Source organism: Corvus cornix, chromosome 23, assembly GCF_000738735.6.
Source record: "Corvus cornix cornix isolate S_Up_H32 chromosome 23, ASM73873v5, whole genome shotgun sequence".
In the NCBI taxonomy this organism is placed as follows: domain Eukaryota; kingdom Metazoa; phylum Chordata; class Aves; order Passeriformes; family Corvidae; genus Corvus; species Corvus cornix.
Genome location: NC_046352.1, coordinates 1,792,698 through 1,864,337, shown reverse-complemented (window position 1 = coordinate 1,864,337; position 71,640 = coordinate 1,792,698).

Here is a 71,640-nt window from a genome sequence, read left to right as displayed (position 1 = left end):
GCTCTCTCCTAAACTCTGATCGTTGTTTTAGTAATTAAAATGCTCAACCTGATCTCCGTCGGGGGACAGCACCAAGGTAACATCCCCTGCAGCTGTCACCTCAGCTCCTTCCTCTTCCCCCACAGGAGGGCCGTGGCCCAGAGGTGCCCTTCTCCTCCCAATGTTACACAAGTGCCCAAACCCACGCAGGAGCTGCACCTGTGGCCTGGGCATGCTTGGAGGGGCAGGTTGTGTTTTCCTGCAGCCCTGCTCTTGCAGGCGGGGTTAAATCCCTCAGCACCTTTAGAAGTGCTCAGCACACACAAACTGCTGAACTCCTAAAGGCAGCAGTGCTCCAAAAGTCTGCACTCCTGCTCCAGCTCTAGGGACTCCTCTTGGGTTCAGGTCTTCATTTAAGACCCCTCGCCTCAAGGGAGGCTACAACGCCATGGGCTTCTCCCAGGGAGGCCAATTCCTGTACAGCTTCTTCATGAACGTGAACGATCAGGTGAGCGAGGTGTGCAGCCAGCTCGCCACGGAAGCAGCCATGGCAAAGGTACCAATGATCCATCCTAATCTGATCCCTCAGGACATGGAGAATCAGGTCCTCCTTCAAAACCACAACTGTCAGAGCAACCTGCTTGCAGAGCTTAAAATAGCAGCAGCACATGGTAAGGGGAAGTCTCAAAACTGGAATTTCACTTCCGTCCCTGTGAAAGCAAGTTGTGCAGAAGTTTGGGGAAGTGTCACTGTCCCACATGAGGCCGTTTTGCCAACCAGGGGTTCTGGAGAAGGCTGATTTTTAATTTTTATAAATATGAACAAAATCTGAAGAGATTCATTTTTTTTTAGTTCCTATGGAATTTCTTTAAATAATGTGCAGTGTGGGTGCAGTTTTCTGGTCTGCAACCATTTATTTACTTCAGTGTAATCACTTACACACTCCATGGGTTCTGACAGGCAAAGCTTTATCCCTGGCCGTGCTTCTTTGACCTAAATTGGATTAATATGCAAATCCTCTGATTAGCACACTCCAAGCCCTGCAGGTAGTAGGACCCGATAAAGTCCAGCTAATACCTGCAGAAAAGCGCTGGGGGAAAACAAATCCCATTCCCGCTGCGCTTTCCCTGCTGATTTTTTATTCTCGCTGAGGTAAACAGCTTCGACAGGCGTGCAGGGGGTGGGGCTGGAGTTGCTGCAGTTCCTGGCTTTAACAGGATTCCACAAGGCCTGTCTCTCAAGATCGGGAGCAACCTGATCCAGGTGAGTCGGGTGTCACTCGGGTGTCTCCCGGTGAGCATGGGCTACATCCAAAAACTAGTGGAGAAAAAAATTCCAGGGATTTACGTCGGGGCCGTGGCGTGGTGGTGCAGCCCGGTGCTCTCTTTCGCAGGAGACAGCTGCTGCAACAGCTCGCGGTCCCGTGGCAGCGGGGGCTCGTGATGTGTTTGTGGAGGTGAGGTGAGGGCCCCCTCCTCCGGACTGCCGGTGTCCGCGGAGGCCGGGAGGTGCTGACCGTGCTCCGCCGGCGGGAGCGGCGGGGCTTGGCTGGGGGCCGAGCAGGCCCGAGGGGCGCTCGCTCCGGTGTCCGTCACGCCCCTGGTGATCTGGCACGGCATGGGTGAGCCGGGACCCCCCGACAACGGCCTGCTCAGGACGGCGGTGCCGCTGCTGGCGCTGCTGGGGCTGTGCCTGGGCCCCGCGGCCGCCCATCAGGCTCCGCCCCCTCCCTGCCGGCGGCGAGTCATGTGACTGGCCAAAATGGCGGCGGCCGCGCCCCCGCGCTGGGCCACGCCCCCCCCGCGAGCCACGCCCCTGATTGGTCCCGCGATTTCTGGGCGGGATCGGGGACGGCGGGACTCGAACCCGCAGCTCGGGGCCGGTCCCGGTGGACAACGCGCAGGCAGGGGCCTCGTGAACTCCCCCGTGTCCCAAGCCGCCGGCTTTGGCCAGGATGTGCCCCAGCCCATTCCCAACATACAGCAGGGCAGAGAGGATGCAGTGCCACGTCCTGACGGGTGCTGTGCCAAGCACCCGCCTCTGCAGGAGGAAATCAGCCAGCAGCCCGGTGCGTTGGAAAGGCTGGGGGGCAGATGAAGGCTTGTCCTTACTCAGTGCTGAGAAAAGCTTGGGGGGGAGCAGCATCCCTTGGGAGGAAATGGGAAGTGTTTTATAACAGGCCACGCAAGAAGGACCTCGAGGACTGTGGAACTGCAGCCAAGGTAAGGCACAGCCACCAGGAGGGCGGCCACGTGGTTGATATCGAAGCCTGCCCCTGTCATGCTGATTATTGTCAAGGCCAGCGTGAGGGAAGGATGCAGAGCCAGGGAGGGCACAGAGGTCAGACCCCCTGGCCTGGGCACAACATCGCCAGCAGCTACAGAAGAGGGAAGAGTAGAAGTGTCAGAGGCCTTGTGGGACTGGGATCGCATCCCTGCAAGAGTGGGGGGGGGACTTTTAAGCCTTTATTTCACCCCTTAACTTCCAAAGCTTCCTGTCCCTTCCCTCACCACAGGAATACTGCCTGCGGGGCTGAGCAACGTTAGGATGGAGAGAGAGAGCAAAGGGAGGCAGGGAGGAAACTGTCACAAGCAGGGAGAGGAGTGGGTTAATCCCTGCCACTACGCCAAAGGTATTTGTGATTCCCAGCAGGAATCCTCCATCTCTGGCTGTTGCTTTCTGACCCCAAGTTACCTGACTGATGAGAAGTCCAGCTGCAGTGGGAACAAAGTGCAAAGAAAAGAATCCATTGCTGAGAGCAGGTTTGGGGTTTTTTTTGCAGGGATGTTCCAGGTGCTACAACGCATTTGCTTTAGGAGAGGGGGTGGGCTTGGTGTCATTTTGGATTCAGCTCTTCCTGCTTTCTGAGTCATCCCTATGTCCCCAAAATAGTACAGAGCTCTGTTTTGTCACCCCACTCGCTCGACCCTCTCCCCATCTCCAAATACATCCAGATGGGTCCCATGTGGCTACCTTGGCATTTCTGTGCTGAATTCAGGAAGTTTCCTGCCTGGCACAGAGCTTCCCACGGGCCTGCCCACCCTGCCAGGGAAGAACTGCCAGACCCTGTCTAATTGCAGAGACATTTCGGCCTTGGGCACTGCCAGGGATCCAGGGGCAGCCCCAGCTGCTCTGGGCACCCTGTGCCATGCCATGGGCAGGGACACCTCCCACTGTCTCAGGCTGCTCCAAGCCCCAATGTCCAGCCTAGAATCGGAGAATCCTGGAATGGTTTGGGTTGGACCTTCAAGCCCACCCAGTGCCACCCCCCACCCTCTGCCCCTGACTCCTGCCAGCAGCAGAAGAGCTTTGCTCAGCTCCGGACACAGGATGTCACCTTTCCCTTTTACACCCCAGAGCTGCCGCCCACTTCACGGCATTAACTCATCGGAAGAAGGAATCACTCCCGCCACTCTGGGGATCCTGGGGGACTTAGAACAGAGCTCAGATGGTCCCGCTGCCAAAGGCTGTGGGGAAGATGAGGCTGAAGGGGTTGAGGGCTGCAGAGACTTGCCAAGCCCGTGGCTCTCTCTCCACAGCAGGGGAGTCCTCCCTCGCCCAGTCCTGGGCAGAGTGAGATCAGGAGCAGGGCAGAGGTGGCTGAAGGTGCTGCCCGTCTCCCTGTGCCCTGCACGGCTCCTTCCCAGGCAGAGGCTCAGGGCACTGCAGCCAGCCCGGGCCAGGGGGAGGCTGGGCTGGCTCCCAGCTTTGCCAGCAATCCAGGGATCCCAGTCAGGTTAATAATCTGCGTTGTTGCTTCATTAAGGAGAGAAAAAAAGTGTCAGGAGTCTCTGCGCAGAGGGTGTGAAAAGCCTCTGGTTAAAAAGTAACATTGTTGCTTCATTAAGGAGAGAAAGCCGTGCTCAGGGCTGCCAGCCCCAGCTCTGTAATGCCATCAATTGTTTTTTGCCCCGTCAGTAAGGATGGCACCAGCTCAAGGCTTTCCCTGTTTATCTCCTTTGCCTGCCTCCCCGTCCAAACTGTTCTTCAGTGGCCACATCCTGAGCAGAAAATGCCTTCAATGAGGCTCACAGGGAGCAGAGCTTCCCAGCTTCTCTGGCAAGGGGGCAGGCCAAACCCACACCACTTTGGACTGGGTTCTCTTTCTGTGCCATTTGGGAGGATTGCAGCCCATTTCCTGCTGCAGTCAGGGCCAGTTCCACCTCACTCTTTCAGGAAAGCGTTGGTGGGTTTCAAGAGCTCTGTCTGGAATATCAGAGCCTCTCACCCCCTCACTGCCCCAAATTCCTTGAACCAGACCTGGGAACACAGTCAGCGGCTTCGGTGGGAGGTGCTGCACCAGGTGTTGGAGCTGCTCTCAGTGAGTGTAGTTCACTTGTGGTTTAATACAGTTTAATTCACTGGCTGTTCTCACCCATTAGCAAACCCCCAGACCAAAGTTCATTCTTCCTTGGAGCGAGGATCAGGGGAAGTCAGCCGCAGATCCCCAGAGCAAAAAAATAGAAAAAGAAGAAATAAAGGACTTCCTGACTTAGGATGGACATGACTTAGCAAAAACCCAAACTCCCTCCCAGTTTCTTTTGCGAACCCCCTCACTGGCAGAGCACGAGAGCAAAAAAATAGAATGACTTTCCATGTGTGGGATATCCCTTTGGCCAGTGCAGGTGAGATGTCCCGGCTACCCCTTTGGCTGATGCGAGAATCCCTTCCCGAACCCAGATCAGCCCCAGTTTCTATCCTGGAACTAACTGAGAGGGGGAAAAACAACCCAAACAAGTGGTGCACAAGGCAGTTGCTCGCTACGCTCATAATTGAAAACAGAGTCCAATACAACAACAATGGGAAATTGTAATAGTAATTTTGGGCGGAGGGCGGCGTTGCCACGGCAACCGCGGGCCTGTCATGGCTGCCCCATCAATTAAGCGGGCGGGGCGCGGCCGCGGGGGGTTATGGGAGAGCGCGGCGCGGCGGCGCCCCCTGGCCCCGGCCTGGTCCCGGCCCGCGACTGCGGCACTCACCGCCATGATGGAGGCGGGGAAGAGCCCGCACGGGCGGCGCCCGGACGAGCCCCGCCGAGCGCGGATGGCGGCGGATAGAGACGGACCGGCTCCTCCGCGCCCATCCCGCCCCCGCGGCTCTCCCGCCGGCCTTCCCCGCTCCCGGCACCGCCGCCACCGGGCGGGCCGCGGCCTGTCACGGCAGCTGCTCCCACGGAGAGCCCCCCGGACACCGCGCCCCGCTCCCCGCCGGGGCCCAACGCCGGCGCCACGGCTCCTTCTCGAGCCGCTCGCCCCGGCAGCCCCAGGACGGTTCGCCAGGGGTCCGCAGAAAGGCTCCCGCAGCTTGGTCTTGCTGCGAAGAGACCACACCGGAGGTAACCGAGGGTGCCCGGGGCACAGCCCCGCAGATGTTGAGGCAGAGTTTGCGGATCCGCAGCTCCCGCATCGGGTTCTCCTTCTCACGCCCCGTAAGCTGCTCCAGCACTTTGGCAGCGCGGGTGAGCCGATCCCCGCTCTCCCCGAAACCGGGAAAACCACCAGGGCTCCTTCGCAGCCCCTCACCTTTGGAGAAGACGGGGGTCTCCAAGGAGCCCCTTCCCGGGGACCGCGCTGCCGCTGCACCCACCGCAAAGGAAGGAAAACACCAGCCCCTGAATATTTAAGCCCCCCAACTCTCCAACAACTCTCCCAACACCGGCTCTGGGGATGTTGGCAGAGCAGCAGCCCGAGTTTGGAGACAGAACTGAAATGACACAAACGTGCAAGCCCAAATAAATTCAAAGGCATTAGAAAGAACCGAGGCAGCAGCACGTTCCCTGTTCAGCAACAGTTACACTTAGGGGACAGTCGGAGAATTCCCACCCGGGGGGTTCAGAGCTTCTGCAGCGATTTTCTCGTTTCTCCTGATCCCAAAGGATCTCACCGTGTATCGGGCTGTAGGCATCACCTTCAACCCCTTCTCCAGAATCTCCTCTGCTTTGGCCCCGCGAACCGTGCAGTGAATTCAGTCAGAATGGAATAGAGTTCTGTTCTTCCACAAACCAAAGATCCAGCCCAAAATTCTTCAGCCCACGTATCTGACCTGTACCTAGATCAGGTGCAACATTTCGGAGCACACGCTCCAGCTGCTGCACCAATTAGTTCTTAAAGAAGAAACAGCACACAGATAAAGGGTGTAAACATTTTTACTCCCGACTGTACCCCAAAACAAATCCTGGCCACTGCTACCAGACCCCCAACTTGTTCACAAGCTAACGAGTCTTTATCCCTAAAAACCTGAAACGTTGGTTGTTGGTCACTATTTTGTTCCTGACTGGAAGCAGAATTAAAACTCATTCCAAAGCCAAAGTTCCCGGTGTCTGAGAAGTTGTTTTTTCTCAATTCGTATTCTCGCTCCAGGCCGTAGATACCGATACTGGGATCGTATTTAATCCCCAGATCGATGTGTTCCTGGAGGCTCCTTCTGGAGCTTTCCCCCAAGCCCAGGAAACAGGGAATACTCACCACATAAAAAAAATCCAAATCTATCTTCCAGCACTTGGCAGCAAGTCCATGGGAGCCAGTTCTTGTTCTTTGTCATAAATCAGGGGTTTTATGGCAGCTCTGGGAATCTCTAATTAGACAAACATCAACTGCTATCCCAGAGTCACAGTCAGAGCAACAGGATTTGCTTCTGAAGAGGCTTTGTGAGATTTCCTCATCAGTGATGCCTTGCTGCACTTTCCTTCTCCAAACCCAGCCCAGCCGTTTCAGCATCCTGGCATTTACTGGTTTTCTTCAACTAAACAGCTGTCTAGGAGGGAAGCCTGGAATTCAGCGATGCTGAAGCCCGGCCTGCCCAGCACCTGCAGGATGAGGCCAACAGCACTGCTTATGGCTTCCTCCTTCCCAATTCTGTGCTTGGCCCCGATGTTGCCAGTCCTGCGTTTCTTGCTAGGAAACTCTCAGGATACAACAATAAAGATGGACTGTACCTTTTGCTGGAACCAGCGCGATCTCCTCCTGCCCAGTGATTTGCTCCAGCCTTTCCATGAGGCATTTTGCTGACCCTTGAGTAGTAGCAGCTTCTACTGCTCTGGGACAGTAAGAATCTACAATTTAAGCACTCATCAACTCTCAGTTCAGCACACCCAAAAAAGCACAAACAGCACTCGTGCTCAAACATTTCTGCTCTGCGGGAGCCATTTACACAAGAGCTGGTAATTCCCTCCAGCTCTCCTGCCAAGAGCTGCTCAACAAATCCTAACCCTGCCTTGTCTCTCATGAACCATGAACACGTAACTCCTCCAAAACTTTCTTTGGGGATCTCTCCATCCTCCAAGTGTGGCAGCTGAGCCTGGAGCTGTGTCAGACAGCAGCTCCCATTCATTATCCAATTATTCATTTTATGGAGAGATAAGCACAAGAACTTGTCTTTTCACCTCTTCAAAACTATCAGCAGTCCCCAGCTCTGAGATTTCCAACCCAGCTTTCACAGGGTATGACCCGTGTAGGTCCAGGCAGAGTAAAGAGCCCTCAGGCAGACTGTGCACAACAACCAGGCAGGATGGGGGGAAAAGGAATTCAGCAAGATCAGGCTGGAGGCCTCCCTGCTCCACTGGTCTGGACCAGTCCCAAAATCTGGGCCCTGAAGGTACCTGTGCCACATGAAGCCTGTGCTCAGAGAAGCATTAAGCTCTGCTCAGCAGCCCCCTGAAACCAGCAGCCAAACGAGCAGATTTCCTGCAGCCAGCTGCCTCTGTACCTTTGTGCTGTGCTGGAATGTCCAAGGGGTGCAGAAAACTCGAGTCACAGCAGTCATTCCAAGGCACCAGCCAACACTAACACGGACAAGAAAAGAAAAAAAAATGCTGTTTTCTGGTAACAGGAACTGCTCATTTACCAGGAAGAATGATGCCATCATACTGTGAGGGGGTTAGAAAAATTTATTTACATGTGGAAAAAAACCAAAGAATAAAACCAAACCATAATAACAGAGGAGAAGGACCCTCGCGGACAGAAGAGCTTTTCTTCCCAGCCTGCAGCACTGAATTGCAGCATGGACTGGAAAAAACCTCTGTCTCCATCTCACAGCTCCAGCAGGGAATGCTCAAGTGGGACAGATACAGAAACAGCACACCGATGTTCGGAGTCACTGCAAACTTTGGAAGCTAGGAAATTGTCCCCTGAGCTGCTTCTGCCAGCAGCAGGGAAGGACACAGAGCTCGGGAGTGTGGGGCAGCTGGATAAGGAGCCTGAGCTCCAGGTCCAGCTCTGTGGCCTCAGCAGCAACCAGCACGTAAGAGCTGAGCTCCGAAGAGCTCCCCGAGGCCATTGTGGGTGTCTCGTGCTGCACCATCACACTCCCGCGATCAAAGAGGTATCAGAAATGTGTGCAGCGCTACAACCCTGACCTCAACGCGTGGGCTGAGGAGGCTGGGCTGGCTCTGCTGGAGGGGCGCCTGTGCCTGGTGGGGGGCTGGAATGAGAGAGCCTACAGCCCCCTGACGGGGCAGTGGAGCTCCCTGGCACCTCTGCCCGTCGGGGTGAGCACGGTGGGGGGCAGCCAGCTGGGCTCCCACGGCGAGCACGTGGACGTGGTGGCCGTGGAGTGCAGGCTGGGCACGCCCCGGGGCTGGCACTGCGCGGCCACCGTGGCTGACCGCGCCTACGTCGCCTATTCCCGCACCGTGTGCTGCTACGAGCCCGGCTCGGACAGCTGGAGGGAGCAGCCCTGCCACGCCTCCACCATCATCCATGGGCAGCTGCTGGTCACCGGCGGCTACATCAGCCAGTGCTACGTCCCCACCACCAACAGCTGGCACGGCAAGGCCGGCCTGGAGACGCCGCGCTGCCACGGGCTCCTCTACGCCGTGGGAGGGCGCAACGCCCAGGGCCCCCTGGCTTCCGTCGACACCTGGCTGCACCTGGCCAGCATGGAGCACAGGAGGTCCCACTTCAGCCTGAGCGCCTGGCAGCTTGTCCTGGACAGACGGTTCTGCCCTTCCTCCCTCAGGTATGACCCACGCTTCAAACATCCAGAGCTCCTCCCAAGGCAGATGGCTGGCAGGCCCACCCTCCTCCCCACAGCTCTAGTAGGATTTAATTCTGTGCAGTGCCCAGGTGCTTTCTCACTCCTGGAGAAGAGAGAAGCGGAGCCTGCGGGGCAGGAGCAATGCTGGTCTGTCCCCAGGGTTGGAGCAGCAGCAGCACAACAGTGACAGTGCTCTGGGACACGTCAGAGCAGTAGCACTCAACATTTCCAAGGCAGGCTACTGGTGCCTTCTTATCCTGTCCCTGTGTCCCTGCAGCACCGCTCTGGGCACACAGCAGTTCCCTCTGCCATCTCGTGGGCACACAGGGAAGGTCTGCTTTCTCTTTCTGGCCTGTAGCTTATCCACCTTTCCCAGGCTGGCCCTGTGTCTCAGGAACCATCACTGGGCTCCTTCTCCTGCTCTGAGTGAGGTTTCAGGGAGCCACTGGCAGGCAACATCCTTGGCACTTCTTGAGCCCAGCCCTTTATCACCTCATCACCACCCCTCGGCTAAACCTGAACTTCCCAGTGGCTCTGCCCACAGCTTGGCTCAGCCACCTGAGATTGCACTTTTCAAAGAAGGGAGGAGTAACCGCGGCAACCTAAACCATGCAGTATTTTGTTTGCAACTTTAAATAAGGTTTGTTTCCTAAATCCCCATAAACTGCCACTGGATTGCCAAGGGATTACTTAGCATCCCCAGGGTTCCTGTTGTCCTTCACACTCTTGTCTCCGTTTCTGTCTTCATCATGGGAAGGGGTCAGAGCTGTGCCGTGTGTGCCTGTGCCCCCACTGACCCTAGGGGTAGATCCAAGCACGCTGTCAGCACCCTGAGCAGGTAAGGTGGGCCCCAGCTGGCCACGCAGACCCTGATGGATGGATTTATCTACGTTGCGGGTGGTGAAGACCAAAATGATGCCAGGAACCAGGAGGGAAACTGGAACAAGCTGACGGAGATGCCAGCAAAGAGTTTTAACCAGTGTGTGGTGGGGGGTCGTTTAGCGTTGTCTGAGAAGGCTCTGAGCAGAGACATCAGCTACAGGGACACAGACAGCCTGCAGTCCCGGAGGACCAGGATACGGGGAGGCCAGAGGGTGCTTGTCACAGTTGCACAGTGCCACAAGCTCCTCGTGGATGCTATGAATTACCACCTGCTTCCCCACCAGCAAACAATCCCAGCTCCAGACCTGGTCAACCACATCCAACCTGTGCCACGCATGATGCAAGATCAGTTTGACCCCAAACGCGTCCGGCACGCTGCTGACCTCCTGAGCAACATCCGCTTCGGCAATGATGGCCTGCAGATACCCAGCGAGGTTGCAGCCTTCCAGGCTGCTGTCAAGTGGCTGGTCTCCAAAACTGATCAGTTCATGAAACTCCCCTTTGATCAGGTCAATGAGCTGCTGATGGACGGCCTCAACCAGGTGAAGGACGCCACGCGGAAATTCATCCGGGAGAACTTCATGGAGTTCCTCGTGCAGGAGATGGCTGTGGAGAACTGTGTCTACATTGCAAACATCTCGGGCACCTGCACCATCGCCACGGCCACACGGCTGCAGGTGCCGGCCCTGCTGGGGCTCTGCAGCGACTCCGCCGTCATCGCCTTCGCCTACGCGGGGACGCTGAGCCTGTCCCTGCACACCATTGGCATGCAGAGGGACCCTCGGCTGTGCCAGCTGGAGCTCCGTGACGTGTCCCCGCTGGGCCTGGAGTCCTTCGAGGTGCACAAACTCATCCTGGCCTCCTGCAGCCACTATATCCACGGGCTGCGGCTGAACCAGATGCGCCAGGAGCGCTTCCTCTGCGACCTCACCATTGCCACCAAAACCAGCTTCCACTGCTCGGTCACAGAGGTCGAGGCGCCGGAGCACGGAGCCGCCCTCCTGCAGGCTTTGCTGGGTGTGGAACACCTCCATCACTGCACTGGTTTGCACGACAGCGGCTCCAACGCCGTGAAGCGCAGGGTGGATAAGAGGGACGCACCCGTTGTCCCGGGCAGGGTGGCAGATGCTTCCTTTCTCATCAGGTCCCATTCCAATCCTGCCAAGATGGCCCCCAAGAAGAAAACCCTTTATTGAATGCCCTAACGAGCAGAAGGACACCTGCACCCCCACTATAAGGCTTCTCACCCCCATCCTTCTCTAGGCTTGACCCAGATGTTTTTTGGTTCAGTAGGAGTTTTTCCTTTGCTGCAGTCCCCTCAAAGCCTTTCCCACAGCTCAGAGGGGTGCAGGGCTTGGGGGGGCAGTTTCCAGAATTCTCTCCGCATGGCCCCACACCCCAGGACCAGTGGGTGCTCCCAGTTCCCAGAGCAGCCACCCAAAAAAAGCTGTGCCTGAGTCAGGTGAAACGCACCCTTGGTGTCACCCCAGACAGCGGGGCCAAGGAGGTGAGGTCACTGCTGAGTTTCAGACTGGAGGTTCAAAGGGAATTTGGGAACATTCAAACAGCTATTTCTGGCCAGATTTGTTCCTTCATCTATTGGCTGCTCCCAGCTCCCTCAGAGAAACCTGATCTTTGTGGCCAAGAGCAATAAACAGCCCCAGACATGTGAGACAGAGCAGTAGTCTCCTAATGCCCCCCTTCTCTCCTGGCGCTAAATACAAGCTGATTACTCAGTTCCAACCTGACAGGGACTTTTGCTAAACTTTTCCCAAACTTTTCCCTTCTTCGTGTTTTTGCTGGTGAGCTTGGCCATGCTGGCACTGCCACTTCCCCACTCCAGCCCAGCCTTGAATCCTCTTTTGCTCCTGAATCCCTGTGGCTTCTGAGTCATGCCTGCTCCCTCTGCTCTCCCTGGCACCCAAATTGGGGTAGCCCCGTGAAACACCACAATTCCAGGGATGGCTCAAGTGCCTGGGACTTCCCCCGTTTCAGGACCCGCTCCAGGATGTGACACCATGATAGACGAGCTCTCAGCGGTGTTCCTGAGCTGGTGTCAGAAACCATTTCACATCCAAACACAGCGAGAGAGCAGCATTTGGGTGTTTGGAAACATCCAAGCATTGTTGCTCGGAAAGGGCAAATCCCAGTTCCTTCTCCCAGCCAGCTGAAAAGATGAAACTGCTGATTTTTCTGAGGAGTGGATAGTCTGGATAAAATGTGGGAAAAATATTTTATTTTCCTGGGAAATTCCAATATTTAACCTGTATCGTCATTTTAAACGGCTCTGGCAGTGCTGTGTCTCAGGGAGGGGCAGGTCTGAGGCATCTGGAGAGAAGACCTGTGCTGCACAGTTAGAAGATCTTTTTTATCCCAGAACAACTTCCTTCTTGGCAGCAAGGAAGGGGACAGGCAGAATCCCAGGGACATCAACCCAGACCTTCCCCTGTACTTGTGTGAAGTCAGACTTTGGAATAACTCAAACTTGTGCTTCAAGTTGGGAAGTCTGTCAAAGGTGCCCAGCAATAATGTCCCATTTTAAGTTAAGTGCAGGTAATAAAGGTCGCTCTGCCCTCCAGGAGCAGCAATAATGGGCCCTTTGAAAGCTCTTCGAATCACTTCAGCTCCCTAGATTAACCCAGCAGCCAGGATTAAGAGAAATTTAAACAGCCAGAAAAAAGCTTTCCTTGCTGTCTTCTGTCTTATTAAAGAAAATAAGCCTGACACAACTTTCTGAAGACAGAGTTACTCTGCTCTGCTATTGGACCCAGACTCTGACTGAACCCACCAGCAGAAAAAGGAGAGAGACTCTGTCTGGTTAGGTAAGAGTGCCTGGAGCTGCAGTGTCCCAGGTAGTTTTCCAGGCTGGCTGGGAGTTGGCTGTGCATGGGGAAAAAGTCTTTGCTCTGTGCCTCGACCTGCAAATCCTGGTGCTGGGCAGAGTGTCCCGCTGGACTAACCTGTCAGCTGGCTGGGAGAGGGGGAGAGGAGGGAGGAGGATGTTGCGTGGGGAAAGTTGAGGGTGGCGGCTGACCTCACGCCACCCCAAAAGCCTGCTGTAAATGTAGAAGTGATAAGAGCAGTTTCCAGGTCTCAGTCTGGACCTGAGTCCAGCCCTTTCCGTGCCCCCTGGGACTCAGCGAGGCAGCAAGGATGTTCTTGCAGTGTTGTGTCTCAGCTGAGTCTGGACCTGAGTCCAGCCCAAATGTCACTTCACTCCTATTCCCGTTGCCTCCCAATGGCTGCTTTTCTTTGGGATATTTGGGATCCCCTCTCAGCCTTCCCTTCTCCAGACTGACCAGGCCCAGCTCCCACAGTCTCTCCATTGAACAGAGGCTGGCACCATCCTCTGACACCCCTTGGAGATGTTTGTGGGGATCGATGAGGTGGGACTTGTTGTGTTTTAGTTTATAGCCATTGCTCCTCATCCTCTCACTGGGCACCATTGACCCTGGGCAGCTGTTCCAGGGCTCTGCCCACCCTCATGGAAAGAAGCTCATGTTGAGGTGGCACAAGAGCGCGTCCAGGTGGGTTTGGGATGTCCCCACAGAGGGAGACTCCAGCCCTCCCCGGGCAGCTGTTCCAGGGCTCTGTCCACCCTCATGGAAAGAAGGGGTGGAACGCAGGTGACACAGGAATGCCTCCAGGTGGGTTTGGGATGTCCCCACAGAGGGAAACTCCATTGGAAGCGACCTCTGAGATGATCCAGTGCAATCCCCCTGCCCAGGAAGGGTCACCTGGACTCAGTGGGGTTCAGGGGGCACCACTGTACCTCGCTCACAGAATCCCAGAGTATTTACGAGGGAGCACAGGGGACAGCAGGGGGAATGTGGGGACAGGTGGAGGGAGCACGGGGGGTCACACGAACTGGGGAGAGAGAGGAGCAGGTCAGGGCTGGCCCTGAGCACACAGGGACTGGTGGGTGCTTGGGGACAGAACTTACGGGATGTTGAAGAGCAGCTCCTCGTCATCATCGCTTTCGCCCAGTGCCTCGCTGCCAGGTGAGGAACACGCCCTGCCAGCAGCCAGAACGCTGTCAGAGCCCGTGAACCTGCCCGGACACACAGAGTGGGGTTTTCACCTCTGGCCTCTCCAAACCAGCTCAGCCGGGTGCGTCCCATCGTCCTCACCCATCACAATGACTCCTTTTAACTTCACGCTGGCCCCCACAACACCCAGCCCCTCTGAGGAAGGGGGAGCTGGTTTTACTCACAGCCTCATCCAGTGGTGTTCCCTACAAGAAACTGGATTTACTTCTGTCTTCTCACAATGGCACCAGTTTGGGGAAACCCAGGGAGTTACGAACAGCAGGTTGGGATTCCTGCCCATGCATCAGCACTGCGAGGAATGTTCCTGAACCTGGCAAGACAATACTTGGTGGGATATTCCAGCTCTCCCGAGGGATCCCGGCTCAGGCTGAAGGTCTGCTCTAGGCCGAACAGAGCTGCTGTGCCAGGGAGGAGCAGCCCCCACGCCCCAGGGTCTGTCTCGAAGAGCTGGGGAGGCAAATCCTACTGAGGGCAGCTGTGCTGACCCTTTCCTAAATTTGGAGGGCTGCCAACACAGCTTCCCCCCCCCCCAGGCTCTGGGAAGGAGGTTCCAGAGGGCAGGGTGGGTCAGCCAGGAGCTGGGGACAGGACACCAGGACGATTCTGCACCCCAAGAATTCCTTGTGCAGCTCCCCCTGATCTGAGCCAGACTTGGGAGCAAGGGGGGCTTTCCCTCACACCTAAAGAAAACACACCCTGAGACCGGAGCTGCCACTCCCCCACCTCCCAGGCTCCCACACCGCCGAAGTTCTTTGGGAAGTGCATGGAGAGGTGGTAAACATTGGAGAAACGGGCAATTCTGCTCGCTCACCTCTGTCCACTCCCCTTTCAGGCCTATGTAAAAATCTTCGTTGTCTCTGCTGCTAGAACTCGAATCAACCCATGATCTACAGCCCTTCTCACACTCTGGTTGCTCTCTGCTGAGCTGAGCAATTCCCGTCTCACAGATTGTCCATCACACTACCCACACTCCCTTCTCTCTGGAATGTGTTAAATCCAGGGAAAGCAGGATTCCCGTCCCCCCTGAACACCTGGCTGGCAGGTTCGCCGAGGCTTCATAGTTGCAGATGGTGACTTCGTGGCGATGAGCCTGGGTGGAGATGCCCCGTTAGGAGATGAAGTGAGTCTGGGGGGTGATTTGTTCCAGCTTGTGGTCGGCCGGAAACGTGGAGCTGATCCGGCGCCTCGGGAAGCCGTTCCTGCGGCAGGCAGGCTCCCGGCAGCTCCGCCGCCTCCTCCGGGTCCGGGGCCGCCTCACAGCGCGCTGCTGTGTCTGTCCCAGTGTCAGTCACAGCCGGTACCGGCCCCGCACACGCTGCCCGCGGGCGGCGCCTCCAGAGCGCAGGGGGACCGCGACCCGCACTCAGGGACAGCGCACAGCTCTGCACCGCAGCGTGTTTATGGGGACAGGCCCCGGCCCCCGCCGCCCTCCCCGCCTCAGCGCCGGCGCCACCCGCGGACATTATCGGCGAAAGGCCCCGGCCTTCCCACAGCGCCCTACCCCCGGCGGCTGACGGGTTAAGCGGCGGGGACGGCCCCGGCTCTGGCCCCGACCTCAAGCCCCGACCAAGCCCACAGGCGCGGCGCCGGGCGGGACGGGGCGGCCATGGTGGAAACGGGCACCGGGTCCCGCCCGCGTCCCGCTCCCCCCTGACGCGCTCCCACCGGAACTTCCGGCAGCGCGGCGGAAGTGACGTCGCGCACGTGCCGCCCCCCCCCCCGCCCGCACCTCTCCCGCGGCCCGGCGCGCGCGCTCCTCGCGGTCCCCCCCCGCCGCGCCGCTGCCCGGTTCCGCCCCCCCCCCCCGCCGCGCCCCGGTGGTTCCCCGCGGCCCTCACGGAACACCCCCCGCTTCCGCCCCCCCCGCCCGCAGCAGTGGTACCTCTCCCCGTTAAATCCCCGTTAAACCCCGGGAAGGGCCCCGGCCGCTCCCCCCCCCCGACCTCAGCGCTCCCCCGTTACCGCACCGGGACCCGCCAAGCCACAATCGCGGCCCCCGGCCGACCGCCGGTTTTCCGCCAAAACCGGGGCTTTGGGGGGGGGTTCCCTGCAGGCTGCGAGTCCAGCGGGGGCTGGAGAAATCCCGCCTGGGAGCGGATGGAGGCGGGATCCCCGCGGCCGGTAATTACCGTGCCTCAGCCTGCCCGCCGCCCGGGGCCCGCAGCCCCGCAGGGAGCGGAATCAAGCCGGCCGCACCAGTGACACGGCGGCGGGGACGCGCTCATCAATCGTTAATTAGCATCAACACAGAACCAGGAGGTGAATTTGGGTCCCATTTGGGCTGTTTGGAGGTGTCGCACCCGAACCCCGAGCAACGGAAGGCTCAAAGCCCTCAGCCGTGCCTGTGCGGGTGTAAAGGCACTGATTCCCTGGGATGATTCCCTGGGATGATTCCGCCCCGCTGCTGGAGCGAACACAACGGCCGCACCTGGGGATCGCCTGGGATGATCCCCTGGGATGATCCCCTGGGGATCCCCTGAGATGCTTCCCTGGGATGAATCCAGACTCTGGGGTATCCCTGGGCCCCTGGGATGATTCTGCCCTGCTTCCTTTGGTAGGGAGAACCCAAACCCCCGGGGTCTGGGGTCTCCCTGGGGTCGGAGGGTGAGAGACCGGGGGGGGGACCCGGGAGCGGGCAGGGGGACGGACGTGCTGCCCGCCAAGGCCCGGCCTTAAAGGGGCCGCGCCCCGCGCGGGGCTGAGCGGGAGCGGCGGCAGGCCCCGTAGCCGTGACACGTTTCCATGGAGGAGCCGCGCGCGGGGAGCCGGGGGGGCGGGGCTGCGGCACCGCGCGCACCAGTGGCCGCCGTCCCTCCGCGGTGTTTTGTCCGCGCCGCCGAATCGGGCAAAAACGCGAGCGGGGTTCGGGGCAGCGGCCTCCTCCCGCCGCCAGGGGGCGCTTCGATAAACTGAAACAATTCCCAACCCTTCGCTAATGAGCGCCGCAGAAATGAGGCGAGCCTTGTCCTTTCAGGGGGCGGGGCGAGCGTGAGGCCGCGTGCACCGCCTCTCCACATCCTCCTCTATTTAAAACAATTTATTGAACAGTTTCTTTGTGAGACTGGAGACGAGCGGAGGCCTTCCACCCCCAGAAAGCAGAAACACCTCGGCTCCTCTCGGTGATCAGGTCCTTGGGAACCAAGGGCCTCTTCTGTGTGGGAATGCTGCATCATGGCGGGCTGGGGGGGGTAAGGAATTAAACTATTAAAAATTTGATTGAGCTGAACCAGCTAAGGAGCTTCTGCTGCTGGTTTGGTTTGTATCTGTTGTAAGATACCTCTAAATGCCAGCAGTAATAAACACGTTATTTAATAATCTCCGTGCTCCAGGTGCCAGCCTTGGGCCATCTCAGCCTTCAGGGACTGTGCTACTGGACTGTTTGCCCTTCCTCCCTTCTCTCCCCTCTGCAAAGGCGAAGGCTGAGTCCAGAGGCTCCCCGCCTGCAGAGCAAAGGACAAGGCACAGATTTTGCAGTTAGAGCACTTCTCCAGGTCAGGCGAAGGGAGGACATGGAGGGGCTGAGAAAAGCTCTGACCAGACCAGCACCCACCAGCTCCTAAGAATATTCTATTTTATTGTATTATATTGGACCTTGAGGATGTCACCATTTGCCTTAAATCCTTCCCGGCTCAGCGTTTGAGAGGAAACTCAAAATGCACCAGAATTGTGAAGAAATGACTTGGATCAAGAAAAAACAGGATCCAGCACTGGCTGGGATTCCTCTCTGATCTCCCGAGCAGAACCAATTCCAAGGTGTCTCAGGCATCCTGCAGACTGTGACACTGAGCGGAATTTCTCGGAGTGGATCTCCAGAAGCTGATGGACACGGGCACCTTCATTTGCAATGCTCTGAACAGAGAGCAACCTGGGATGGTGGGAGATGTCCCTCAAGGTGTGTCCTGTGCCTTTCCCATGCAGAGGCCCTGGCACAGGTTGCCCATCCCTGGCAGTGTCCAAGACTGGCTTGGACGGGGTTTGCTGACAGAGGGCAGGGTTAGGTGGGAAATTAGGGAAAAAATATTCCCTGTGACAGAGGGGGGGGGCAGCCAGGGAGGCTCACTGGGCCTGCAGTGCCAGGACAAGGGGAATGGCTTCCCACTGGGCTCTGCTCAGGCCTCAGCACGGGGCAGGATTTGGCCCAGGGAGCCTGAGCGTGCTCAGAGGATTTGGTGTACATGCTCAACGGGCTGGGCATCCACACGGTGAGTGGCAGCTGCCCTTCCGTGGCTGGCCTTGGAGGGTGTCCCTATGCCCAGGGAGCCTCTGGCAACGTGGCCAGCTTCCAGAGCAGCCCCTGACTGGGGGTTTCTTTGCAGATGGGGGTGAGCGTGGTCGATGCACAAATAAAACACCTTGCCTTGGGGTTTTTTGTGCTTGCTCGGGAATTGCAGATTTTGTGGCAGGGACACCTCCCACTGTCCCAGGCTGCTCCAGACACTTCCAGGGATGGGGCAACCACTCATGGGATGGGTGGGTTGGAAGGACCTTAAAGCCCATCCTGTTCCACCCCCTGCTGTGACAGGCTCTGGCCAACATCCTGGTAGCCCTCCAGGTGGGATTCCTGCTCTGGATCACAGAAGTGGTCATGAAGGAGGTGCCCGTGGGGGCTCTGGCTGTCCACTGCCACGACACCTATGGGATCTCCCTGGGGGACACCATCGGCGTGGGCACCCCCGGCAGCATGAAGGACATGCTGACAGTGCACGTGCTGGCTGTTGCACAGGTCTCCAAGAAGATGTACTCCATGGGGTGCTACGAGAAGAGTGTCCAGGGAATCATGGCACAGCAGGACTGCAGCTCCAGGGAGGAAAGGAGCTGCTCAGAGACTGAATCCAGCTGAAATGGGCAGGGCAATTCGGGGAGGTTTTAAATCCCAGAATGTGAAGTGGGCACTGGGGGATGTGTCAGACCATTTAACCAAAGGGGAGGTTCCAGGTTAGGTGAGTCAGTCATAAATACAGCCAGAATTCCTGGGAGGCCTTTGACTCATTTTTGGGGATGTTTCCTGTGTCCTCGGATGTGTGGGATTCTTTTTAACCACAGATCTGTAGCCTTTGTCCTCTGGACTTCTGGAATGATCCAGGATCGCTTTGGATCAGATTTTCCTGGCAAACATCCCACATGGAAATGCACAGATCACAAACCCACCAGCCCTTGGAAAACTTTTCCCCACCATGTAATCGTTCATTCAGGAATGATCCAGGATCGCTTTGGATCAGATTTTCTTGGAAAGCAGCCAGGGAAGCCAGCATTCCTGTCAGGGGGTAAGGAGTTCCTGCTGGAATTCACACCAAGAAAAACATCAACTGCTCCATAGAGGAGAGCCTGGAGAGGTTTGACGAGGTCATTTTGCAGGTGGCAGCAGGGGCCAAAGAGGTGTCGATCTTTGGGGCAGCATCCGAGCTGTTCTGATCTCAGGGGTCTTTTGCACCCTCAGTGGTCCTGTGATTCCACTTCGGGATTTTTTACCTCATAAGAAAAATCACCTGGCTTTGACTTAACAGCAGAGCTGGTTAAGGGTTGGACCGCGAAACCCTCGAATTAACGCTTGGCAGTGAAGTCATGAAGTGGTGGCTGTTTGTCATTTCCCTCTGTAAAGGGAAGTGTTTATGGGGCTGGTTTGAGACATCTCTACCAAGAGGTGCCATAAGGGCTCCAGGATCTTCAAGTGTAAGTAAGCAAGGCAGGTTTCTTTAGGAACAGAAGGGTTTATAAAATGAGAGAGCTGTCGTCAGAGATTGTAGATCATAGAGCCACTGAGGTTGGAGTGGTGGTTTTGCTGCAGAATGAACTGAGGGAAGGATTGGCTTATTTGGGGGAAAAACGCTCCTGATCCTTTGTGCTGCACCTGTGACTTCACCCTTTTCAAGGCAAACTTGGATGTGTCCCCAGGCAGCGGTAAGGGCTGGGAGAACCTGAAAATCCACATGGTGCTGTTTTCAATGCCAGGGCATTAATAAATTACCTGGAATCAGCTACCCTGTGCTGACTCCAAACCTGAAGGGATTGACCCTCACAGAGCTTTCCTGGTTTGCTTTGCAGATGGCTGATCACACCGAGGTCATGCAATTTCTGTGCCCGTTATAAGAAGGAATTTTAACGATGATTTTGTGACTGGCAGACTGACCGACTCCTGACCCCTCACAGGGTGCAATTCTCTTTGCTTTTAGAGGCTCTGATCCCTAAATAGCACAGGGACAGGCAGGTCACACACAAACAGCTGGTTGTGCACGTTGGCCTGGCTGGGTTGGGCAAGAGCCAGCAGAGGAGCTGTGATATCCCAGAGCTTCCCTTTGGACCCTGGAAAGTGAAGTGGTTCTAAAAGTACGGCAATCCAGTGATGCTGCTTGCTCCAGATTCGCTGTTACAGAGGCCACCAGCTTCGTGTCCCCCAAGTGGGTTCCTCAGGTCGGTGTGCGGAGAGGACTACCCACACCAGTGAAGATCAATTTAATCAACATGCTGTCAGAGACGGGGCTGCCGGTCATTGAAAACTGTAATGTGAAATTAATAACTTTAGGTCATTCTTCTTCTTTTCAGAATGTTGTCAACGCGGCTTCTTTTGTTCTTTGGAAGCTTTTTGATATTGAAAAAAAAAAATTTCTCAGCCCAGCACCTCCCGGGGGAGGTTGTCCAACCAAATCCCCCGAATGTCCCACTGTGCCCACTGGTGGAGGTGGGACCCCGAGACGGGCTCCAGAACGAGAAGGTACCGGCGGGTTCGGGCTCTCCGTGCCAGGTGAGCTCCGCGGCGGCGGCGAGCGCGGGGTACCCGAAGCGAGTGAAGGGGGAGCAGAGGGAGCGGGGGGTGCTGGCACAGAGCCGAGCGGGGCTCGGCTGACTCTTCTGGATCGCTGCGGCCCGTGAGGGAGCGGAACGGGGGAAGGGAGCGGGCAGGGGTCGGATCGGTGCGGTCACGTGAGCGGGCGAAGATGGCGGCGGCGCGGCGGCTGCTGCCGCGCTGGGCGGCGGAGCGGTGCCCATGTGACCCCCGCGGCCACGCCCCCTGCGAGTCACGTGTCGGGGCGAGAGGGCACGGAACCGGAGGAGAGGGCACGGAACCGGAGGCGGCGGTGCCGGTGCCACGTCGAGGGCACGGAACGGGAGGAGAGGGCACGGAACCGGAGGAGAGGGCACGGAACGGGAGGACGGGCTGCGCGCCGCGGGACGGCGCCTGGGGACAGGTACGGGCTGGCTCCGGACGGCGGCGCGGTATAAGTGCGCGGCGGGCGGGCGGGCGGGCAGACGGAAACATGCCGCGGTGCGACGGGGCCCGTCCCAAAACAAACAGCGCCGTGTTTACCCAGCGCGCCGGCCAGCGGGAAAGCCAGAATGACGGCCTCTTCGCCTCGCAGCCCCATCACGCCGGTAACCTCTGGCGCGGAGCGCCCGGCTCCGGGGATGACGCCGTTACAAACAAAAAAAAAAAGGGGGACAAAAAGTGACAACAGGGACCCGCTCGCAGGAGCACCGAGCCCCGGAGCTGGGCCACGTGCGGAGCTGGTGCTGCGGGGGCTGTTACTCAATTGACAACTTTGTCTTATTCCTGTCTGAGCACAGCCTGCCAGAACACTGGGAGCTGAGCACGAGCAGATGAAACTGCTCACAGGAGCACGCAGGTTGCTGCGAAGGCCCCACAACCTTGCAGACAGGCAGGTTTCCTGCGTGGATGCTGAACTCCTTACAAAGGGTTCAACAACGCGTGTCTGAGGGAGAGACTGCACCATTGTGAGTTGCACTTCTGAGCTGATGAACTTTCAGCTCCAGTGAGAGTCAGTTTATATTCTGCTGCAGACAGCTACAAGAAAAGGTTTTGTTCTTGGTGAATTTTTACTGGAAGAGATCTGGAAGAAATCATCTGTAAAAAATGTGACACAAATCCATCAACAAACTCTTGTGTTACGTTGGTGTTGGTCAGCTACTTCCATGATGAATAAATCCAATGGAAGCTTGTTTTTGACGTTGAATACATTATTTTTCACTCAAGAGAATCTCTCCTCCAATCTCTGTTGCGATGCCTGTGGGGGGGACACAGCACCTCCCCCTGCCTTTCTTTTTGATTGAGGGTTTTTATGCTCCCGTCTCCTCTCCCTCCTCAGTCCGGCTGGGCGGTGAAGCTCGAGGGTGTGAAGTCTGGCACTCTGAAGTGGCAAAAATCCCCAGGGAAAGGGATGCTCATAACCCTGCCCTACACTGGTGAGCTCCAGCTGAGTGTCCCCTCCTTTCCTCTGCAGGTGACACTGTTGGGGTATGGGCTGGGGACCTGCAGGGCTGCCCTGGCCTGTGGGCAGTGCTGGGGTGTGCAGAGGGGACCCAGAGCCTGGTGTGGCCTCAGAACACCCCGTGTGTCGCCCTTTGTGCCACGTGAGCCACCCTTTACTCTGAACAAACAGGGGCAAAGCATCAGCAACAAACACCCCCCAAAACAACAAACAGCTCAGGTGCACTGCCCTGCTCGTGGCAGATGTCACCGTGACGCAAATGTTTGAGTGTTCGCAGGGCAGGGAACCAAATATCCTCAGAGCAGGAGTGGCTGTTCCTGCAGCCCAGATTAGGCTCATGACTGCCAGGGAACAGGCAGAGACTCTTCTCCTGGAGTCTTTGATCCTGCTGAGGCTGTTCCCCAGGCTTTGGCCCACTTGACGTGGAGCACGGGGCTGGAGTTGCCAGGACAACTGGGGGGAGCGGGAAAGTTGTGTGCTGTGGGCTCCCTGCAGATCCTTGCAGCATCCCACTGAGAGCCCATTTGGGGGTGTTTGTGGGCTGGGAAGGACCAGCCTGACTGCATTTAGGTGTCCTCGCCCATTCCATCCCCAGGCACACGGGTAAGGGACTTTAAAAAAGACAGCACACCCAAGGGACCAGTGGTCTTTGCCATCTTCCTGCTCTGGCCTCGGGACAGTGACCTGCATCGGTCAGGTTGGTGTCTGGTGCCCTTCACCCTGCTGAACTCCTGCTCCCTCAGGTACACCTAAGGAGGTGACCCCTGTGGGCTGACAGAAGGCCAGGCAGAGTTCTCGTGCTGGCTGGAAATCAGCCCAGCGCTGACGGGCTGATTGTGGGTCCAAAGGGACAGATTTTGGAATGAGTGGCGCCTGAGGCCAGGCCAGGTTGACAGTGACATTTGCACACCTGGACTTTGTTTGGGTTTCACCAGTGTGGTCAGCCCAGAAATGTAGAGCAGGGATCAGGATGAGGCTGTGTATCCACCTTACTGTTTAAGTAGTGGTCCTGGCCAGAAATGCCTACAAAACTGAGTTGTTTTTATTTCCTATTTTAGTTGAGTAGGAAAAAAAGCCAGCCCGTCCTTTAAAAAGTGTCCACGCTGTCACCTTATCTTTTCTTAAATTTGGTACACTCTGACCCTGAAGTGTTGCAATTAGGATTTCATCCCCACAGACACGGTCTGGTAAGGACTCTGCTGCTCAGAGCAGCTGAGCTGATGTTTATTTCTGGACACCAATGGGGAGGCAATTTATGAATCCCAGCCTTGGAGGGTGCAGATGGAGAACACAAAAGAAGGGGTGATTGCCCCCATCTTCCAAGAGAGACTCCTGGCCCTTGGGAGGTGGCCACAGGAGCTGGTGCAGACTGTGAGTTTGGGTGGCAACTACCTCCTCAATGTGGGACCTACCTCAGTTTCTGTGTTGTCAGAGCTGAAGATAATGCAGTTTGTTATCTTGCTTTATCTGCACCTGGGGGAGGATTACTGGGAATCGGAGGCTTCTGGAGCAGCTGGTGAAGGATAAAACTCCTCGCTGAGGTGATGGATGAAATGAGTATGATTGAGGTAAGAAAGCTGAAATCAAAATACAAGTGGGAGATGTGCTCCTCCCTGGACAAGCTCTCCTGGGGCTATCGCAGCAACATGAGCCGTCACGGGGGTTTCTACAACTGTGCTGACAAGTACAGGCCAGGCACCCTGCCAGATCAGTTTTTCTTCTCTCAGGACACTGTGGTTGTCAACGATCGCTGGGGTTGGGGCTGCTCCTGCTTAGGGGGGGTGACTGCCAGCTGGACAGCCCAAGAACAAAAGGTTCTGTGCCCTGAGCTTGAGAGGGATTCAGCCTTCTCAGAAGGGTTTCCATTACACAGGGAATTTTTAGGTGCTTCAGGACACTCGTGGGCAGCTCAGGCCAGGAGCTTTGTTGCCTCAGCTCCTACCTGAATCCCTGTTTTATATTCTCTGACAAAAAAAGAACCTTGTCCCGTGACAGCTGCACTGTCCTTTGCAGGTCAGGAAGCTGTGGGGTGTGTGATCAAACCAGAAGCCTCCTTGACATTTGCTAAACGACGACAGCCCTGTCAAGGTACCGGTGCCTGCTGTCCCTCGTGGCCTTGGGTGGGTGTGGAGAGACTGGGAAGCTCCAGAGCCATTTTGAAACAACATCCGTCTCTCTTAGATACAAACCAGATCTGATTTGGTCAGATGTGGGAAGGGGAAGTGAAAGGATCCCACACCCAAGAAACACAGTGTGGCAGGAGCAAACAACACTTGGAGCTTTGTGTGAAGCAGAAAATGAAGCAAAAACCTCCTGGTGATGTCAGGCAGGAACTTCACTCTCTCTTGAGCTGTGGATCGACACCTTGTTCTTTGCTGCTGCAAGGACCTTCCCAGCTCAAGAATGCCTCATAATTGTCTTTGAGGTGCTAAATTCTGGTTTTTTTTGAACATCCTTGCCTTGCTTCCCCTTGCTGACAAAAATACAAGGCTTGGGCTTGGGGGTTGTTCAAGTGGAGCAAAACTGCTCAGTATTTAGTAGAACAGAAGAGTGATTTCACTGTGAATTTGGGGACAAATTTTTCCTGCAAAAGCAATTGCCTTTAATCCTGCCCTTGTGCAAGGTGCTGGGGTACTTAGAAAAGGGATCCACTTTTGCCCTGTGGAAGGTCTGATCTCTAGAATAAGGCAAGAAGAGGAATGCTAATTTTTGCTGAGGCAAATTCTCTTTGCTAACCAGTAATGATTTGTTCCGAATCACCAGCATTTCCTGGTTTCAGTTCTGTAGGGAAAGATGCAAAGTGGGTGCAATTTAAAGAAGACGATGCCAGAACTTTATGACCTTGTCTTGAAGTAAGAGGCACAGCCAGTGTGGTTTAACCCTCTCTACCTCGCTGACAAACAAAGTGGCTTCAAGACCCAGAGCTTCGTTTCCCTCTGTGTTTTGTCCTTCAGCAACCTCCGTTATGGGCTGTATCACTCCCTGATGGAAAATAATAATGCCAGTAATTTAATTTCCACTGCTTCTTAATCCCCACTGAAGCCTATTTCTGACAAACAGCAGAAAATCCCGAGTTCAATGTGAAAAATTGAGTGCTTGCAAATAATGAAGAGAGGTAGGGCCCTGCCAGGGCTTCTTCTGCCAGAGCAGTGAATCCTCCTGGCTGTGCTAATTCTGTGGATACAGGGCCCCACCGAGACCTGGTGGGAGAGCTGGGAGAAGCCCTCAGGCTGACCACCAAGCACCACGAGGGCTTCACCAACTGGGGGTCACCGGTGTCCTGGAACTGGCATCAGTTGTTCTTTTGTCACCCCAACCAAGTCCTTTTTTCCCCTTCAGGTATGTGGTCGCATGGTTATCCAGTGCCTTGCTGTTTTAGTGACTGGGTTTGCAGTGAGGCTGGGAAATACCTCTATTATTCTTATATTTTCTTCTAAATTTTAAGGATAGTGACAGAGGGCTCTTCACATCTTGCTCCTACCTAAGTATTGATTGTTCATTCTTTTCCAGCATTAAAATCCACTAACATGATGCCTGAGGGATTGGGGCTCCCTCAGGGGTCATGCCCAGGGTGGAAAGGCCTGGAAAGGATATGGGGCTATTCCCAAGAGGATGCAGGGGTCTCTGAGGGGATGGAAGGGGGAAGTCTGGGGATGCCTGAGGGATTGGGCTATTCCCCTGAGGGCATGGGGGGGGTCCCTGAGGGGATGGGAGAGTTGTGGGGGTCCCGCCAGTGGGCACAGCTCTTCCAGCGGGCCGGGGCCAGGTCAGCGCCGGGGATGGCCGGACCGCCCGGCACCACGTACGCAGACTTCGCACCTCAGTTCACAGCCCACGACTTCCAGCCCTGGTGGCACTGGCAGGGCCAGCACGATGCCGCCTACGAGCGCTTCGTGCGCCGCCGCTTCTGGGGGTGTTCGTTGCACTGGGGGGTGTTCTCCGTGCCGGCCTGGGGCTCCGAGTGGTTCGCCCGGACTGGGCCAGCCTGGACGCGCGGCCGCTGCCGGCCTGGTTCGACCGGGCCAAGGCGCTGGCGCTGCTCTGCGCGGCGGCCGCGCTGGGCCCGGGGCTGGCCGCGCCGCGGTACCGCGGCGGCGGCCGTGACGTCACGGGGCGATGGCGGCGCGCTGAGGGCCCCGCGATGGCGGCTCCGTCCCTTCCCCGGGGCAGCGGTCGGGCCGCAGCCTCGAACCCGCGGCCCCTGGGGAGTTCGGACAGCGCTGCCAGGGATGCCCAGGGTGGGGTCGTTGGGGCTGGAGCCGAGGACCGCTGCTGGGCACTGCCCAGGCTCCCCAGGGAACGGACACGGCTCCAGGAGCTGCAGGAGCCCAAGCGGTGCGCCAGGGGAGGGCTGGGATGGATTTCAGGGAAAGGCTCTTCCCCCAGAGTGCAGCTGCTCCCGAGGGCAGTGAAGGGGCAGCTCCAATCTCTGTGACCACGGGCAGGATTGTCTTGGCTGCACGGGAGAGTCTGGAGAAAGGGAGACTGAGGGGACACTTACCAATGTGCCTGTGTCCCAGAGGATGCACCCAGCCCTCCAGGAAGGTTCGGGAGCCCTGTCCCGGGCCAAACGCCTCCAGCAGGGATGATCCCGGCTGGGACATGGCCACGAGGTCCTTGCACTCTGCTGAAGTGGGACAGGGCCCTTCACCAGTGACCTGGAGCAGCTGGGCTCCTGCCAGCTCCCATTTTTGCAAACTACAAAATTGCAAATTACACAGAAGCGGCACTTTTAGCTGAATGGACAGGTCCTCCAGGTGACAAGTTTAAGCCCAAAGTGGGGCAGATACTTCGAGCATGAGGAACTTGTTTCCTGGTGTACAAATTTCTTCCAGGAGGTTTCAGGAGAGCTGACCTAACCAGGCAGGTGTTTGTTGGATGTCATCCACTATGGTTTAAGGACTTGGCCAGAGCTGGGGCAGACAAGGACCTTGCAGACAGCACAATCAGGCACACGGTGGACTCGATGGTCTGGGAGGGCTTTAACGACCTCAGTGGAACATTCAGGTGTCCAAGGAATGCCTGGATGTGGCACTCAGTGCTCTGGGCTGGGGACAGGGTGGGGGAAAGGGTGGCCAGGCTTTGGCAGGGGCTGCCCAGGGAGGTTTGGAGTGCCCATCCCTGGGATTCTAGAATCTCCCACCAGGGGAGGCTCAGGTTGGACATCAGCAGGAATTTCCCCATGGGAGTTGGACTGGATGATCCTTGTGGGTCCCTTCCAACTCAGGATAATCCATGATTCTGTGTGCACAGACTTTGCTCTCAGGCACAGCCTGGGATTGTTGGGGTGTCCTCTGCAGGGACAGATCAGCTGTGCTGTGGAGACAGCTCCTGCTGATGTCACCCTTCGATGCTGGGACATAAATCAGGCTGGAAGGAACAGCCTGGATCACTTTTTTCTTTTCTCTTCTGATGGGAGCTTAGGGAGACCGTCTGCGAGGACACGCACGTAGTGTAGGGAGGCACCTGTGGAAAATCTGTGCCCCAGCTGAAGGCCTCTGAGGAGAGCCCAGAAGCAGAGAGCACCCACAAGTCCTCCGTGATAGCCCTGCGGAGCAAGGAGCTGTTCTCCTCCCTGAGGAGGGTGTTCTCCCACTTCAGAAGGGTGTTCGCCTTCTGCAGCACCCTCTGCCTGCTCAACTCCATGGTGAACCCCATTATTTACCCCGTCCTCGTGCTCATGATCTACAGCATCTTCGCCAGGCTGAGCAACCACCTGCGCAAGGACGTGATGCTGGCCAAGACCCTCGTCATGGTGCTGGCAGTCCTCACGCTCTGCTGGTCCGTGGCCTACATGGAGAAGCACCAGGCGCAGGTGGGGAAGCAAAACACCCGGATGAGGATGGTCCTGCTGGGCTGCATCATCTACGCCTACGCCCACGTGCTCTGGAGGGCTCGCCAGCACTCCGAGCTGTTCCCCTTTGTGGATGACAATTACCTGTCGGGCTGGATCTGCTTCACCGTGGCCACCATCGCTTACCTGCCCCTGCTGGGCTGGAACTGCTGCGTGCTGGATTCCGCCTGCAAGCTCCTGATGACCAGGAAAAGAGCCTGGACAGCACTGGCAGTGCTCTGGGTGACCTGTAGCAGCCTGCTGCTCACAGCCCTGGACCGCTACATCTCCATCAGCCGGCCCTCGGAATACTCCAAGGAAGTGTTCCTGCTGCAGCTGGGAGGGGTGAACACCTCCTTCTCCGCCTCCCTCGCCAGCATCATCTTTGTCTGCAGTTTCGTTAACTTCCACGTGTTTAACAAAGCTGGTTTCGGGCTCAGGAAAAAGCCTTCCTACCTCTTCATCGGCAGCCTGGCCCTGGCTGACATCCTGTTTGGGACAATGTGTGTTTTTGAGAATTCCTTGGTGCTCTACCTGATTTTCTCTTCCCCTTGCTTCATGGTGCTCAGCACGCAGGCACAGAAGATAAGCATTGGCATCCTCTGTGGCCTCACCATGGATACTTGTAGGATACCTGAAAACGCCTCCAAGTGCAGCGGGAACACCATGGAGATCCGAAGAAGTGCAGAAGGAAGCAGAAGGCTCTCTGTGAGCTCCTAGCTAAAGGCAGGGAAGTGTCTGGGTTGAATTTATTCCTTGTTAAGTCCTCTTCACCTCCCCCTTTTTCAGAGCACCTGAAAGCAGGTCTCTGTGGGCTGATCTCATTTTGCTTGCTTCTCTCTAAAGGCAGGGTCTCAGCCAAACAACCAGCAGGACAAAGCGTGGAAGTTGGCTCCAGCATTTGGTTTGTGGTGAGGAACCAGCCTGGGAGATCTGGTACAGCCAGGGTGCCCCTGGGCTGTGGTAAATGGGAGGGGTAAGAACTGGGCCAGGATTTGTACAATTCTCGGCGTTGCTGCTTCCCTCTTGTGGCAGTGTCACCATGAGCAGTCCCTTCCAGCGCTGCTGGCGCTGAGCAGTGAATCCTGGAGGTCTCCCGGGGCAGCTTCAGTGGGACAGGCTGTTCTGCAGGGCCTGTCTCTGCCCACGGCAAGATGAGCTGCACCGAGTCCCTGGCAGTGCAATATCCCTCATCCTTCTCCATCCAAGCCATTTATGTGTTCCAACAGCTTTGGTGAGGAGTAAATCCTTCAGAGTGCACTTTGTGTTCCCCTGCAATGAGCCTTGTAAAGCTGCAATGGGCAAGCTTAAAAATGAAACCAGTCTTGTTATTTAAACATAACTTTGAATCACTCTGACCGTGGCACAGGGAAGATGGAGGGGGAAACACAAAGGTGGTCTCAGTCCTGCATGCCCCCATTGGTATGTCCAACCTGCACTCTAATATCGATGATGCTGAAAGTATTGATAAAATTAATTCTTAGGCTCGAGCAGTTCAGCACACACCCTGGGGAAAATCAGGCATTTCCCTCCATCACACCTCTGCTGCATGCATTGAGCTGCAGAAGTGTAGAGAAAAATCCAATTCTTGCTGACACAGAATGCACTGAGCAGTTCTGAAGATGAAGGGGGTTACACAACTTGGTTTAAAGACCAGTGTAACCAATTCAGGCAGTTTAGTGTATCCCACAGCTGCCTCTTCACCTCTTCTCTAACCCAGTCCACCTGGAAGCTTTTGGGAAGGGGGGTCCTGTTCCATGGACTTGGACACCACATTTTGCTGAACAGCTCAGTGCTCTCCTCCAGCAGAAGCAAGTCATGATCCCATTGCCTGGATGAGGGATTTTCACAAGAGAGCCGAGGGGAGGGAGAGACAGTGACTTGTTTGTTCTGTGGGAAAGGGACCAGGAAGCCGTGGCTGTCACACATCCTGGCCATGGCTCGTATGTTTTGGACATTTCCTCGAGGGAGGATCACAGGTGGCTGGAACCCACAGCCCAGCAGCCCAGCCCCTGCTCTGCTCCCCTCTACAAGCAGCCAAGTTGCCTTGGCTGAATTACACACAGCAGGCAGAGGAAACCACAAACGTGCCACTGCTAAGATGTCGCAGCCAGAGGTTTGGTGGGCAGTGCTGGCTGTTGTCAGGAACAGTGCCCAGGCTGGGTGTAAATTTTGCAACTCCTGGAACACAGGCACCGATGTCCCAGCCCTGACAGGCAGCAGGAGTGAAATGTGTGTCTGGGGCCCTTCTCCAAGAAATCCCAATCAGGATTGCCCTGCTCTGCCTATAACGTGCACTGAACTCCCTGCAAGCTTGCTGCAACACTCAGCCACGTCAGCCCCAAATCCAGGACTCCTCCAGCCTGCAATGACGGCAACATCCCAGTCCTGTGCTGTTACCCCATGCCAGAGCCTGATGTAAGAGCAGAGCTCCTGCTGCCTGTGTGGTGTTCCTGTGAAGGGCTGCAGGAAACGAGAGCGCTGAGATCCATAAATCCATCTCTCTCCGGAGGGAGGGATGTTGTCAGGTTTAATAACAGCAGGTGGTAATGCAGTTGCTGCTCCAGTGGTCCCTGGTGAGCCCTGCTATATGAAAAGTCCATCTGTCTGCCCAAGGTGATGCTGGAGGCTGCTTAATGAAGAGATGTCTTGGTTTGGAAGCTGGGGTTTGACACCTGCAGGTTTGAGGATTTACGATGATCCTGGGAATGCTGGCTGCAGGTAATGGATGCGCTCCCTTGCCTGGTGTTCAGTGGTTTCCAGGCTCCTAAGGATGTTAGCTGGATATCACCATTTTAAGCAGGTTCTCTCCCCAAGCAACATAACATCAGGGATGGCATTTTGCTGCCTTGTTTTTTTCAACTTACTGGCAAGAGCTGGGCCAGGACAGGCAGTGCAGGAGTTATTTTACGTCAGGGCTGGCTGATTGCTGTGAGCCCAGCACAGGGTTTTGAACCTGAGGCTTATCTGAGGAGTAAAGAAATCTGTCCTTGCCATTCAGCCTGAGACAGAACAGAGGTGGGAAGGGACGAGAAGAGACCTTGTGCTGGAGCAAAGCCCTGTGCTTCCCCCATGGACACAGGAGAAGGAAGGGGGACGGGCAGGGCAAGGAGAGGAGCTCTTGGCACTGCCTGTGTTTTCATGCTCATGCAAGAGGAAAATGTCCCCAGGGCAGGAAAAAGCAGCTTTGTGGCCAAAAAACCAAAAAAATCACTTTTCCCAGGAGCTGAGGCAGGGGGCATGGATGAACAAATCCAGGGGCCCATCTGACGACTTGTCCCATGGAGGATGCTGCAGGTCAGCTCTCCCCCAGGAAGCAGATGGGGGCTGGGGAATCCCCAGGGAGGTGGAGATGCTGCTCCTGGAAAGGCCATTTCCACCCTGGAAGTGGCCAGGACTCCCTGGGCTTGCCAGGCTGGTTGTGGGGAGATGAACAGCCATGCCTGGGGCTCAAGGAGTGCCAGAAGCCACTTGGCTCTTTCTTGTTGAGCTGAGCTGTCAGCCCATGGGGCCAGCTCAGCTGCTGCTCTTCCAGGGAACCAGTCCCCTTGGTCCCACAGCCCCTGGATCTTTCCTGCTGGCAGGAGATGTTGTGCTGTGATCAGAGAGTTAATCTGAAGCCCAGGGAATCTGGGGGGATTCTCTATTGCAAGGACACGTTATTTTGGCAAAATATTCCCTACCCTGGGTTCCTAATAACTCACTCCTCGTTCATTCACTGTGTTGTTTCCTGGGGCTCTGCTCTTGTTGCTACCTGGATTCTGTTTGGGCTCGCAGCAGATCTAATGGGAGGAGAGGTTTCTCTGCTGCTCTGGGCAGACTTTGCTTTTTCATTTGTAAATTTAATTTCCCCCGAAGCCAGTTGGAGTTATTAGGCTGGAGTGAGAGGCACTGCGAGCCCGACAGCTGGAATCAATCGCAGCGAGGCACTGAGAAGGAAAAGGACATGGCTCTGTGAATGCAGAACCCATCCCAAGTGGAAGCAGGAATGGTGCTGCTGCGTGCGATTTAATTTTACATTATCTAAGGAACTGGTATGTAACTTTTTAATCAGCAGGATGCTGTGTCAAGACCAGCACTTTCAGAGTGCTGCAGGCACAATGCACTGGCTGATTGCAGTAGGAAATTGAGACATTTTCTTATATTGTAAAGCTCAAAACTCTCCAATATTCTGAACATGAAATATTGCAAGGATTAGTGACAATTTTTGCATCAATCACCACACATGTTCATAGTAGGTGATCATACATATAAACTAAAATGTTTGTAAAGCAAAAGATACTTTGCTTTTTCAGCAAGTGAAATTCAAGGTGGACAGATAATTCCAAAATAATGGAAAAACTTCTGCCAACTCGAACAAGAAATCGGTCTTACATCAGGGAGGGAATTCCACTCTGTGTTATTTAATGTGGTCAGAAGGACAAACAAAGGTGAACTCAGATAGTAAAGAATCAAATAATCTTCAGTGTGACATTTGAGGTGGACACTCTGCACCCACCCCGTCCTGGGTTTCAAACACTGTCCCCTCAGGCAGTCACACATGGGCTTGGTGGAGTGAGAGCAGCTGTTTTGCCCTGCTTTGTACCCAGACTGGCACTTGCAGCCGTCAGAGGTATTTCCAAATGTCTTGTGGGGATGTGATGCTGAGTTGAGTGTTTTGATGGTTGATGAAACTGGATGGGCTTTAAGGTCCCCTCCAACCCAAAGCATTCCCTGATTCTCTGTGTCCCTGGCAGTGTCCAAGGCCAGGCTGGACAGGGCTTGGAGCAACCTGGGATAATGGAAGTTCCCTGTGAGGACGGGGAGGCCCTGGCACAGGGTGCCCAGAGCAGCTGGGGCTGCCCCAGTTGGATCAGTTCATCAGGAGCCGGAGTGACAGAAACAAGGGGGAATGAGTTACAAGAAATAAGTGTTTCATAGCAGGCTGTGGGTTAACTCTTTACAGCTGATTTTGGGAATTGTTAGTTAACAGAGGGTGGGACACTGGCTTTTAGGATGAATTCTTTCTTAGGAAGAAGGTGAAAGGGCATGGGGAGATTCCTGGGATTAACTGTCAGCTATTCGGGATAAACTGCAAGGCAATGTGGGAACACATCGTCCCTGAGAGCCCTCGGTGCTCACACAAGGAGGCTGGGGAGACTCTGCTTGAGTGGTTTGTGTTTGCTGACCCACAGCATCCTGCAGCCCAGGGTCCTTTTTTCACACTGCTGCACGAACTGCCCTGAGAGCCGGAGGGATGGGAAGCCCCGGAGCATCAGCGGGGAGGAACAAACCCAGATGAAACCACAAGTGCCATGAGAGGAGAGGGAAGCAGGCGCCATCCGCAGAAGCAGAGAAGGATTCACACTGTGGATTTCCAACCCAGGGGAATAAACCAGAATGGTTCAAGTGAGGAAGGAAACAAAACCCGACACACATTCTCCAAAAGAATGTGACAGAGAGCAAGAGGGTTTGGGTGGTTGTAGATGTGGCACGAGCAGGCAGCAGAACACAACACCCAGAGGACCAAACAGTGCAGGTACATGGAGACATGAGAGGGACTGGGAGGATTATTTCAGCGAGCTGGTCCCCATCTTTTTCCATGTCCCCAGAGAAATCTGGAGGAGAATCTGAACGTCTCTTGCCTAGACCTGCGCACAGCCAGGTACATCCAGATCTTCCCACATCTGCCTCCTAGCTTTTTTCCTGAGGTTTGTGCTGCTCATGGAGCTGTAGGCACAGACAGCAGATTTCTGAGCTTGCCCTTAAATCACCCTGGCTCCCCTGACATTAGCTGACCGTGTACAGAGGAATTCAGGGGCACAGGTTGTGTCACTGAAGGTTACTTGTGTAACCTTAAGCCATTTCCCTTCCACTTGCAGAGAGAATGAGAACAGGTACAGCAGCGACCACAGCCTCTAAGCGGGGTCCTTCCTGACCACAGGGACCCAGCCCCGGACAGCTGCTGCCCGGCCGAGGGGGGAAGTGGCTACTGGAGGAGGAATGGCCCACTGACACGGTGATACTGTCCCTGGTGTCACCCGGCTTTTCAGCAGCACCAGTACAACTATATCCAAGCATAATGTGGCCAATTCCTTTGGGATTTGGAGCGAACTCGCGTCTTCTCAAGGGCTAAGGATCACGTCTTTCCTTTGCTTCCAAGGCTCCCCCCTACAGCTTGTATGATGTGGCTCTGTGGGAGGCAGAGCGGGGTAAGGTGCATCCTTAGGGATCCTAAGGTGCATCCAGGGAAAGTTGAGTTCCCAGCTGGAGAATCGGGTTACTGGTGCTGGGATGGGGCTGTGGGAGAGCACGGCGAGTAACCGCTCGTGATTCCACCGAATGAGGCAACTGGAATCCCAGCAGGATCGCCGAGCTCCGGCGGCTGCGGGGAAAGCCCTGAGGAAGGAGGCAGAGCAGGATTTGGAGCTTCCCCCGCCGCTGTCCCCGCGAGTGCCGCGGATCTCCCTGGAGAGGGCACCCGAGCCCCTTTTCCCGGCCGGGGGGCAGAAGGAAGCGCTGAGTTCCCAGTTCTGCCTCTTTCTCCCTCGTACCTCTTCCTGCAAAGGAAAATTTCTCATTTCCCGAATGGAAGAATTAGGGAACCGCTTTTGGAACTCGGGACCAATATAAAGTATCTTTCTGCTCCTCACCTGCTCTTTACACTACAGGGTGCTGCTGGATGTGAAGCTGTGTCAGAGCAGGGAATAATTTGGGGCTGGGTGCTTAACACCCATTCCTGTGACACAACAATTCTCCCTGCAGAGGAAACTTGGGTCCATATTTCAGTCAAATTAAAAGCTTCTAACTATGCTGCAATAAAGAAAGAAATAATATTTCTTTCCTAAGGAATCAGCTGTAATTGTTTTCCTTTAGGCTGGCAGGACAATTTTTTGCTATAAATCAGATGGACTGCAGCTGATGCCAGGGGGAAAAATCCAAGCTGAACAAAAAACCTTTACATTACCAGCATTTCTTTGGCCCTGGGTATGGGGGTGTTCCCAAAGCAGCGCCAGGGCTCTTATTTCCCCACTGGAGACACAGACACCACCGCTGAGCAACACCAGGCTCACAATCCCTTTCCGCACTGCCTGCAAGTGTCCCATCACATGCTCTGTGTCCCAACACAGCCCCAGGGCTCTTCACTCTCCTCTGGAGACACAGACACCCTTGCTGCAGGGTGTCTGTCAGCTTCGTCTGCACCACCCAGTTTTCAAATTCAGCCCCAGCAAACACAACAGTCAGAGAGAGTCACTCACCGTGGCTCTCTGAGTCACACCTTATCAAGGTGAGCAGTGCCCCCACCCGTGCTAGACACGGCAGTAAATCTGGGGTTCTTTTCTGAGCATTTTCTCTAGGAGTGCAGCCTGCAGCAGGTCAGGGCACAGGAGAACCGCTTGGACAAGCCCTGTTTGCTCACAGGCGCTCAACAGGGAAAACATTTCCACCGGAACCCTCCTCCCTCCACAAGAGCAGCAGAGGTGTTTCACAGAACCCTGCAGGAACCTTCAGCCCATTTAAATCCATATGCCTGGTTCACATCCTATGGCGCGACTCCCGAGTCACACCCTGTTTTCTGCCTCAACAGCTCCCCGTTCAAACTGAGTGACCTGGGGGGGTTTAAAGGGCTTGTGCTGAAGCCCTGCTCTGGAAAACAAACACATCCACACCAGGAGTGAAACCAGCCCGGACACCAAAAGATCAGTTATCCAAACCCTGAGCCCGAGGTGAGATCACATCCACCACTGCATTTGTGTGTGCAGGTGTGCATAGCACCCAGAAAACAGTCAGCTCCAGAACACGAGTTCCCTCCCCTGCACTGCTGGAGCCAAGGAGTGCTCGTGAGCAGTATATTGATATAGCTGTAGACATGATTTAAGCTGGTGTCCACCAGTACCTGAGTTACCGCTCAAGAACCCAAACAATGCAATAAAACTACGCACTTTAATTGCTTAAAGCTCAGGAAATTCACAGCAGTGAGCTACAGGAACTAAGTAGACATTTGAGCCTCTGCAGGGTAGAGAAGAGGCTCAAGAATATCCTTTATTCTGCCTGGCAGAGGATCCGTGTTCATCAAATAAAGCTCAGGAAATCGTGTAAGCTTTTGTTTTCTTTAAAATCTGCATGAAAGCACTGAGTTTACGGTAATGTTTCGTTTCCACCCGAGCCAAACATTAACCAGATTGTTAATCTAAGTTTCCTCATGAGAGAAACCCAAGATGTTTACTTTTTGTGGCTCCAAGAGCCCCATGACACACTTGAAACTCGTTGGAACCATTGCCCCAGTTTTATTTCGCAGTGACGAGTTCCGGCACCGGGTGACTTTCAGTAAACACCGTGGATGCTGCAGGAAGTCAGCAGCACGGATGACTCATTTGTTAAATCAATAGTGAGTGGCTGAGATGGATCTCACCACACACGTACTCCTGCTGGCGTGTTTCAGTGGAGCAGCTGTCCCAGTGAAGACAAAGCCTCCAGAGCTTCATTAGCCCCAAATTAAGATGCTTCCAGCTAAATGTTAATCGAGCCCAGGGAAGCAGCTCCATCTGTGCTGGCACTGCCACAACGACAGCCACTCAAGGTTTTCCCCAGCCACCCTTTTATTTCACTCAGCGCCTCCACTCCCTCTCACAGCAAACATTACCCAAATCCTCCTCAGCTCCCCACTACGCTTCTGCTGCCACGGTGACAGCCACCTCCAGGTAGTCCAAAGATGACTGCAGTAAATCCCGACTTTCCTTATGTTCCCAGGGAGACAGCATGGACAGGGCTTTTCTATTGTGCAAGTGTCTGCTCTGTCTGGCTTATTCCACTTGCCACACGGTGCCACAGACTCGGTGACCTCAGCTCCACCACACCCTCTCATAACCTGTACCAGAGGCAGAGCCCAAACGCTGCTGGAACAGGACAGTGCTTCCAAACCCAACCCTGCTGTGCCACACGGTGCCACAGACCCAGTTCACAGACACTACATCGACCTCAGTTACTCGTGGGCACACTGGGATATTTTAGCTGCCTCCATTTTAAACCCTCTTTGTTTTCAAAGGTCTCAGCGTAAGATTTATGGCTCCTAAGCCTGTGTTTATCACCACCATCCGAGATTCCTTCAAGAGGAGCTACTTCACTCCTTCAAATCATGATAGTTCCCGCCATGTCCTGAAGACACGGCACTGACTGAATCCTGAGATTCTGTCTCAATCCGGGTAAGAAAAGGAGATGTTCCCAGAGGCGTGGTAACCCCAACACAGACAGAAGCACTCGAAAGTTCTCAGTGTTTCACCCTTCAGCTGTTAAAACCCTGGGCTGCTTTCCTCTCCTGCAAGGAACACGACGGGTATTTTTGAAATCAAAAGGACAAATACACAGCAAAGTCCAGCTTGCGTCCTGTATTTGTGCAGGAACTGTTCCACTGAAACAAGATGAGTCATTTGGAGGCCGAGCGTTTTGGGGTCAGGCTGACACATTTAGCCTGGAGGAGCAGGAAATGTCAGTGATAAGCCATCACTATCTTTGAGATAATTAAAAAAAAAAAAAAAAAAAAACTCTTGTCTGGGGAGCAAAACAGCGTGTACTTTTCAATTCAGATCAAGGATGACACAAGGTCTGGCTGTTTTTCCTCACTATCCGTGGGATTAAGAAATAGCATTTTGCAGGCTGCAAATGTGCTCTCTTGTCTGGGGAGCACCCCAGTGTGTGGATGTTTTCAAGCCAGGACATATAAACAACTCTCCTATAATGCACATCAGCAGATTTTTGCTTTGTTTCTATCTCTAGTGTTTTTTGTCTTTAGATGGAAGACAGCAGTATCGGCTGTAAGCCTTGAGATTCCACAAATTATTTCCTCCCTTTGCTTTGGATTTCTTGGCACAATGTTATGGTTGAGGTCCTTATAGCAGCCAGACCTTTGTTCCTATTCTTTATTGTATGTTTGCACAAAGCAAGCTGAAATTAATTTGTAGTTATTAAAAAAAGCCAGCATATGTTTCAATACACAAGATGTGTTAGCCGAGAAGTTTGTATTCATCATGCCCTGCTTTATCCCTAAAACATTTAAAACAAAACTGTTTCCTTCCTGGTGTGGTGTTACAGGACCCTGGGTTCATTGAGTTGCCCTGTATTTTTAGCTACAGAAAGGAAAGAGTTCAGTTCCAACCCCACCAAGTCAGGGCAGTACTTAAAAACAACACATGAAAGACCAAAAAAAGGAAGTTTCAAAGAAAATGGAAAGGAACGAGTTCAGTTCCAACCCCACCGAAATTTGCACATGTGAGAGTGTATTAAGGGGCCTGTCGAGCCTTGTACACCACATTATTTTGAAGAAAAAACCCACAAGATTTGGCCTTTACCATGCGTAGGATGAATGAAAATTAGGTATACATAACCTGTGGTTTGTGTTTATATTCAAAGTATTAAAAATAACGTAGAGGGATGTTTCAGGTCAAAATACAGGGAAAAGCTTGTTTGGTTTTGTTGAGCCCATTCCCCACGCCTGCATTTAGTTAAACAATTTAATGTTTAAATTTAAAGTAAAATCCAGCCCCCCAGAGATCCCCGCAGCGTTCTGATGTCAAACGGAGGGTCTTGGGTCCGCACAAAACACCTGGCTGTGCTAGGGGCGTCGAGAGAGGGGATTCAGCGAACAAAGAGCCGCTGGGGGCTTCAAAGAAGTAAAATAATTAACAAAAAAAAAAAAAAAAAAAAAAAAAAAGCCCCGCCCCGCCCGCGAATTAGCACAACAAAAAAAGTGGGGAACGCCCGCGCCAGCTGCAGCCCCCGGACACGCTGCCAGCCCCCGGGCCCTCTGCACAGCTCCCCGGACACGCTGCCGCCCGGCCCGGCCCGGCCCCGCTGCCGGGCACCGCCCGCAGGTCCCCCGGCCCCTCTGCAGGCCGCCATTTGAATCCCCTCACGAAGGGCAGCGCGGGAGCGGCCGCCGCTCTTTGTCCCAAGCCCCGCCTGTTGCCAGGCGGGCCCGGGGCAGAGCGGCCGCGGCGCGCGGGCGGGCGGGGGGCCGCGCGGCCGCAGCCAATGGGAGCGCGCCGCTCGCCCGCTCCGCCAATGGGAGCCTCACAAAATGGCGGCCGCGTCCTGCGCCGTTTAACACCGTCTCCCTCCTCCCCCCTCCGCGTCACTGTCCGACCCCCGTCCCCAAAGCTCCCTCCACTCCGCACCGCCCCTCGCTCTCCCTCGCCCACACGCACGGACACACACACGGCCCTTCAAGAACCGACTCCGCGCTGCTCCACCGGCAGCTGCGCCCGCTCCTTCCCGCACCGCTCCGCCCTTACCGACTTCTGTCCGCTCCGCACACCCGGGGGGAGCCGGGACCCGCCACCCCCCGTCCCCAACAACGGAGCACAACATGGCTCTGCTACCGTCGACCGGAGCTTGTTCGCCTCCTTTACTCTCTCCCTTCTTCTCTCACCGGCCTTGTTTGGACTGAAACCAAAACCCGGGATAACGTCACCGGCCCCGGCCCAGCTGCCGGCCCCCTGCCCATCCCTCCCACAGCTCCAGAGGAGCCGCCCATCTCCATTTCCAGCTTCCGAGATTTTGACCATGACGCACTCCCATCTGTTCAGCTCCTCTCACTCTCCAAACTCAGGATTAATAACTCTTACGCTAATTTCCTGTTTTGCTCATGGCTCGTCTTTTCCCGGGATCTCTGCAGAGCTCCATTTGTCATCGGTCAGCTGCTTCTTTCACCTTCGTTACCCAACTAATTCCTTTGGGAACTGGGTCCAATACAGGAACTGCCCACAGTGTCCAAACCCTTCCCCAGCCACCAATCAAGAACTTTATCCCTTTGGTTTTTGTAGGGAAAAAGTAAAATACAATAGAAAATACTTAGCATTTCCCAAGCAACAACTTTTTTTCTCATGCTCTGTCTTAAAATGCATAACCTCACCTCAAAAACCACAGCATTATTTGTTTTCTCCACTTACATAAAGTTCACAGAATTCAGAGTCAGCTGTGTCTCTTTATTTGTTAAAGATGACAACATGCTACAAACAAAACCCCAAAACCTCACCTCAAAATTCACAGAAGTCAGATTAAGGAAAGGCTGACCTGCTGTCTTCAGCCAAGGAGCCGAGCCCAACATCGGATTCTCGGCACAGAAGAAGAACAGGTACTGCCTTGTGCTGGACTCCTTCCTTTGGCTGGGAATAGAAGTTTTCATGGTGGTCTTCTCCGATTCCACACTCTCCAATTCTTGCCCCCTTTCTTGCTTCCAAGCCTGAGGGTACTCAGCACTTTCCTCCTGCGATGTATTTCCCTCTCCCACCCCCATTTACCTCTCACACCTCAAGTGGAACAGATTGTAATTCAACTGCCAAAGCCAACACCCAGACTGCAGCACACACTCCCCAGACTTCCTGGTAAGCAAGAACTGCTCTGATAAACCCAAAGTGAACTGAAACAGACATTTAAATTCAGCCTGTTAACACCTAAGAATTGGGCAAAGTTGAGGACAAAATGGGGCTCAGAAAATGCAGAGCCAGATTTAATCAGTCAGTACTGAGTGCTGCAGTCTAACCAAAACTTGCTCTAAACAAGCCACTTCTCTCCTCAGAAAAGGTGTAACTGGATACTCTTCTTCTAAAACAAAATCGTTCCGAGAATGTTTCGATTGCAAAGGGACAAAAATCCACCCATCTTCAACTTAAATGTCACCTGTGAAAACAAGAAAAGTCCAGATAAGTCTTCATGCTGATGGTTCTTGGTGGTATTTCTAGACTGGGGACTGGGAATGTTGTATCTTTCTCCACTCTTCACACAGGTTTTCATCTGAGAATTCTGGTCTTTGTTCTTCTGCCTGTTTTTAAGTTCCCCTTTCTGCATGGCCTGCCATGCACCAGGAGAGGAGCTGCATCCGTGGCCTCTTTCCTTGCAATTGGATAGAGCAGGATTCCAATTGGGATTCTTGGGGAAGTGAACGTTGTTCTTCCGTGGCTCGCTGAACTTGGCCCCAGCATAGTTCTGGTTGCTCTGAGGGGTGAACAACAGGTAAGGTTTAAAAGAAACAGGTACCCAGTGGCTTGGTGGCTTAGGCAGAACACTTGGGGAGGCATCTCAGGCCTGGACTTTCAGTAATGTTTTGAGCTGAAATGTCATTATTTCTTTATCAGGCAATGCTCAAAATTTGAACCCCTCTCCAAGTGACTAACTACATGCAGCAAGAACACCTGGTCCTGCACAGCTGTGCAGCTGGAGTGGGGAGTAGCAATGCTCAGGATTTGATTGATTTTTGAGAAAATAACTATTTCACAGTTGGTAGTGCGTAGTTTTCAGTTCATGCTTGAGAAAATAACTTGAAAATTTTCATTTTTATTTTAAATACCAAATCTGTTAAACTTTAAAAAAAAATTCCATAGCATGTAGAGTAGCATGACAAAAGAACTTAAAACATGGCTGTCATGGTCATATTACAAGATTTTAATTTTATTACAGGAGTTCTGAGATAGCTGGTGGTTACAAGTGGGAGAAGAAAATAATTAAGAGTATCACATAGCAACTGCTTGCTGATGGATAAAACTAAATGACCATTAATGAGTGTATTTTGAAAGGATACCTCTGTTTTCTTTGCATAAGTACAGTGGAGAGAACAAAAAGACCATTAATGAGTGTATTTTGAAAGGAAAGCTTTATTATAATTCTAAAGTTAATAGTTAATATTTACTGTTGGTGCTCTGCAGACAGGGCTGTGACATGGCATAAGTTAAACTTAAAATCAGTTGTTAAAAAAAGCTTGGCCCTGAGTGCCAGTGCAGGGCTCGCTGTGTCTGCTCTTCTCTCACGCTGGGGAATCCCAAAAGCTGGAAGTAGGGGTGTAAATTCCAGCATTGAAATGAATGTCTGTCACTGTAAGAGATGATGCTGCTGAGAAATGAGTGGTCTGGAGGGGAAAGGCAACTCATGTTTTTGGGAAATCATTCTCTCCTGCTCCATTGACAAAACCTGTAATATTTCTCTTGTGAGTGCTACTGTAACTGTGGTCTGAATGATAACAGTTTTTCTCTGGTTTAGTCAAGATGAAGTTGAATGGTGGCCAAGATTAAAGGAGTCATACCTGATGTATCCTACAGATCATTTTTGGCCAAGCATCTCATGACAAGTCCTTCTGACAAGCACTTAAAGAGTTAAAGGTCGCTTTATCTACAAAAGGGGGAAAAGGTTGTTTTTCAAAGTAAAAGATAAAGCCATCTGGGGAAAAGAAAAAATAAAGAAAAGCTGGAAGAAGGACAAGCCATAATGGGAGACAAAGCTAAGGCAAGTAGACAAGCCAAAGACCTCTTAAGGATCAGGCTTGAAGAGAAGGGAGAGTTTCAGTAATGGCGACCCCAAAGAGAAAGCATGAAAGAACCTTTAGAGTAGAGTTCAACAATTTCTTTAATATTGTCCCCTAATTTGCTGTCCTCTGTTGTTGCCTCAGAATGTAAAGCTGTAAATGGAAACTGGAATCACTTGATCAAAATCAGATTGTGTAAAAAATGAGGTGAACTTCTTTGGTGTGTAAGTAAAGTTGTGCTTAGCAAAATGTGGCTGCTGTTCATTGTTAATTTAATACTCTTATGATTTAAATGAAAATTTATCACTGACTCAAAATTGTCTAGCACGTTTTTATTATCACTTTGCAAAACTTAAGTCCAGTAATATAAAAGCTTGCTTATGTCACTGAAATTAATACTCTTATGATCTAAATGAAAAAGCAGTTTACTTTTGTGTTGTATCTAATAAGTGTCTTACTTTCTTCGGGGTGTTGAAGTTTGAAATTCAAGTTTGTGTAAGATGACGTTCCACTTGACTTCTACACTCGCCGTCCCAGAGGATTTGCCTATGTTCAATATCCGTGTTCCAGGTCTGAAGACTTGCGCCGTGAGTTTGGTCGTTATGGGCCTATAGTTGATGTTATTTTGGTGGATGTTTTTTAACACCTTAACCAGTGAAAAAACCATATCAGGTGTTTGTGTCCAAAAATGGGCGGTGGTCATGCTAATTGTAGATTTGACTTGGTTTTGTTGTTTTATTTCTGCCCAAACGCTTTTTTCCCCAAAAAGTGTTTTGCTACTTTCATCCTCCACCAGGGTGTATCTTGAGCATCCTGAGTCTTGAGTGTTTCAGAAAAGCTCCGTGTGCTGCCAACAGTGAACTCAGTTTACATTTTTGTGCTAGAGTTATGCTGAAGGCTTGTTTCAAACTGCCAGGGTGTATCCTTTCTTTCACTTTCTGCCAACCTTGGCTGCATTGAATGAACTGATATGTAACGTTTGCATGTTGCAAAATGACTGTCGAGTTACATGAATAATAATAACAATAATAATTCTTACCAATGGGTTTGGGTGACTGGTTTGTTCTCATAATGTTTATTTGGATCTCATAATGGATGTTTGCTGCTCACTCGAGATCTGTTCTATTTGATGTGGTTGTAAGTATTGATTATTTTATGGAAAGTTTTGTCTCAGCTCTCTAAAGCCAACTCTTTGGAAAAACTATCCTGAGGGCATGAGTGATGTGAGTAAGAAAGCTCTGTTGAGGAGAGGGTGTTGGTCAGACCGGGTAGTTGCAGCTGAACATCAATCTTCGCATGCAGGTTTTTGTCCTCAAATGTCACAAAAATGAGTGTGAGGAGCTGGAAATGTAAAAATATAAAAAATAGTAGTGACTTTTACATACCGCCTAGATGTGGTATTAGTTGTAGTTCCCTTTTGCCAGCACTGACTGTGTGGAGATTTGTTTCCCAACTGATGCGAGAGTTGAAGCTTCACCTTAAAGGGCTCTTGGAGGTGGTTTCATTGTGGGATCTCCATGCTGGTTTACTCTAAGAACAGCTGAGGACGATTACTTCCAAATTCTTTACAATAATGTGGATCGTAACTTGAAATTAAACTTTTCTATTTTTTCCATTAATTTTTTCATCTTTCCAGTAATTAATTTTTGTCAGAGCACTCCTGTGTTGTTATTTGTGTGTAGAATTTGTACGGAGATCCCTGTAAGCACCTTTGGTTTGTTATCAGCTGTGGAACACTTACTGAGCATCGTTGGCACAGGATGACTGTTGGTTTTCCTCATTTCACTTCGGCAGTTTAGTGACAAACACCTTTAGTGGTTAACAAAAGAACAAAAACGGAGTATTGCACAGGTTCTTATTTATTCTTTATATGTTTTTAGTGATTGTACCGAGAGCCCGTAAGGACTAAACGTGTGTGGTGAGAGAACTCCTCCTAGGGAATTCTCTCAGGACGCTCAGTACGGAATCGGGGGAAGCGATGCTTGTTCTCCGTTATAACCGTGTGTGGGAGCTGCTGCCAGTTCAGGTGGAATGTTGGTGCGGCAGTTGTTATGTACCGGGGCCTAGATGGGAGAAAATAGAGCATTTGTGCCCAAAATTCCTGGCGTAGCCGGTCCCGTTAGGGGGTGATGCTGGACAGCCGCTGGAGTTTGGAATGCTCCTTGGGAAATGCACTATTGCTGAAACTCCCCGCAGCCGCCTTTGAGTGTGTCCAGCGGGAGATCCGGGCGGGATGTGTGCCCCCACGCGGATCCGTTTCCAAACAGCGTCCAGAAAGAACAAAGCTGGGCCGCAACAAAGTGATCCTTGCCCTGCCTTCCATTTTCCTCCGCTCCTCGCGATGTTGCTCGTTCCCCGCCTCTGGGCGAGCCCGGCGTGCTCCCTTCCTCCGCTTCGCCTTCTCCCTCTCTCCGCTCTCCCTTTTTGGCGGGGCTCGCTAGGCCGCGGGCGCGGGGGTCCCCCCGCAGCCGAGGGAGGGAAGACGTGCGGAACGTGGCCGACGACACCCGGTGAGTGGGGGCGGAGCGGGGGCTCGCGCAGGCTTTCCTTCCCAGCGCCGTCGACATGTCCCGCTACCTGCGGCCCCCCAACACCTCGCTCTTTCCCGCCGCGCCCGGGCCGCGCTCGCTCCTTCCCTCCCTCCTTCCTTCCCTCCTTCCTTCGTCTCGCGAGAGGCGGCGCGCGGGCGGGCGGTGCAGCTCCCCCAGGGTCGCCTCAGCCGCTGCCGAGCCGGGGCAGGGTTTTGGCGCCGCGTTTCGCTCTCGCCGGAAGCCCCGCGGGAAGTGCGCGGCGCGCGCCGGAGGGCCCGGGCGCTCCCGCGCGGGGCCGGGGCGCATGCGCGCCTCCCCTCTGTTTCGGCGGGAAAAGCGAGGCCCCGCGGCCGCGGGCGGGGAGCAGCGCGCGGAGCGCGCCGTCCCCTCACGGCGGGGGCGCGGCCGCCATCTTGCCCCGCGCGCGCTCCCTTGGCTGCGCAGGAGGGTACAGGAGGGAGCCAGGGCGGCCTGAGGCAGCTGCGCGAAGCAGCCACACGACAGCGATCCCCCGAGCCTCAGGAAGGGCGGTATAGCCGGAGGCCGTGTCAGCATCAAAGCACATAGTTTCTCAATAAAATTTCTACATCACTCAGAGCTTGTTGGCTGCTGTTCCACGGGTTATACATCTCCCTTCTTGTTGATTAGGCTTGAAAGTAGAAAAACGCCAAACATCTATCAACAACTTGTTTTTCTAACACAGGGACATCACTCAGAGCTTGTTGGCTGCTGAATCTCCCCCTAGATCTGAGATCATCAAAGTGTGTCCAGCCCTAAACCTTAACAAAGGCAATGGCCCATAAATTCTGCATTCTTTGCATCCTTTATCAGTGGGCATACTTTTTTTTTGTTCCAGCACAGTTGCTGAGTTGGATTTATTAGTTTCTTCCTTATCTTGGGAGTCCTTGCCAGCATGACCTGCCCCTGCAGATGTAAAATGTAAAATTACATGTTACCCAGTTGGAGATCATTAATTAGTCCCGTTCTCAGTCTTTCTCTCCTTTTGGGTCAGTGGTCTGTGGGTTGGTGGTCATAGTTCTGAATTAGTATTCTAGCCTCTCTTGGTTAATTATTCTGTTGTTTCTCATGCTAATTTATTACTATTTACAAGTTAGCAAACAAAGGAATTCGTGTTCCTTGGCTACAAGTTATCAGAGTTGCACAGTTGGGGGCCCTGTGGGATCCCACAAATCGAGCACACCAACTATCAAGATTAATTACTCCGTGTGCAACAATAGTTACACACTCCAGAGAGACACTGGTCATTTATTAAACAGTGCGAGAAAACTCCCGGGGCTCCACATGGGTAATGGTGTTCTCCACAAAAATTGCCACCAACTGCATTGTTTTCATCACACAAATGGCTTTAATGGAAAGGGTTGGTCCTGTGCTGCCTCTTATCCACCTTTATGTGAGTCACACATGACTGTGGTAAGAAATAATCTCTCCACAAATGCAGACACCAGGGCTGCATCAGCTCCAAGTCTTTCTGTCCCTGCAGGAGTCTGCTGAAAATCCCTCACATGACAGTTTTCATTCATGAATATTAAAAATAAATATGAAAATACACTGGTGGCAGACACCAGGCAAAAATCAGGCAATTCTTAGTGTGAGATTGCCGAGATATGAACAGCAATGTCCTCCCACTCCTGTGTGACTGAACTTCATCCACCATTCAAACTTGAATCATCTGTCATTCAAAACCTGCTATGCCGAGTCCTGCACACAGACCACTGAACATACAACCACAGAAATTCCTTTTTCATCCAGAAAAATGTTAACTGTAAATATTAAATTCAAAGAACATGGTCAGAGACCCAATCCCTTTGTCTAAGCAGATCTGTGTTTATATCGCACAAGGTAACAACTCAACCTGCTGCATGCATAACCACAACTCCAGTCTCTAATGTGCTTTCTTCATTTGTTTTTTGTGTTCTTCTAATGATTTTTCAGAATGTCCACAAACGAATTTTTTTTTTTCCTTTTTTCTTTGTGCCAAGCACTCTCACCACCACCAAAGTCCACTCTTTGGTAAATCCACTGTTAATCTAATTTGGATCTTCTTCAAAGCTTTGATTCCCAATCTGACAAGCTCTGAAAGGGTGATCCACTATTCCACAAAAACAAGTGAATCTTTCTGTGAAGGACTCTATTGGAATATTAACCCAGGGCCCGAAGGAATTAGCATTCCTAGATGGTGTAGCAGGTTGGGATGATAGCTCTGCCAGATTGAGGTGAAATACGCAGGCAAACCTGAAGGATTTTGACAAACTGAGATCCGTGTTCCAGCAATGGTGCCAATCTTTCCCATCCTTCTGGCAGTATCCTTCTGCCACAGGGCATCAAAAAATTCTTAGAAGAACAATTCACCTGGCTTTCTTCACAACTGCAGTGACCATTCATTACTCATTTAAGGCTGTTACAAAATTATTGTTGTAGATACTACCCACTAAAAGCACAGGTTTATTTCTAAACCAAGGCAGAGAGGTTTTCCAGCAGGCAATTCACAGAATGCTGCAGGTCTTCAATGATCAAATGCTGTACCTTCTCTCTGGAAGTTGCTGGGTAACTGCTGCAAATACACCTTGAAACCAAACACATGATGTAGGAGGAGGCTACTTTAAAGCACTGGTGCTGCAAAAAGCCGTCCAAGAACTCACCACCCTTGAGTTACACAGAAACAAGATCAACCACACAGAAATCGGGGATGGTAAAATGCAGGGAGGTTTGCTTCCCAGGCAGCTCTAATGCCAAGCACACTCCTGCAGCCAGAATTAAATTCCATGTTCTGGGATAAGGCTGTTCTCAGGGGGAGTTTCACTGGCATAAAGGATCATTGTGTTCATTTGTGTTTTAGTTAATAACACTTACAGTGTGATACAAGCAATTTGGGAAGTGTATTCTTAAGTGAAGAGTGCTGAGTTTACATCTCCCCATGCTAGAAGAGCAGTTTGTGAAGGGAGAGGATGAACAAAGCTACTGGACTGATCATGCCATTTAAAATCCTCATGGAGAGGTTTCATCCCTTTCATGCTTATTTAAGTCACTGCAGATTTGTTAGAATTGGTTTGGGATGCAAGACCTTCGAGCTGTGCCTAGAACCATTTCTCTGCTGATCAGATCCTACTATTATATCAGCAACCCCAGAAGCACACAGAATGAAACACTCTTCCAATTTGCAATTAACTCCCAATATCTTGTCATGGCCCAAGTTTGTGGCTGTCCTTAAACTGAATTACACACCAGTACAGTTAAGAGGCACCACAGAAGCAAAGGAAATGGAAACATCAGTATTTTAGCAGCTACGAAGTACTTACCAGTCATTAACAACAGGGATCAAACCCCAGCAGAGAACAATCAGGCATTTGTTGAGCTGATCTGTACCACATGCCCCAGGCACACAGACTGAACACACTCAGCTTTAATTCCTGTGTCTAATAAAGTTTTAGTCGTTAACCTTCACCACAATAATCCTTGGGAGCAGCCAAAAGCTACAGAAATGCTTCTTGGTTTCTGTCCTCAGTGACAGAAATTTGCCTCGCAGACAACCCAACCTGGACATAAACCACATTGTTCCACTTCACCACAATAATCCTTGCACACAGCCCCTTACTACAGGACTGTGTTTTCCTTCTGTCACTTTCCACAAGGTGTGATCTTTGTTCTATCTGAACAAACAGTACAGGAAATAATGATTAAGAAAGTCTAAGGACAGATCCCCTTCTCTGTGACACCTTTACATACCTAAAATAAAGTGCTGTGTATTTGTCTTCCACAGACTATAACATACGGTGGAGTGACGCTTGTCAGAAGAGGCAATTTATACATGAATTACAGACACTTCTGCCACTTAGCTATGGATTTCCTCAAGTTTTAAAATGTTGTACATATATTTACAGGCAGGTACTGTGAATGTCTGTTCTTGTGGAGTAGGATGGTCCCTGTGGATAAACACTGCTTCAAGGAGCACAGCCAACTCCAACTTTTCCTCCGTGCAAGCACTTGCAGAAAAATGCTGAAGAAAAAAATGTTGATTAGCTCTTAGTGTCTGCAAAGCGCTCTCACGAGCAGGAAATTAAAGGAAACGAAATGGTGGAGGTAAGTGCTGGAAAATAAGGGTTCCAACAGTGCACTGTGAACTTGGTCAGCGGGAAGCTGGTGTGCAAATCAGACAAATTTAGTTCTCTACTTACTCAAGTTGAATGCCAAAATCTAAATTTTAAAAACATTTTTAAAATTGCTGTGCTCTCCAGTTTAAATCAGCAGCTGTCATTATGAAACATCTTTGTAATTTATATATTTGCAAACATTTCTATCGCTTCAACAAACAGAAATGTCTCTAAAAACTCCTGTTCAAATGCTGTGCTCTCCAGTTTAAATCAGTTTGTGCGTGAGTGGAACTTGTTTGTACCATTTCCAGAGGATTTGTGACATCCAAAACACCCAACAAATCTGTAACTAACTCGTTTACACTTGGCCCAGATGACACTATCAAATTGGCCAAAGATATTAAGCCTGTTGTTGAAATACAGCAAAAAGGCAACGACTTTGTTGAGGAATCCAAAACACGATTTGTTTTTAACTTGAACAATGCATGATTTGACACATCACCAAATGTAATATCAAAACCTAACCAGGCTAGAAGGGAGATATTCAGGAGAATAAAATTCAGTTCCAGTTGAAAATGGCCAGCCCTTAGGAAAAGATAAATCTGCACTTACCTTTGCCAACAAAACAAACCCGTTGAGGTTTTTAAGAGTATATAATGGGTAATCTGTCAGTGATTATCAGGTGTGATACACAGTCAGTAATCTCTGAGTGATTAGCACCTGTGATAGCTGGTGAGTAATCTGTGAATGATTAACACGTGTGATTAGTGGTCAGTAATCTGTCAGTGATTTTCATGATGCATTCAGCTTCCCAATTATTGGTACAGAGGCCCTTCCTGCAGCACCACCAGAAATGAAGTGGTGTTAACTGACTTGTAATTTTGTAACTCTATTTAACTAGAAACAAATGGACAACCCCCAAACCCCTGGTTTAATGTTTCCGATCTATTTTGGATGTGAAAAGAAGCTGAAAATTGTATAAATTGATGTAGGAAGGTTATTTCCACGGGTTTTTTCCTTTTATTTCTATGACAAACTTCCCCTGCTTGGTTAAATCTGGGCTCTGGGTAAGTGGCTGCTTCCTCCTCAAATCAATGGCACCACAGCTTTTCCTGCTGTGATGGCGTTCGCTGGCACCTGGGAGATCTACGCCCAGGAGAACCTCGAGCCCTTTCTCAAGCCTTTCCCTTTCCATAAATAGCATCCCAATGAGCAGGGAGAGCCTTCACTCTGTCACACATAACTGATTAATAATTGCTCCTTCCCAGTTAATAATTAGCCATCTGACAATTTGGGCTGAACATCCCAACTTTCAAGGTAAGAGCAGCATGAACTAGAGGTTATGATCATTAAGAACAACTACAACACTTTCCAACAACGATGGACAATTACCCGAGGTCAGTAACCCACAACAAACGCAAACACAGAAAATGTGTTACAACACAAGCCGTGAACAAAAAGCAAACAAATGAAGCTGCACAATACTAATTACCTCGATCTATTGTAAATTATGCAACTTTATCTGAAGAATTCCATTCAAGAGAATATTGTGATAATTAGGAAGTTAGTATTTAGATAATTAGGTAATTAGTATTAGTAAGAAACTGAATTTCATTCAGAGTTAGATGCCCATCACTGACATCTGCTGGATAAAGTCATCGCTGTCCAAGCAATGTACCATGCTTTTATCTTTTGTCTTCTACTTTAAAAAAAGTAATAAGAAACTGCATTCACTCACAAAGCAATCTAACTGCAAGACACATAATCTAATGAATGTCTTCCAAAATCACTATTTAAATAGAATGAAAAGTTAACTTAGAAAGGTCACCAACCCCTGGGATACAGGCTCTAGAATTACCTACTAAAAAGAGAGTTGTGAATTGGTAAGAAAAAGCTGAGCACCGGGTTTTTCTCACAGGTAAATGCAATCACATTTACAAAATCTGGCTCTTTGTGTGTGAATCTTCTTGTGGGTGTATGGGAAGTCAGGACACACTCCACACATAAAAATGGCCCTGCAAATCAGGAAAATCCCTTGGTGAATGAAATCACTCCATCTGTGTGTGTCATTAAAGTCGGTAAATCTGTGGGGGAAATACCAGAGGATTCACACACGAGGCTTTCACTGGAGGTTTTTGTGTGTGTGTGTGCTCACGTGTGTACACTGCATGTTCACCTTCCAGAGAGACCCTGCCCTTCTGCGTTTATTTAGTAATATTTCAGTATTTTGGCAGTTGTTAGAGAACAATTCTCATGTAGGAATTTAACTCCTTCAGGTGCCTTTCAGTGTCTCTGCCCTAAAATTCAGGCTTGTGTCCTGGGATTACCACAAAAAAGCCTAAATGAATTAGTTAATTTATGTCTCCCTGACTCTGAATGACTATCAGTGTCTATAAACACGGGGAGATCCCAGTAGGAACAGAGCAGGAAGTCCCACAAGACACAGGAAAATACAGCATCTATGTCAAAAATAAATACGGGTCTGAAACAGGGCAGGTCATCGTGTTTAAGGACAGATACAAGATGGATGTGAAGGGGTCAATGGTCACAATCACCATAGAAAAAGTCTGCAATGGAGATCCCTACCCAGAGATCTCCTGGTTCAAAAACGAGAAGGTCATCGTGTTTAAGGACAATACACCATCTCTGTTCTCTGTTTCACGACAGACCCTGTGCTTAACTTGTTGCGTGTCTGAAGTTTTTTTCCAATCTAAATGATTCTGTGAACTGAATTTCCTTGCTCATTTATAACTGCTTGGAGACATGGTTCAGTGGTGGCCTTGGCAGGGCTGCTTAAGAGCTGGACTCAATTTTAAGGAAAATGTGGGAACTGGTTTTTATTGTCCTTAATTTAAAAGATGTGTGGATGTGGCACTTGGAGACATGGTAGTGGAGGGTATCTGGAAAAGGAGTAGCAGTGTTGGAATGTCACCTAGAGAATCTATAAAAAGACAGTAGCACAAATATGAGTCAGGCCCAGTGAATTCAAGCAGGTAAAACCTGTAAAGTAACTGCAAACTCACCGTGTGCCTGTGGAAGTGCCACTTTACGGCATCATCAGACCAACTCCCTGCTTACATTTCTGAGTCACATTCCCCTTTCCACAGGCAGCATATGTCTTCCCATTTCATAGGATTGGACTTTTAAGGCCTTTAGGTGCTGGGCCTGATTTCGCGTTGCCAGAGGTGGGAAGTGGTGCCCTCCTAGGTCATCTGCACAGCCAGATCCTTTCTGTACTGATGGGGAGGAAAAATCCCATCCTGTACATTGCCAGCAGCTTTTCTGAGCTGCTGCAGAGGACAAGGTAATATTGAGTAACTCCGTTAACTGCTCCTTGCACAGGCACAGAAGGATCTGTTCATTCCCAGGTCGTGCCAGGGTTGTTCAAGGTCTGCCAGATGTTGCCACCATCATGCTCTTTCCTTCAGTGAAACAAAGCCAAGTTTGCTGATAAGAAAAACTGAAAGATTGTATTCAATCATTTTCTCTCCCATTCAGGGAAGCAGCAATAGCAGAAAAGCGTAAGTAAATTAATTAAATCTATTTTGAGTCTCATACTCTAAATTGTTAATATCATGGCTAATAAATAAAACCAAAGACGCCCTGGCTGAGCACAAGAGGCTAAAGTAAGTTCCTGCCTAAATGTTTTCACAGCTCTGAGTCAAACGTATTTCAGCAGCACACAAACAGAGCTGTGTTTCCTTAAGGCAGGGGTAGATACCATCTAGATGTTGGAGTTTTTTTCCTCCTCTGAACTTCTCTTTGGAAAGAGAGAACTCAGTCCCACTTAGCTTACAGGTGGCACCTTGGAAAAGAGAATTTTCAGTTTTACAAAGGCTTTTCCCAAACAAGGATGAGCAGGGGGGCAGCTGCTCCTGGGATGTGTCCAACTCCTCCACTGGACAACAGGAGGGGAAGTGGGCAGGAAAAAGGATTGAAGCCTTTAGGGAGCCTTGGCACTGCTGGGGACTGATTTCCATATGGAATTGGGGTAAGGAGGACAGTGAAGGGCCCACAGAAGCACGAGGACTTTCCAGGAGCCCTTGAAATCATGGGCAGGGATTCCTCTCTCCCTTATTGGAGCTGGAGTGTCAACAGACCTGTCTGGGCAAGGTGAGCTGAGTCACACCATGGCATGCACCTGAGCTGCGGAGGCCGATAAGGGGAAATACACCCTGGAGTTATTCGATGGGAACAGCTCCCACAAGCGTGACAGGATGAGAACTGGGAGCACCATGAATCAGATCTGGCTCCACATCCTGGACCCCACTCCTAAATATTATTGAAATTACATCACTTGTTTACTCAGGGAGAAACAACTGGAAAGCCCTCCCACACTTCCAACCACTACAGGTCTAGAAAAAAGTGAACGCTCTGATTTCTCCAGCTGGCAAGCTGCCTAAAAGCACAGCCCCATGGGATTTCCTCTCTCCATTAAATGAATCCTGAATGGTATTTAGTCTCCTAAATAAGAACTAAGAGGTCTTTTGTAGAGTTTTGTGAAGCTTTAAGAGGGTGAATTTTTAATAACATTCAAGGGCTAAATACTTACAAATATTCAACATGTAAATGGTATAATGTCTTCCTAAATAGAAAACTGGTGTTTTATTAGATGCCACCTACACATGTATGTCTGAATAAAAAATATTCCCAAAATTACAAAATTCTTCCCAAACACTGACTAATTTAGCCTTTTTTTCAAACACTTTATTTTTACTACTCACATTTTCCTAAACCACTCTCTTCCCCCACTTAATAATGATGCTGCACTTATGATACTTCTCAGTTACAGCCTCCTTGGTTACAGACAGAAGCCATGTTATTTTTATCTTAGCACTGCAGAAATATTTATAAGTGATCATCTACAGCCCATATATTTTTAAGGCAATTGTAGATTTGTGTGAGTGAACAAGTAAGTCCCCCAAAAATATTTGCAAAGCTTCAGGAGCCCTTGTAACTGTTTATCCAAAGCATCAAAATCTACACAGAGGTCAAGTACTACACAGACTACATGAAAACGACCTGGTATCTTTCCATTACACCACCAGCTCTTTCTGCTACACCTCTGAAAATCCAGCCTACTGAGGAAGCTTTAGCTGGGATTTTGTCATGGAACAGGTAAATTTGTGCATTCCTCCTCAATTTCAGTCCAACTGCTCCTGAGCTGTCCCTGGGTGTGGAACAACCAGAGCACCATCCCCTCACTGCTCGGTATGTCAGCTCTCAGCAGTTGCAGCAGAGGGGGAAAGGTGGGATGGCACAGCCAGAGCCACTTAAATCTTTGTCTTTCAGCCTTTGAAGAGCTTCTGAAGGAGCTGTGCAGGATCAGTCAACCATAGTGAAATTAATTGGTAGATTGGATGTGATTTGCTAAGTATTGTATTTATAAAATTCCCAGTGAGCTTTGCCACAGAAAAAGACAACACATAACTCATGGATATAAAACATCCTCTAAATTTAGTAAGAAATGCCCAGCATCTGAAAACAAATGAATCAGAGGCAGAAACTCCAAATCTCCTGTCTGGGAGGCAGCCGGTTGCACGTGGTGAGTGTGAAGGAAGATAGGAGCATGCTGCCCAAGATTAAATCCTGCCCCAACATCTGGAATCCATCATTTAAACCTGATACACCCTCAGATAAAAGCTCAGGAATGTTTCAGTCACTTCAACCCAGAATTAATCAGAAGATTCATGTCATTTCCACCTGCAGTCATTTCTCAAGCTAGGACAGCATTATAAATTTGTCAAGCGTTAAAACCTGCATTAAAAAGTTACTGGTCAAATCTGAAGAGTTTCCTGCTCTACATCCTATTAAAACCAAATATCCTCACTTTCTATGAAACCTACATGTCCTACATGCTTTTACAGGAGGAGAACCTTGGATCACACAATAAGACACACTCACACCCCTGCCCCGTGTTCATTTTGGATAGTTGTTTCAGATAACCGAGGAGAGGACTCCACCCAGCTGGACCTCACAAAAGGAGGTAAACTACACAAGCACACATGTATATGGTAGGTAACCAAAGCAGATGAGGGCCTGTACAAAGCGGAAATTTCTTTGGGAGGGGTGTTGTTTGTTTTGGTGCTTGTTTGGGTTTTTTAATCAATGGAAGAAGAAAATCTCAGCTTTTCCCCCTTTTCGAAATCCTGCCCTGTTTCAAGTAGATGGGGCAAACTGACCCTTTTTTCCCCCTCACTTCTGCTCAGTTCAACCAAATTCATTGGGAACTTTTCAGGTTTCACACAGGGACTGAGGGCAAAAGCTGAGCTACTACAAAGGAGGTTTTTAACAGTGGGTGGCTGCTGAAAGTTTAACACATCCTGAGAGGCTGAAAAGAACCTGAGGGGTCCCTTCCAACCCAAACCAGGCTGTGATTCTAAGACCCTAAAAAGAAATAGGACATTTTTTCTGAATCTGAATTCTGGTGGAATTCATGGCAGGGGGTTGGAACAAAATAATCTTTAAGCTGAGTGAAAGAAACACTGAGAAAAGCAGAAGAGAAGAAACTTTTAATGTTACAGTCAGAAATGGCAAAAAATATGGGTTGATCTTATAAATATTCACATGTGTTTTAGGTAGTGCCCAGGATGGGAACTCTGCAGATCACAAAGGTGAAACATCAAACAGCTCAGAGGTTCACAGGAACTTCCAGTGGTTCTTCAATCACAAGGCACGAGCTGGTGGAGGGTTTTGATCCACAGACTGTGTATTTTGACTTCTAAATGTTGACTTCAAACAGGCAACAAACCTGAGGAAGGACACCAAGATTCTGGAGTAATGTAAGTGATGCTGCATATTAGGACATCCAAGAATTGAGGAATCAAAGTGATAGCAAGGAGATGGTTTATTTGGGGCAGAAATTTTAACAAAGAAGGGAGTTTGTCATTAGGTGTAAATTTTCAGAGGATATGAGCAGTGCTTGTGCAAATGCTTTGCTGCAGACCAGAAGTGCTCCTCACCTGCAAGGTACACAGAGCCCGGGCTGAATTCCCTCAGCATTCAATTTTTTCTTTTCCAGGTCCACATTTCATAGAGAACTTGAAATGGAAAGTTTTGGAGAGCTGTCAGCACTAGATGGAGGCCCTCCCGCAGGAAACACGGCAAAGGCACCACTCCATCCATTTATCAGTTTCCCTCCCCTGTTCCCTGCGAAACTCGGGAATTCCCAGCTGCACTGCAGGAATTTCCCACTACGGGTCCAGTGTTGCTCAGTATAGGATGAAAGTGTGTCTGAAGTTATTTATTTTGGAAAGGTGAGTCCCTTCTAGTGAGGATAAAAATATTCACTTAATAACGACTGTGACACCATTTTATGTTGATGAATAAAGAAGTTTATAAAACAAATTCAGAGGAAAAATACTACAATTGTAGAAAACAGGATCTCTGGCTAAGTTTATAAAGATCCATGCATTCCACTTTCACCTCAAACTCTGAAAATTGTCCAACCTGAATATATATTCTGTAATTAAGATCCACTGCCTCTCCAGCTAGCCAGATTAATCAATAGAGATCTTCTGCATCAGTGCTGTGACACTGAACACTTTCCTTGTTTTCAGATACTTTGCCCTGCCCTTAAAAATCAAGACAATGAAATAGTTTTAGCCATTCACTTTATCATCTTTTTAAACACATTATTTAAGCTGATAAGACACTAGGACAAGACTCAACCAAAGGTTAAGGACTTGTCAGAATTATGCCAGGATGGCAAAACCCAAGCAAAGTTATAAAGTAGCAGAAGAAGCTGAAGCAAAACGGAGACAATGGAAGAAAAAGCAGGGTAAAAAAGAAATATCCAGTACTGGGGGATTGTTGACTTTGTCCTTTGCTGTTTCCACAGCTTGTACAAAATTTGCTAAATGCTTAATGGTGAGTTCTTCAATGGTGCCTTTTCCGTTTTTCTTACTTTTTAAATATTTTAATTTCAGGGTTTCTGGCTTATCCTTTTATATGGTCAAATCTTGTATTTAGGCAGATACTGAAGTTAGATGTGGTTGTGGCTCGCTGCCTTCTTCGGTTTTCTCACTTTGAAAATAAATTTGATGAGCTGTGCTCTAAAAGTGCACATTTGTCTTTACTGACAATGTAACTCCCTGGAGAGACACAGGCACTTTCCCAGAGTGATTCAGCACTTGCTGGGTTCAGGATACTTCTAAAGCTTCCCTAATTTTTGAATAGAAAATGTCTGTAAAATGTCCAATGTCCCTGATCCTTCCCCATCACGTGCCTATCTCTGGTTTCAGTTCTCTGCACTTCGCTTTCAAGTGACCAGTACAGAGAGCCTCCTAAAATTAATTAAAAATAGAAAGTAACAAGATTCTCATTCAAAAACTGCACTCCAGGACATGGCACACAAGCTCAACATGGAACACGCAGCTCCCTGGACATGTTCAGTGTATTTAGCAGCTGGTGAACTGTGCCTTGGCAGCATGTGTGTAGTCATTTATCTCAGGGCAGGATCAGGCTGGAAATGCTGAAGTGGAATGCTTAGTTCTTTCTTTCAAATGTTTCACATATTAGCTTGCAATGGTTCTTTACCATAAATTAAAGCTTTTGGTTTTATAAATAGGTGCTTCATGATAAAAGCAGTCAGGGCAAATTTTAGCCCACATTTAAAGTCCAGGAATCATTTAAGAAATTATCTGAATCTCGTGAGGCACTTAAGGCCCCAAAGTATTTCCAACAGTTCTACTGTGGAAAAACTCTTCAGTTTATCCTATTTTCTTTGTTTTTTACACAGACACACAAAATCAACTTGAATATCTTGCTGTGGAAGATGCTGTGCCAGGAACTGACCTCGGAACAGTTCTACTGTGGCTGCCTTCATTATCCTGTAGGATGAGGGGAGTTTAAAAGGATACAGATACAAAATGACTGCTACCATTCCTACACACATAAATAACAGATGAATGCCACAGCGTGGCACAGCACAGTGCAAAGGAAGAATGTTTTGTGTTAGGTGGTTTCACAGCAACTTTCTCTGTGCTGGAAGCAATTCAACTCTTCCATGACACTAAAAATCACAGACATTCTGGTTTCAGCTCTGTAATATCCAACGGGAAATATTCCTCGTCCTAGCCAAGTGTGTAATTCCATGTCACAGATCATAACCAAGTGAAGCACCTGTCAGTTTCCTTGAAGGGCAATATTTGCTCAGAGCAAACGGGGCAGTGAGGCAGAGTGATGATAGTTGTGTTTAAGCATTTGTCAGGCTCCTTGAAGGGCAATATTTGCTCAGAACAAACTTATCTAAGGCTTTATCTCTTCTAAAATCTGTCTCCCCCAGAACAAAGGATGGGGCCAGGCCAGAGCAGTTTGGAGCTGTCAGTGCCCTGCTGCGCACAAATATAAATCATGGGCTGTCAGCTCAGTGCAGAGCAGCAATGCCAACAACCAGGAAGAACATTTAAAAAATACTTGGAATGAGAGGACCAGAGGGGGAGAACAGTTGAGAATGAACTCATACATCCACAAAAATGTTCAGGCCTCCTCCTTGTCCTCCCATATCAAATTAATATTTTCTCAGTGCAAAGCACTGGAAATAACCCTGCCTTGTGTGTTACAGCACCCTCCAACCACAATTTTGAACTGAATACAGATGAATCTCATCAGTTCTAAGAGCAGATGGAAGTGATTTATGAGGTTGAGCAAGTGGGCACATTCCCAGTTTTCTAAATTCCCATCAGATAGTTTGATGGGGTACCCCAGTAGGTTTTCTTCTGCATTTAATCCTGATTTACTTTCCCACTGCTGAACAGGTGGAGAAGCTGTCCCCGAACGCTGAGCTGCACCTGATCTTCAACGACAAGGAGCTCACCATGATATCTGGCTGGAACATTGATGTTCTGGAGAAAGGAGAAGTGAGGCTGTGGCTGGAGGAATCCTGTGGTGTGCCTGTGATTCCCCTGCGGGATTCTCTCTGTTTGCCAGTGATCAAGCAGCCACGAGCACAGAGCCAGCCTGGGAAAGGGGAACCCCAGCACAACCCTGGCTGAGCCAGGACAAGTTATTGAAACGTAGCCACGAAATCAGGAACCCACGTAAGTTGAAGCAGCAAAATGGATACAATTAATTTGTTTTGGCCTAGTGTTGACTTTTTATTCTCTGCACCACCTTTTTCAGATTTCACACTTGGCTATACTGTCACAGTGATTTAAAACTTCTTTAGCATGCTCCCTGAATTGATCCAACCAACATTTTTCCATTGCAGTTCAGATTTCACATGTCATTATACAGTCCTAGATATTTAGAGGAAAGTTTTTTGCAGAAGAATAGTAAGTGACTAATGTCACTTAATGGAAGGTAAAAACTGGTAATTGCCAACAACAAAAAAACTAATGTGCCCTAATTTTCTAATCTATTCCTTTTACTTCTAGATCAAAACTTATACTGAAAGAGCCCTCAGAAAAGGACCTGGGTGTGTATTCAGATTCTGTTACAGGAGGCATCATTTCTGAGGTAAATATAATTTTTGCTACTATTCTTACCTTGCTCCTCGTGTCATTTATAAATTCCCATCAGTTCTGTATTTCCTGTTCTGGTGCCATGAAATGGGCTGTTCAGTGCAGTCTGGGGAGCATCTGCCATCATATTCCCAGTATCTCCAAGAAAAATGTGAAGCCAAATGTTGCCCTCTCCTTTCCCTGATTCCCAGCCCTGGTGTAGTATCCGATGCACACTGAGAAAATGATCGTGGACTGGTGAGTAAAGAACACATTAACCAGGACTATGAGGGACCTCCAGATGCTGACAGAGTCGAGATTGAAGAGAAAGGCAATAGGTGCATTTATATGGCTTTTGAAGCTCCTGAAAAGAATGATTCTTCTGAATTTATCTGGTCAAATGGGTTTTTCACTCATACAGGCACAAATGAAATTGAGCTCGGGGTGGATGAAGAGGGTTTGTTTTTTGAGTTAGATGTGCAGAAGCTCAGCCCTGATCTGCTTTGGTAAGGAATGTTTTGACTCAAGCTGCCCAAATTAATTAGCTCTAACTGTGCACTGTGTTTGGGGGTTTGGGGGGTATGACGCATCAGCTACTTGCTTCACAGCAAGAAACACCCTCAGTAAAACAAAGATTAGCAAAAGCTATGAGATTGGGCCAGTCTGTAAATAAATTGATTATTTCGCTGAAAAACTGCTTTGACCCCCTTCACTCCCCTCAGATCCTGTGGTGGCTAAAACCAAACCTGGGTATGAAACTAACCTGGAGACAGGGAAATGCTACATTTTCCGAGTAAGAGCACTGAACAAGGCTGGAGTTGCAAGTGCTGCTTCTCTTAGTTCTGACATTAATTTCTGGCTGTGTTTCCTACAGGTTTCAGAAATAAACAAGCAGCCCATAGCCACCACCCACATGAAGGTCTGTACCTGCTCTTAGTGTCCAGGGCCAGTCACAGGGTATTTCATAGACCTGTGTGAAGAAGGCTCAGAGGAGTGGAAAAGCACTGAAGTGAGGGACTCCTCCCTGCGGCTGCACTGGGAAGCTCCGCTGTACCTGGGAGCAACCCAACTGCAGTTTTCCCTGCTCCCTTGTGTGCCAGGCCCTCCTTACGACGTGAGGTTAGAAGGCATCCCCTACAGAGCCACATCCAACTGTTACCTTGAACTCTGCTCTCTGATCCACAGCAAGTAACATTAAAGCAGCTAAACACTTCTTAACACCTTCCCATGCAGGGTATTATTCCTGTATTACACAGAAACACCACCCAGGTATTTTTAATAATTTCTACCACAGATCTGGTTGCTCCCAGGACAGAAAAGCACACAAACACTTCCAGGGATGTAACCATCCAGGAAAACACCACCAGGTGTATTTGTTATCTCCCCACTCTTCCAAGGGAAGCCCAGCGACTTGTTCAGATGTGAGGAATGGACAATGCCAGAGCCAGGTATCGCTCATGGGCACCTGTACAAGTTCCGTGCCCGTGCCATGAACAGGGCTGGAGTTGGGGAAGTGTCCGACAGGGCTGCACTAACCATGTCTGCCCTTCTGCACCCCAAGGTCAGCAGCCTGCAGGAGGGAGCTGGCTTCTCTCTACTTCTTCTAGTCCAGAACTGCCTTGCTGCCCTCCCCAGCCCACCTCAGCGAGTTTGCACGGTATCCATGTGGAGCACAGCTGGGAACAGCTGGACCAAGGGTTTTCTGGACCAGCACGACCACTCTGAGCTGGACTGGCATGAAGTCAACACTCAGCCAATTCAGATGACCATCGGCTGGAAAGCCCCGAAGCGCAAAGGAGGAACGAAGATCCTGGGTTATTTGTGCCCAGCCTGTCCCTCGGCCCCACACGGCTTTGTGCTGCTGCACTGTGGCAAGGCTGTGTGACTTCCAAATGAGAATGTGGACGTTGTGTTGACCAGTTCTGTTTTGTCCATCCCTCGTCACACAAACCATAAAGCACCAGGCAAGGAACATCATGAGACACATCCATGACTTTTGCCCATCCAGGATCTAACCCTCCATGTTCCCATTTTATCAACCCACTGCTTCTATGTTTTCTTGATGTCTTGAAATCAACACTGGGAATTTCTCAGGGAAATTAGAAAATCCTACAACCACATTAGATTTGCAGTGTTAATTTGGCTCTGGTACAAGTGACCATTTTAAGTGCTCGATTATGCAATTACACTTGCCAAGCGTGGACACAGTTAATTAATCAGCATTTTGACCTAGCAGTGTGAGTGTCTAAGAAACAAAACAAAAGGGAACTCATTTTCTTGTACCCTGCAGCTTCTGCCACGGTGAGTAGTGACCAAAATTAAACCCCCATCTGTCAGCTCCCAGTGCCTGCTATGGTGACGAGGCAGGACTGAGTGAGAGCTCACCAGAAACAGATCCCATCGTTGTCAGGCCGGCAATCATTTACTGTTCCTGGGCTGCAGCCTGGAAAAGAATATGTGTTTTGTGTGACACATTAATTTGCTCTTCCAGATTTAGTGGCAAATAATGATTTTGCAAGAATGAAGCCTTATTAAAGTGTGCTGCTGTCTGTTTAAGCACTGTTTATCTCCCTGCCAATGGTGATTCCTCTAGTAGGTCAGTGTCAATCACATGCAGGATTTACAGTCCCTCTCCAGCTGTGGGGGTCATGCACACAGACCTTGGGGCACCAGCAGAACCACATTCCACGGTTTTGCCTGTTTTCCAGTAGCTTTCACACCAGAGCTGGCAGCAAAGGCTCTGTGCTCTCCACAGGCTGGGGCTGTACAGTGGCTGGCACGCACACCAACACCACGGCCTCTTGGAGGGTTCAGGATTGCTCCAAGCTTCACTGTTTCTGGCTGGAGTCATGTTTCAGATAAAAAAAGAACTTCCTTCAGTCCCACACACATGAGTGAGTTCAGCTCTCTGCTCCACTGAGGGATGACAGGGGGCCCAACCTGGATTCTTTCTGCCGGGAGACGGGCACAGAGGAATGGCAAACAGTCAATAACAAGCCAGTGACATGCAATGTTGTTCTGCAGTGGGACAAGCCAAAGGATGGCCTGGAGCCCCTTGGCTACTACATCTATTTTTTAGCTCCTCTGCCTCCACCATCTCAGGTTTTGGCTTTCAGAGACACCAAGACATCTTTAAATTATAGATTTTAACCATCACTATTTTTGTCTGTGTCTTTTGTTTGTTTCTTTCCGGTGCTCTGGAAAAGGTGAATAAACCAAGCAGACTAACCTATTTATAACATTTTGGGCTTGCCTTGGGCACTTACTGGGATGGGGCAGCCGCAGCTTCTCTGGGCAATGATTTTGAAAATCTCATCCATGGGCAGGGACACCTTCCACTATCCCAGGTTGCTCCAGCCCCATCTAACCTGTGGCATTTTGTTCTGATTCCACAGAATCCTAGAATGGTTTGGGTTGGAAGGGACTTAAAGAAGAGGAGATCTGGCAAACCCAAGCACAAAAACAGATCCTGTAGAGTGGGCCCCTGTCCGTTGTTCCCCTCTAATTCAGAGGAGGTTGTGTGGGGTAAGTGCTGAAATCAGTGGGACAGAACTGCAGAGTGAAGCAGGTCCCAGGTCAGGGTGGAGCCAAGGACAATCAGTAGATGAGTTCACTCTCTAATTGTAAACTGTCCCACACTGAAGCTGCTCCAGTGTCCATTCATGGCTTTCTGACAGCAAGAGGGGCAAAGGCTCATGTTGGTGTTTCTCTGCTGCAGAGAGATGAGCACTCTCAGCCAGGACAGCAGCCTCTGCAGGGCTGCTCTGGGTTGTTTTCTTCCTGGACTGAGCGTGAGGGAGGTGACAGTGTGGAAGGAATGACAGGAGGCTGCAGCAGCCTGGTTTGGGGGGATTTAATAAAATAGGAACAGTTGAAGCCTGTATTTAATCCAAGGATGCTTCCAGCATGGTATAGGTTTTGCAGTTGGTCAGGGCAGTGTAAATCTAAGCAAGCAGTGAGTGGGGAATTACTGATTACACAGCAGTCGCTTTGATATAAGGAAATCTCTTAAAGCCTTAAATCCTTCTTTAGACTCTGAAAGGAACGAGGGGGATCCCCTGCCCACCCTCTCCTCTAAACTTCATGGTCTAGCAAAACTGGGTAATTATTTCATTACTCTGCTCTGCACTAACGATGTGGAGAAGGGGATTTCCGTGAACAAGTACGGGATCAGCGAGCCCTCCCTGCCCAGCCCGCCCGTGACTGCCGGGTCCCCAAGATTTGCACTCTTTGATCTGGTTAAGGGAAAATCGTTCCTGTTCCGCGTGCGATTACAGTCGCTCGTAGGCAGCAACTCCTGGCAAATGGTGAACCTGGATATGCCAGCAAATTTGTTATTGGTCAGGAGGGTTTGTGCTTCCAATAGGAGTTGTAAATCATCACCTTTTCTGTGACTTTGTTTTGTGTTTTGTTTGGAGTTATTTGAAACTCCTTTCCTACAAAGACCTGCTGGGGCCCTCTGTTGCCAAGGGAAAAAAGTTTGTGTGTATCAACAAGAAGTACTTAATTTAAATTAGTATCTTCCACCAATCTCCTTTCATACATTCTCATTTCTCACCTCCTGTAGCAAAAGTTGCAAAAAACTACACAATACCTCACTGTCCCGTTCCCCACTAATCATTCTGTTGGTTACAGTGGCAGAATTCTAACAGGAAGAACTGTTCCTGCCCTACAGCCCTGAAGGGTGGAAAGACACCAGCTCCAGGACTAATGATTAACAGGGAATAAACAAGTAACTTTTACACCACAGAAAACCTGGCTGGTTCAGCCTCCTCCAGCCCCCAGGTCCCCTGAGCCATGATCCTGATCCTCGTGTGGGCCATGGCACAGGTGAGGCCGTTCCCAGTCAGGAACTGGGGAGATCCGGCCTCAAACCTGGGATGAACCAGATCCAAGAGGCAGAGAGCCCCTGAATTATTATGTGGACATCAAAATTCCCTTGCCACCCACCAATGTTCATGCAAGTGAGGTCAGAGAAGATTATGAACTTGGTTTTCCTGCCGTGTTATCACTGAAATAAAGCCATTCCTGCCTTCCCATAGGACCTCCTTCTTTATATTGAAGAATCTTAATTTACAGTGGGAGAACAGAATCCATTGTAAAAGATGATAGAAATATCCAAGGATGACCTGGAAGGTGAGGTCAAATTTCCCCAAAGCGTTTGTTGTGGGGTGGATAACACTGCCCTGTTTGCCATTACAGTGATTCCATACGACGAGGGCAGGTAATTATGCGTTGAAAAAATGACCCAGTCCTGGGTTCCGTGTTTCTCCCCAAGCACCTCCTTGGGAGCACTCTGAACAGAAAAAGCTCAAAATACCATTGTTTGTGACATAAAATGTCTGAACTGAGTGCAGATTGTCCAGATCCTTCCCATTCCCACAAATGCCTTCTCTGAGCCCATCCAGGGACAAGAGAGTGACAGGTTTGGTACCAAACCCAGGACTACGGGAGACTGCAGGAATCAAGGCTGGCATCAGCCACCCTTCAAAGGCCAGTGACCCCGTTACAACCCACGATGCCAGGTGCCCAGTGCTGGGCCTTGCTGAGGGACAGACGTACCAGTTTCGGGTCAAGGCTGTCAAGTGTGTGGCTGGCTCAGAGGAGTGGGTGCAGTGCAATGCCCAGCCTGTGAAAAGCTGCAGACCCCTCATTCTGCTGTGGAAATAGCACAAAGGAACCCTGTGGGCTGTGCTTCCTTGCAGGGAAGCCCAATCCTGGGATACCTCATTGAAAGGTCTGTCAGTTAATCATCTTTGAGCCAAGCCACGATGTGAACAAAGACTGCTTGGTCCCTTTCGTGGGTAGCACCCAGTGATGATGGATTGGTACAGATGCTGCAGCACTAACAGCTGGTGCCCCAGGATCCCCCCTCAACGTGAAATTAAAATTCAATGAAAATTTTGGAAGAGAAAAGAACAAAACCTAAGCACCCTCACTTGGTGACTGGTGATTTCAGTAGTAGAAAATAGGATTTGTGTTACTGGGATAGGCCCTTGGACACTGGAAATAGCTCCCAATTTTGAGCATGGATACAATTATCACAATGACCAAATATTATTTTCAACTTACAGATCTCCTTTCCTATTGCCTTGGCAGAAAGAAATTCCCACCCTCACACACAACCCCTCGCTGGATGGATACAAGGAGCAGACCACTTATGTGTTTGTTAGAGGTATCTACAGGGCCTCTCTGACAGTGCCGTGTGCTCACAAAGAGGATGAGGGGTTCTACACCATCCGTGTCTCCACAGGGGAGCTGCTGCAGGACTCTGAACGTCAGGAACTGAGGTACCAGGACCGTGATGGAAATCCACCTCTCCTAACCAGGCAAATTCGGGTGAAATTCCTTTCTCCCTTTTCACAACAATAATGTCAGGAATGTCTTAGAGATCTCTCATCTCACTCTGTGTTTTTTGCTGCTGGCAGTCAAAGATTTCCATCTTGGCAATCTTTCTGTCCATGGCTCTAATTTGAAGGCACAACAATAAAGGCTGTGCTTATCCAGTGAGAAAAACTTTTGGATACTCTGTGTTGTTCTGCTTTCTGGGATGTTTAAGAATATTTTGAGAGACTTAGTCTATCCAGAGAAAGCACTAAGTGGAGATGTTACTATCTAATGTCTGTCTTTCCCTATTTGTAAAGGATGATACCACTAAAATAAAAAGAAAAAAAAAATTAAAATTCAGGATTCCTGAGCTGCTCTCAGCTCTGCTCAAGCTACATTTACCTCTGGGAACATCCCACTGGAATTCATAGCTGCGATTGAATGTTCACAGAAAACCACCAACGAGGCATCACCTGGTTCAGAGATGGTTTGTAGGCAACAGCTGAGTTGATGTGATTTGCGAGAGAAAAGGAGCCTTTCACCCTCTCCTGTTACTTCTCCTCTGATTTACTGGATTATTCCATAGGATCCCTTTTGGCCAGAGAGGCAGATTTTGCTTTTCCACTGAAACCCTTCAATAAACATATTTTTCCCTGATTTTATAGAGTATTATGGAAAGGAGTCAGGATTTGATTCAGAAATATATAAAAGTGAGTAACTGGGTGTTTTTAAGAACATAAACACTCCATGAGATTTGCTAAACATATTTTCTTCTTGTGACATAAAGTTTTACCCCATGGGCATTTAGAGCAGGGTTGCTCACACTGGAACAGTCATGGGAACAATCTCCTCTGCAGACAGAAAAGGCAGAACCAAAGTGACAAACCCCTCCTTAGCTCTGAGTAACTGAGTGCACGTGACGCGGGTTGCTTTTATTGAAATCTTTATTTTATTTGGTTTTTACTTGCCTAGTGCAGCTTTCCCAGTCACTGGTAGTTTTCAAGAATCCCACGTCATCCTCTGGAATGCTGTTAAAACTCCTCCAGGAATTACCTCAGTGTCTCAGCACAAATATCCTTTCTTTTGGTTCCCTCAGAAATAATTTCATATTGTGCTGTGATGCCAAGAGGTCAGAGCAGGTGGGGTGGACCAGCATTTGAGAGAGAAAGGTACCTCAGTTTCATCTTAAGTGCATCAGTTCTTGGATTTCAGCTCCTGCTGCCAAACTTTAGCCACTGGAAGGACAGGCTTCATTTTATGGGCATTTTCTTGCAACCAGTGCTTTATATTTCCCTCCTCCTCAGTGGTAACACTCACTCCCCAGGTTTTGGTCTTCCCTTTCCCTGAAGACATCACTGAGGGTCTCACAGGACCTGGGATGAGGCTGTTTTACCTCGGCCCCTCGCTGTCTGGAAAGGCCTCGATGCCAGGGGAGGGTCCCTGGGATCCCCAGTTCATCCTGCCTCCACTGGAAACATTCCTCATGCCCCAGGCAGGCCATGGCATCTCCTGCCCTAGTCTTCCTCCTGCTGTTTGCATTTACTGCTCTGAAAATAGAGATTACACCAAGGCCTTAACTGCAGACATTGGTGAGGGGCCCCCAGTGCTCCTCCTCCAAACCCATCCCAGTAACCCGTCTCCTCACCTCTAAGTGCCTGGTTAACCTGCCCCTCAGCAGGGCTGAGCTCTGCAAACCGCAGGAATGAGAATGGAACAGGGCCTGTGGTCTAGCACAGCAAGGCCTGGCTGGGACAGCAAAATCCAGGCCAATAATCACCCACTCCTCTCAATTCCCTCTGGAATCTTTAGGATCAGATCACAGTATGGCCACAACAGGAACTGGCCTTTGCCACAAAGCAGCAGCAGCCTGAAAGAACAGATTCCTAAATTCCCCCTATCCTAAAGCAGAAAGACAGGAAAAGTTACCAGGGGGTTCATTTACCAGTTCTAAAGGGACGTGTACAACAGCCCAGAAACCCTTCATTTGCAGCCTTCCCTTTCAGGTCCTTTAATTAACAGTGTCAAAATTCAGCATATCTGGAAATATGCAGCAGGCGATACAGATCCCTACAGAAGAATGTGACTCCAGGGTTGTAAGAGAAGTGTATTATCACATGGTTGTGTTACTACCACACTTATTTTTCACACGCCGTATTTTGCTCTGAATCCTGTCTGGGGCCCACAGGACTGTAGACAATTAAGCCCTTCAGTGGGACTGACAGAGCCCTGTGTCATGTCATGTTTCATATATTTATATCTGAATTACAATTTTGTAATAAAAAGCATGAACAGAGGGAAATTAACTCAAGCTTTAGGAAATATGCAGAACACTCTCACAGGATCACAGTTTGGCTGTTGCACAGCCAAATCCAGACGTGGGGAAGGAAGTAAATAAACCACCAGCACTTAGAAAGGGTTCTTCTTTGATCTGTGCTGTTCTTAAAATAACAGGCATAGACTCCACAGATACACATTGTTGCAGAGAGTTCCACATTTTCCCCTGAAATCAGTAACTACCCAGGGCAAATGCAAGATTTGCTTATTTCTTCTGGACTGCTATGAAACAGCCCCACAGTTAAACACACAACAGGCTTATTTCAGATTCCATATGGACACAGCTGTCCTTTCACGGGGATAAAATTGTACTAAATTTAGAGGAGCTGAGAGAACAGCTTCTCTTCCTTAGTCACTTCTGGGCCCAGCCAAAGTTTTTCCAAATATTTTCATTATTTGATAGGCACACACAAGCACTCTGGAAAAGCAAAGTAATTTGCTACAGTGCTTGTCAGGAGTAAGTACAAATGTTCCTCTGTGTTTAAACTTTCAAATACTGCAGAGTGTTCAGAATACAGTGTGGAAGTAAAGAACCAGTATGGTGAAGCTTATTCATTATTCTGCTAAAACCCCTCTGGGATTAAAGGGGAACCCCTTTGAATTTGTCCTGTGAAATAGGAATAATTGACCCCAAAGTATCAGAAATCCTCATAACTGAAAGGAAAAGCAGCTTCTGAATGAAACACAGGCCTTTTGCTTGTTCGGCACTTGAAATGTTTTGCTTCTGGGTCTCAAGAGAAAAATCTGAGCTGTGAATTATACAGTGACAGACAAATGCAGATCTTCAGTGGAATCAAGTGTTCTACATTAGTTCTGCTTTTTATGCATCAGTAACATTTTTTCCTTCAGGATAAGGAAAGCAAATCAAGCACTTTAAAATATCTTAGGAAAATAAAACAAATAATTTACTTCTGGAATCTGACCTTTCCTGCCTTTAGGGTGTTGTGTTTGAGCTAAACCTTTGCCAAAATTCCCAGTTTGTGTATGATAAACAAAACAAGTAATTCTTCTGGAATCTGACCTTTCCTGCACATCAGCAGGTAATGTCTATGCCCTTGGCTGAGCTGCTTTTTCAGCTAAGACCTGCTCTCCCAAAACGCCCCAGCAGGAAAATACAAGATGCAAAACAAATTTGGGATGCTGACCCTGCACATCAGCCAGCACATTTCCTTCTTTTCCACCAGGTATAAAAATGGAATCCCCATCGATCCCCGCCGATAAAAGAGGGAATTGTGCCTACTCCTCTTTCTGTGGTGTTTGATGTGGGTCCTTCCCTAAGACCAGGGAGGGGGTCTGGGTTTAGCTGCCAGACTGTTTTGGATTGAAGAGGGAGATCTGAACTGCCTCACAGGAGCTGCAGGGCAGGGAATGCAAAGCCAAGGCTGAGCAGCCACACAGAGCAAAGAGAAGCTGAACCTCCCACACATCCCTGGTGAACGAAGGGAAGAGACATCTGTGACTGTGGGAACTCTGTGTGTCCTGTGTCCTTCCAGAACGACCTCTCTGAATTATTCAGAGGGAAGGTTTAAGTGTGCAAACATTTGCGTTACTGATGACTCGTAGGCAGCCAGCTCTGCTAAAAAGCAATTTGCAAAGTGTACTTTGATCAGTTTAAAGTGACTGACCCGTTCCTCCCCTGGACTGGGCCTGAGTGCAGCACACACCATAAATAGCAGAAATAGAGGAAAGATCACCTCATACAATGCAAGTGTCATTTACTCCCTTTGCATGTTAACCAACCACTGGGGAGGATGTTATTGCCTTGGACACCATGAGAGTTTCAGCATTAAACTGCTGCTGCTTCTACAATTTGTAAAAAAAGACCAGAACTTCCTTTCAGCACTAAAACACCACAAACACGCCACAACAAGGCCTGGCTCATGGAGGTTTCCCTGTTTCCCTTGGTTTTCCCACAAGCAAACTTGGGATTTAAGTCTCGGCACAGGGGCCTGGAAGCAGTGACAGTCCTATGGGATGCTTCTGGGACAGGGCTGACGTGGAGGGAGGGAGAGGTCACAGAAAACACCTCAGTCCAGTCCCAGTGCTAGGACCAGTAGGGCACGGCCCTGCGGGGCACAGGCACACGGGGAATGACAGCCCTGTCCTGCCAGGAGGGAGCCCTGGCATGCACCGTCCTGGGCTCCCCAGTGCCACAGGCCACCTGGTATGGCAGTGCCAGGGCGCCCATGTTCTGGATCCCGCTGCGGGCACACGCGGTCTGGGAGAGGATGGACGTGACGTCACAGGCTATGGAAAAGGCCTGCCTGGAGAAGGAATTCCTGGAGCTGCGCTCGGGGCGTGTCAGAGAATTTGTGTAACAGCAGCATCCCTCTGCATTGCCTTTATTCCGTGTCTCCCCAAATCTCTCCAACTAAAGGCCTTGCACCCCTGCCACTGGAATGTTATCGCAGGTCCCCCAACAGGCTTCCAATTGTGCTCTGGAGAGGATCCTACACCTAAGCAGGAGTTAGGACAACCGACCGGAAGGGGCTGCGCAGGAAGGTCAGAGCAGACACCTCTGCCGGCAGCAGAGATGCCGACATGGAGAAGATGGAAGAGGAGGTCATCCGGACCTGCAGGCTGCTCCGCGTGAGGGCTAGGGAAGCTGACATCCTGGAGCTGGAACAGAGAGGGCAGAAGAGGATTCGTTTTGGGAATTGTTATCTTGATTTCTGTCTGCTTTTATCATCATGTAGTGCCAGGGACTACAATCTAAGATTTCACTAAAAAATGTGCTATAAACAACAAAAAGGACCCCCCAAAAAGGAGAAAAAATGCTTTGAGGGATAATTCCCTGACGTTCCATCGGCTGGTGTTCCTGACCTTAACACTCCTGAAAGTGGTCAAACAGTGGGTCCCCATGGAAGTTTGATCTCTTCTGGGAGTGCTGTTGGTTCAAATCTCAGCAATGTCCCTCCTTCCTTTGATCCTTTTCCCAGCTTCCTCCCTGGGATTAAGAAAATACTGACGGATTAATAAATGAATGGTAACAGGTGGGACTCTCCCTCTTTCCTAGAGAACATTGCCCTGCTCACATGCAAGGGCGTGAGAGGAACCAGATTTTATAGGAATACATGAAACACCGAGCCCTCAACTAAAATGCAGGAAATTAAATGATGGTGCCATGTGATAATGAGTTCCAACTTACTCTGTTGGAAGCAAAAAGAACAGGTTCAATCCAGAGGTTCTTCCTTTAAGTTATTATAACTGCAATTAACCTTGTAGGCAACATCCCAGCTCTGTATCAGGGTCACAGCCAGACCTATCGATAGCAGCTGCCCTTGCCTTGACCTCCAAAACATCAGAGTAAGTCAGGATCTGGGTTCTTTTCCATGAATCTGCCCCTGGAAGTGATGAAGAGGAGACTTTCAGCCTTTGGGCTTTCCACACAGTCACAGATCTGTAGAATTTCGAGTTCATGAAATGATGGAACATTAAGGTTCAAAACCAGGTAAGTCCCAGAGTCAGGGACAGATCGAGTCAATTTGGTCCAGGCAGAGGAGCAGAAGGAGGAGAGGAAACAGAGCTTGGAAATGACCTCCACAACCAGGAAAAAAAAGAAAGTTTGGCTTTGACATCCCACCATGGGAACCCGAGCCTTCTTCCACCACAGAGAGAGCAAGGACTTAAAAAGATTCTGTTAAAGTGTCTAACTGAATGTTTTAGTCTATTCCAGCTGAATGTCAGACA